Source organism: Orussus abietinus, unplaced genomic scaffold, assembly GCF_000612105.2.
Source record: "Orussus abietinus isolate OABI.00-Male unplaced genomic scaffold, Oabi_2.0 scaffold37, whole genome shotgun sequence".
Classification (NCBI taxonomy): domain Eukaryota; kingdom Metazoa; phylum Arthropoda; class Insecta; order Hymenoptera; family Orussidae; genus Orussus; species Orussus abietinus.
Genome location: NW_019394759.1, coordinates 949163 through 1004898, shown reverse-complemented (window position 1 = coordinate 1004898; position 55736 = coordinate 949163). Strand labels below are relative to the sequence as shown.

General features: G+C 47.0%; 4 protein-coding genes across 4 annotated transcripts; 1 reads left to right on the top strand and 3 right to left on the bottom strand.

Moving 5' to 3' along the window:
• Nucleotides 1-26425: 26425 nt before the first annotated feature.
• LOC105696352 (T-complex protein 1 subunit epsilon) lies at nucleotides 26426-29842 on the bottom strand. Its single transcript, XM_012418768.2, has 7 exons — nucleotides 29560-29842; nucleotides 28626-29050; nucleotides 28357-28549; nucleotides 28000-28269; nucleotides 27422-27607; nucleotides 26865-27183; nucleotides 26426-26730 (listed from the first exon to the last, which is right to left on the bottom strand). Exons 1-7 carry the CDS (start codon nucleotides 29665-29667, stop codon nucleotides 26600-26602), a joined length of 1632 nt encoding a protein of 543 aa, XP_012274191.1. The 5' UTR covers nucleotides 29668-29842; the 3' UTR covers nucleotides 26426-26599.
• A 693-nt stretch (nucleotides 29843-30535) lies between these two features.
• On the bottom strand, nucleotides 30536-31622 carry LOC105696195 (leucine-rich repeat-containing protein 23-like). The gene is made up of 2 exons (XM_012418440.1): nucleotides 31221-31622; nucleotides 30536-31159 (listed from the first exon to the last, which is right to left on the bottom strand). The coding sequence occupies exons 1-2, from the start codon at nucleotides 31620-31622 to the stop codon at nucleotides 30536-30538; spliced, it is 1026 nt and encodes a 341-aa protein (XP_012273863.1).
• A 211-nt stretch (nucleotides 31623-31833) lies between these two features.
• Nucleotides 31834-32334, bottom strand: LOC105696194. Its single transcript, XM_012418439.2, has 2 exons — nucleotides 32206-32334; nucleotides 31834-32092 (listed from the first exon to the last, which is right to left on the bottom strand). Exons 1-2 carry the CDS (start codon nucleotides 32284-32286, stop codon nucleotides 31877-31879), a joined length of 297 nt encoding a protein of 98 aa, XP_012273862.1. The 5' UTR covers nucleotides 32287-32334; the 3' UTR covers nucleotides 31834-31876.
• Nucleotides 32335-34350: 2016 nt separating this feature from the next.
• On the top strand, nucleotides 34351-43919 carry LOC105696351 (protein big brother). Its single transcript, XM_012418767.1, has 3 exons — nucleotides 34351-34833; nucleotides 35574-35765; nucleotides 41982-43919. Exons 1-3 carry the CDS (start codon nucleotides 34642-34644, stop codon nucleotides 42336-42338), a joined length of 741 nt encoding a protein of 246 aa, XP_012274190.1. The 5' UTR covers nucleotides 34351-34641; the 3' UTR covers nucleotides 42339-43919.
• Nucleotides 43920-55736: the final 11817 nt, after the last annotated feature.

The following is a 55736-nucleotide window of genomic DNA, read 5'->3' as shown; positions in this document are numbered from 1 at the left end:
TTCTAACAAAAATTATTTTGCAAAATATTAATTTCGACATTTTTTTCTAACAAAAATTATTTTGCAAAATATTAATTTCGACATTTTTTTCTAACCAAAATTATTTTGCAAAATATTAATTTCGACATTTTTTTCTAACCAAAATTATTTTGCAAAATATTAATTTCGATACTATCGGGACATTCCGGAGGTGCTCCCGATTCGATGGGTTCGCCTTAACCGAGACGTAGATAGTGTCGTAACATGTGCGGGCAGCCTTAACGACGACTTCATCGCCCCTCGACTGTCGCACTGCGCCGGGCATTAATTCGTAAAATCGCATAAACTAAATTCTAAATAATCCCCGCCGCTTTCTCAGCCTTTCCTCCCGCGCCATTGCGTCCTTTGTCTTCCTTCCCTCCCTTTATCGCTCTCCAACCCCGGCCGTCCCGTTCGAATGAACTGCGCAAAACTCGCTCGACTCGCTGCCTGTTGCTGCACCGGGGGGTAGCTTCCGCCCCGCTCTCGATCCGCCGCTTTTCAGGGCAAGGTGTATGTACAGCGTAGAGACGGGCACGGTGTATGTACAACGTTGAGATACGCACGGCGGTTGACAGGCGGCGGTGGGGGGGAAACGGAATAGACCCGGCCGAGACGGGCGAGGATGAAATGCGGGCGGTGGGAGAGAGACGGAGCGACGTGAGCCGCGCGGGTGCGAGAGAGACAGGGCGACTCGCCGCGGCGTTACTCAATTTCGAATATTCCCCAGATGCTCCGATCCGTTCAAGGCGCATCCAGAATGCGCGCTGTGCCTTCCATTAGTGACTAGGGGGATAATAAATTCCACCCCACCGTTTTTCCCCACTTTCGTTCCTCGGAAGGAGATCGAGATAAAAGTTGACGTCTAAATTCTACCGGGAAAATCTCGGAATTCCGCGCTCGCGCGGCCTGCCCGATTGTCGGCGGTAAATGCTCATTGAAACAATTAGACAGCAGCTGGGGACGAAAATAGTCCTCGGACCCGGCCTTTACAGGCATCGGCTATTCTAGCGTCGCTCGGCTAACACCTCGTGATGCAACCTGCGGCCGATGTTTCAGGATCTTTTATCATTTCGACGGGACCCCGAAAGAAGCGTCCAATTATTCGGGACGACTCTACGGAGAGAGGTCGCAAGTTCTCGACGTGGCGGCGGAATTACGCCGGTAACGACCTCGAACGGGAGGACCGAGTCCGACCGCCGTGTCTCGTCGGCGAGTAAGAACGGAACAGCAACCTGGTACGAAATCAATCACTCGAGAGACAACCTCTACAGAAGTCGGCTCATCGGCCGGTTTTAGGTTCTCTCGTCACCGATTCCAAAACTTGGCACCATACGCGACGCCGCCCGTCCTTTAAGGTGAAGTGAAACACGTCGAGGAACTTCATCGACGTCGGTAAAGAAGATTTTTCTACATGCCTACGTTGCCGACTTTCGTTTTTATATCGATAGCTGGGTCGAATTATATTCGGTATTGTACCAAATGGCATATTCCACCTGTCGTTTTCGTACAATATATATCAAGAAATCGAAGTAAAACTCCAGAAATCCTCTGGATTCATGCTTTCTGGGGCCCTAGTTGACTGCAGAGGGACCCCCTGCGCCATCTGTGATTTCCAGGTCAATTAAATTTTCACTCCGAGACCTCGTATTTCCATCGTTTTGGCATAGAAGCGCATACAACACTTTTTTTGCCTTTATCCCGTTCAAATGCGAGTTTATCGATTACCAGAGTGTTCTAAATTCTCGTAAAATTGTCCTGACCCTTTCGTTTCTCATATTGGAGTCTTTGATAATTGTATATCGATCGAAATATGAGAGCTCGACGCCATTTTGCTTCTGGTCTGGGCTAAGTTAAACAATTTTTTACAGAAATCCAAATTTTCAATGTGTCAGGACAATTCTTAGACGATCAGGAGTGATGTGTCAAAGTTTCGGACAGTTTGGTCTAATACCCTTAAAAAAAAGTGTTGTATTCGAGTCGATTGATTTGAAGGGGGTTTCACTTCACCTTAACCCTTCCGCTCGGCAGCGCGGGCGGCCGCGCGCGCCGCCATGTTGGATCGCTCCACCTCGGGAATTCCATCCCACATAGCGGCGGTTATAACAAAGCGTTATCGTCGCAAACCGTATCAAACACAAGGTCATGAGTGATAGAACCTCCCGCGACTCTTTTTTTCCGTTAAAAGTCGAAATTCTCGGGTATACGGCGATTTCAAACCGGGCGTCTATATTGCGCGGACATGTGGTCCCCGATAGAGGGCCGCGGTTCTCGCGAAGACTATATGCCTCGTCCGTTGACGGAAAATCCCGCGTTCGAGGCCGTTTTCCGTGCACGGACTCCCGTGACTGCAGCCGTCGAGTTTTAACGACCGTTTCCGGGGCTCTTTAAGTTACGCGCGCCCAAGAGGATGGACGGGACCGAAATACGCTCATCGATCCTCGCTCTTTTCTTCCCCGCGGCCCCCGGGCGGCGGTTCCGCGGCGGTTCGGCCGTGTCCCGCCGCGCGTCGCCTCCCGCGAGGAGTCGAGAATCGAGCGGGCGCGCACGCGTCCCCAGGAGGAGGTTATGTACGGCCATTAACCGTGAGACGTCGACCGGAAACGGGAGACGGGCCGAAAAACCTCCGCCGGTGTTCCAGTTAGGGACGCCGCCATTTTGGGACTTTTTGCGAGCCCCGGGAAATTAGGGATCGCGGCCTAACGATTGCGAGGCCTCGCCGCTCCATTACGTCCTATATACGTGATATATACGTCGCGAACACGTACATATAGGCGACTTCGCGACTGCTACGAGCGATTCTTCTGCAAACGTCGATTTGTAGGTTAAATTTCTTCAGGACACCTGGCGGCCATTGATCGCGATCTCATCCAAGGATTAAGGTGAAGTGAAACATCCTTCAAATCAGTCGATTCGAATACAACACTTTTTTTTAAGGGTATTAGACCAAACTGTCCGAAACCTCGACACATCACTCCTGATCATCTAAGAATTGTCCTGACACATTCAAAATTTGGATTCTTCAAAACAATTTTTTAACTCAGTCCAGACCAGAACCTAAATGGCGTCGAGCTGTCATATTTCGATCGATATACAATTATCGAAGCCTCTGATATGAGAAACGAAAGGGTCAGGACAATTTTACGACAATTTAAAACACTCTGGTAATCGATAAACTCGCATTTGAACGGGATAAAGGGAAAAAAAGTGTTGTATGCGCTTGTATGCTAAAACGATGGTAATACGAGGTCTCGGAGTGAAAATTTAATTGGCCTGGAAATCACAGATGGCGCAGGGGGTCCCTCTGCAGTCAATTAGGGCCCCAGAAAGCACAAATCCGGAGGATTTCTCGAGTTTTACTTCGATTTGTTTATAATTATTGTACGAAAACGACAGGTGGAGTATGCCATTTGGTACAATATCCAATATAATTCGACCCAGCTGTCAATATAAAATCGAATGTCGGTCACGTAGGTATTTAGAAAAATCTTCTTTATCGACGTCGATCAAGTTCCTCGACGTGTTTCACTTCACCTTAACTTCTCGTACATCTTTTTACCGTATTCTGGATGTTCAAAAAACAAGGGGCCGCGCTTATTGCGCAAAAGTTTCTGGCAGCGACTTTTGCGACTTCGATAACGAATACTCCGTCTTCCTGCGTAAGGTTTTGCCGAAGAAAGTCGCCGCTTGCTTGACATGCGAAATCCCAGGTAACGACTATGACAAATTGCACGTTTTGAGGACAACTGGGGCAAAAGCGAGCAAGAGGGGACAATTCGGCCTACAAAAGCGATTCTTTCTAAAGATCTCACCGACGAAAAAGTGACTTTAAAGTCGATTTTCTTCCCGACAAGAAAATTCATTTCCAAACTCTTCCCGGCTCATGGCGGCCATCTTGACCTTCCGAGGCGCTTAAAAATCGCTGATACCCCTGAGACGCTTAAAAATCACTAACACCCCTCAAGGAAGGCGCTTAAAAACCGCGGACAGTTTTCTTTTACTTAGATTCGAAGAACGAGAAATCCCGATTATTATTTCCAGGGGGTAATTTCGGTAAAAAAAAAAAAGGGAACATAGCCATGCGGTTTCGCTCTTAAGAGTCGCCGCAGGTTTGACATGCGAAATCGCAGGTAGCGGCACGAGTCGACTCTGACAAATTGCATGTTTCGAGTGCACTCCCAGGTCTGGAGAACTGGGCCAAAAGTGGAAAGGAGAGAGATAGATAATTCGGCCTATAAAAGTCTAACCTTTTTCAGGTCCTTGCTGGCATCCGTGTCCTCGGCCTTCCTCTTCTCCGAGATCTTCGGGGCCGGGACGGCGATCGTCGTCTCCCGCAGCGGCTTCAGGTCGACCTGGAACACCGAGATCTGGTTAATTTCCGTGTTACTTTCATGATTTTCGGGACGCCCGGGGACGAAATCCCGAAATTAATGGACTGTCTAGAGACACGTCTGTCGGGAAACGTGGGAATAGCTTCGACATAGGTCTCCCTGACGACGGCCTTGCCTGCATTGCGGTGTTCGCACAACATTCGGTGTTCATGTGCCGAATTTTAATCGAACCATATCGAGTATCGATCCACCCTAAATCCGCGGGAAACGCGCTAAGCCCCCGGAACTGACGGAAAATGCCGGAAAATGCTGGATACCCATCAGCGAGGTGAGAAGCTCCAAGCCGGAGTTGACTTCCTCTTTTAATTTCGCTTTTAAATTTTTTCTTTTTTTTTTTTTTCCTAGCCGTTCTGATTAACGGATGAAATTTTCATGGCAAACGAAGCAAGGATGGAATAAATGATAACGTCCTCTGGGAGAAGGAGGTGTCATCAAGCCCGCAAAAAGGGAGGATTAACGAGGAGGACTTTCGAGCTTTCGGAAGGCGTCCCCTTATAACCTGAGATAATGGCCTAGCATATTTAATAACGCTGCAACTATGCAACAACGAGGGTGGGCCGCATTGTTGTTAACTGGCATTACGGAGCCTTCAGAAATTCTATTAAAGTCCAGGCGTGTTAATTGCACTGCTGGACCCCCGGCGTCGTGGACGTTCAAGGATCGCGCTAAATGCACGGAGGGGTGTCTAAGCCCCCGTGGTAAATTCCCAAAAGCCGCCGTTAAAGATACGCCGTTGCTCGAGAAATTTTCCCGGCAACAGGTCACGCTCTTTCTCTCTTCCCTTTGCAGGATTTCCTATTTTTCTTTTTTCTTCTTCTTTCTATTCTAAAAAGATTAATCCCCGCCGTGATAACAGCCAGGAGGACTCGATCCAAGGTGGCGAAATTATTACCCGGGAGACGTCAGTCTCGTTTAGAAACTCCTTAATCGGGCAATTAATTAGGCGGAAATTATTGTCGCGACGCCCCGGGAATTTTCCGGGCGATATTGCCCGAGAGAGGGAAGACTCCCGTGGGAACGAAAAAATAGGGAAGAGAGAAGGAAAAGGGGACGAAGAAAGAAAAAAAAAAAGAAGAAATAAAGATCGCAAATTCATACCCGGCGCCGGGGATTTATTACTTCAATTAGCGCCGACGATCGTTCCGGCAAAGTCAGCCTTGACACACCTGAGTCGTTATTTAAATACGGCTATTTATTGCTATCGCCCGACACTGGCGGGACACGCAATATTATTTCTGGCAAAATACATTCCAAACGCATCGATCGAAAATCCGGGCCCCTCGGTGTATGAATAGCTTATTGCTAATCGCTAAATGTGACAACGGGGTCTCTCGCGTTAATGTTGCCCGTCCCCGGTAAAGAGTAACTGGTACACCTCAGAAAAAAAAAAAAAAAAATCATTGACCCAAAGAAATATTTTATCAATTCAAAGAATAATTATTTCACTCGAATGAACTCGAAGAGATCGTCATAATTCCGAAATTCCTATTTTCTCGGTGTCACTCGATTTGCATATGCAGATAATTTTCCAGGTAATTTTCACAGGGCGATCCATCGGAGGGTGCATATTCGATCTCGAGATATTTCATTTGATTTCGAGCCGAAGGAAACCAAGAAATATTTTATCAATTCAAAGAAAAATTATTTCACTCGAATGAACTCGAAGAGATCGTCATAATTCCGAAATTCCTATTTTCTCGGTGTCACTCGATTTGCATATGCAGATAATTGGTCGGTGACAACGGGTTACAGGTGGATTTAATTCCAGATAAATTTTCACGGGGCGATCCATCGGAGGATATTCGATCTCGAGATATTTCATTTAATTTCGAGCCGAAGGAAACCAAGAAATATTTTATCAATTCAAAGAATAATTATTTCACTCGAACGAACTCGAAGAAATCGTCATAATTCCGAAATTCCTTTTTTCTCGGTGTCACTCGATTTGCATATGCAGATAATTGGTCGGTGACAACGGGTTACAGGTGGATTTAATTCCAGATAAATTTTCACGGGGCGATCCATCGGAGGATATTCGATCTCGAGATATTTCATTTGATTTCGAGCCGAAGGAAACGCAGAGCGTCTCTCACGGCGTCGAGACGCCCGCGAATAGACGTGAATTATCTTCGGTTTACTTCTTCTTTGACGTTCGGCCGTTCGTGTTTACGTTGGCCTGCGTCGTTTCCGGAGAATTTCTGTGTCGGTCGGTCAACTTGGCAGGGCCAAAGTAATCGAGGAGGTGCAATCGAAATCCTTAGGACTCGTCAAAGGGGAATCGCGACCAGACGTTGCAGCAGACAATTCCCTCGTAACGATCCGTCGAAAATAGGTCCAAAAGGAAAGCCAATCGCCACGGAGCATTAAAAGACTTACAACAATATATGCACACGTTCAAGTGTCCAGATAAAATTAAGACATAATTAAAAATGAGATTTATTAAGGTCTCTGCGAAAGTAAGTCCACCATCTTGAAACTTTTTCACGAAAATTTATTTTTTGTTAATCGTTTTTTGTGAAAATTGAAATTTTACGGGAGGAGGATCTACTCGTGTAATAAAGTTACACCTAAGCAAATTTCAAGAAAAATGGAATATCCTTCTTTAGGGCATCCACTTTAAGTTTCATAAGACCCCCCAGACGCTACTTTCATGTCGCCTTAATAAGAGCGCGGCTCCATATGAAGGCGAAAAAGAAATTCCAACGAAACTCCTGAGCTTATTAATAATTTTCAGCCGCAATCTAAATCTCAAAGCACGACATACGTCACGTATCCATCATCTCCAGGGTTGACAGCCCTCTAAAAAAGGTACACCGAGCTTCCTCCTGGAAGCTCTCCAGGTTTCGGGTGGATCGCGAGGTTTTTCCGCATTTTCCCGGAAATCCGGTCGGAGAGAAAGAGAGAGAGAGACATCAGAAGACGTAGCGTCGGTCGCGACAGACACGAGATGCGAAAAAAGACATCCAGGGATCGCCCCGTGGATGTCTCGGGCGTTCAAAAATAGCGCGACCCCGGAACTGGCCGGTCTATTTATACGTAATTTCACAAGGTGTAAGTGCAGGTCGCGGGGCGTTCCTCTGCCGAGCGATTTACCACCAAATTTCCCGAATTTCGAGCAGGTGAAAATTTTCCTCGTCGATCCTCTCCGCCCCTCGCAGTTGATCAACATCAACGTAAGAAATCCAGGATACCGAGGAGACTTCAACGCCGACATAAGAAATATTTCCCCGAACCAAAGAAAAAAATCTCCTCAAACAATACCCAAAGAAAATCCCGCAAAAATTCAGGGGATAATAATAAAGCTCAACCGACCTCGAATAAATTGTAGGGAAGGTCTCCACGAGAATGCGGTAATTTATTTCGAGTTTACTAGAGGGAAATTAATTCAGGACAATTAATTGACTACTTTTTAGTGGCGTCTTAAAGAAATATTTCCTTCGGGGTGGATTTCCTGGAGCTGATCAACATCAACGTAAGAAATCCAGGATACCGAGGAGACTTCAACGCCGACATAAGAAATATTTCCCCGAACCAAAGAAAGAAAATCTCCTCAAACAATACCCAAAGAAAATCCCGGAAAAATTCAGGGAATAATAATAAAGCCCAACTGACCTCGAATAAATTGTAGGGAAGGTCTCCACGAGTTTACTCGAGGGAAATTAATTCACGACAATTAACTGACTACTTTTGAGTGGCGTCTTAAAGAAATATTTCCTTGAGCTGACCAACATCAACGTAAGAAATCCAGGATACCGAGGAGACTTCAACGCCGACATAAGAAATATTCCCCCGAACCAAAGAAAAAAAATCTCCTCAAACAATACCCAAAGAAAATCCCGGAAAAATTCAGGGAATAATAATTAAGCCCAACCGACCTCGAATAAATTGTAGGGAAGGTCTCCACGAGATTGCGGCAATTTATTTCGCGTTTACTCGAGGGAAATTAATTCAGGACAATTAACTGACTACTTTTGAGTGGCGTCTTAAAGAAATATTTCCTTCGGGGTGGATTTCCTTTCTCTTTTGTTTTCCGGGGAAGATGGCGGATTTTCCGGCCATCTTGACTCCTCTCTCGCCCCGGGTCGCGGTAAATCTTCTAGGGTGCTTAATTCGAGGAATTGTTTCTCGAAGACCTTACCAGTGGCTGTAAGTTTCCCCTTTGAACGTGCTCGCCGTCGGGGGAACTCGTCGCAGGAGGAAGCCAGTTTTCCCGGGGTTTCCCTCGGGCCTTTCCTCCCGTGGCTCGAGGAAAGCGAGCCCAGTCTTAAACGATGCAAAACGACGACGCGTTTATACGAGCACGCGTCATTAAACCGGGGCAATATTCGCGAAGGCGTTCGCCAGGAACGAGGTGTCGATAAGAATGGCTCTTCGGGGTCGAAAGTGGTCGGAGACCCCGAAGAGAACCGAACCCTCTCTCTCTCTCTCTGGGAGCACCTAGCCGCCGAGTCGTTCTCCCTTTTACGAGTAATTTGCGCCATAACGAGCACGCCTTTAACGAAATCCGCGGTAACGCGAGAGAGAGAGAGGGAGCCTCTCGACGCCTCTCGCTCGGATCGCTGTAAGGGGTCAGCGGGATTTTCAAAATTGCTCCGAGACCGGAGAAACCAAAAACAACCATCCCGAGATTTCCTGAACATGCCCGTAATAATAAGATATTAAAATATTAAAACGCTAAAAAATTTGCAAAATTAAAATGGGAGCGAGAGAAAATTTACTCGGTTCCCGACAATGACACCGAGAAGGTATCCGGAGACCATAGAAACCTGCCTAATATTAATCCCCCCATTTAATATCCCGGACATAAAACCCTAATTTTTAATATCGCCCGCTAAAAAATTTGAAAAATTAAAATGGGAGCGAGAGAAAATTTACTCGGTTCCCGATAATGACACCGAGAAGGTATCCGGAGACCATAGAAACCTGCCTAATATTAATCCCCCCATTTAATATCCCGGACATAAAACCCTAATTTTTAATATCGCCCGCTAAAAAATTTGAAAAATTAAAATGGGAGCGAGAGAAAATTTACTCGGTTCCCGATAATGACACCGAGAAGGTATCCGGAGACCTTAGAAACCTGCCTAACATTAATCCCCCTATTTAATATCCCGGACAGAAAACCCTAATTTTTAATATCGCCCCGACCTAGCAGGTGCTCCGAGAGTCTCGAAGAACATCCCAGGATTTCGCTAAAAGGGAATATTAAAAAGATATTACAAAAAAACCCCGTTAATAAAAAAGACCTCCATTCCAAACTTTCACACCCTCCGCATTCGATAGTACACAGAATCCCCGGGGTGGTTTCCCTTAAGCGGAGTTTATCGATCGATTTCCAGGAGATTACTGCAAGCCGATGAGCGGGTTAATCGCTTGGCGGAAAAAAAAAAAAAGAAAAAAAAGGGACCCGGATAAATATCCGGGGTATTTATCCGGCGCGGACCGCGACTTGGAAGTTGGCGGACCTTTTGCTCGGTCCCAGGGGACGTGGCTTTCGCGGTCGCGAATGTCCTCTACGAGTTCCCTCTCTGGCTCGTTCCCTGGCTCCCGGTTTGATAAAAAAAAAAAAATAATAAAAAAAAAATAAAAAAGGCGAGCGACGTAACTCCGCTAATTGCGGATCAAAGCGGAGACCCGGCCGCGTCGGATGGCCGACCATAGAGCGACTCGTTCCACTTTGACCGCATGCGGCCGTCGTTACACGGCGTAGTTTCCGACAGGACGCGGAGGCGCCGTTAACATTTAAATCGAGACCGGAGGTCCTGACGTCCTTTCTTTTCAGGACCTGGCCGAGGCACGTAGGATTTAATGGCCGCGAGAGACGAGGAGATGTGCAGGACCTCGAGGGGATGCTGGGGACGCGGACCTCCTCCGAGGAATAAGGGTCGGCCCCCCGATGGCCACGCTCGATTATTCCGAGGTAATTCGACGGGTACGACGTATTAGAATATTGAGGTGCCCCTCAGGAGGTAACGGGATGGCCGGGATGGCCCGGATGGTCCAGCCGAATGGGGATGGTCGAGCGAGGAACATCTTCGGGAGTCCGGGACACTTCCTCGGGGAGGTGCCAGGGGACGTTTCCTTCCCGGTCCTCGCTAAGACGCGAGATATAAAGATCGGGGAAAGGGGCCATTCGGCCTTTTTTTTTTTTTTCCCCAGACTCGAAGAGGGGTTCGTAAATTTCTTGGGGCTGAACGTGCTGAAAATAATTGAAACTGACCCCCTCGGGAGGAAATGCGACGGTAAAAATGACCGAAATGGGCACGTCCTCTCCTAGGAGGATAAAACGTGGTATGAAAATTGCAAAAAGTCACCAGTTCCAGAATCCAGAGCTGATTGCGAGGACGGGAAAGGGATGCACCCAGGGGTGTCGCTCCTTTTCAGGATCTTACTGGGTTACGCTACATTTAAGGTGAAGTGAAACACGTCGAGGAACTTGATCAACGTCGATATAGAAGATTTTTCTAAATGCCTACGTTGCCGACGTTGGTTTTTATATTGACAGCTGGGTCGAATTATATTGGGTTTTGTACCAAATGGCATACTCCACCTGTCGTTTTCGTACAATACTTATAAAGAAATCGAAGTAAAACTCCAGAAATCCTCTGGATTCATGCTTTCTGGGGCCCTAATTGACTGCGGAGGGACCCCCTGCGCCATCTGTGATTTCCAGGTCAATTAAATTTTCACTCCGAGACCTCGTATTACCATCGTTTTAGCAAAGAAGCGCATACAACACTTTTTTGCCTTTATCCCGTTCAAATGCGAGTTTATCGATTACCAGAGTGTTCTAAATTCTCGTAAAATTGTCCTGACCCTTTCGATTCTCATATCAGAGCCTTCGATAATTGTATATCGATCGAAATATGAGAGCTCGACGCCATTTTGGTTCTGGCCTGGACTGAGTTAAAAAATTTTCTTGAAAAATCCAAATTTTGAACGTGTCAGGACAATTCTTAGATGATCAGGAGGGATGTGTCAAACTTTCGGACAGATTGGTCTAATACCCTTAAAAAAAAGTGTTGTATTCGAATCGACTGATTTGAGGGATGTTTCACTTCACCTTAACGCCACCCCTCGACGTATCGTCTTGATGAGCGATTAATTTGGCCCTTTTTCGCGAACGCAGGAGAGAATTTTGTGCACGGTCCAAGGGGAAGATCCCCAGGAGGTGCCGGAAGGATCGAGAGTCCTCGATCGACAAAGGGTGAAGATGCATCGACCGGGGGAAGTTTAGACACCGGGCAGGCCGGATGCGGAATGCCTGCGGATAAGGCCGGTAAATTGCGACGAGGCGGTGGATCCTACAGGATCCAATAATGCATTCCTCGGGGACCAAGCCACCGGGAATCGTTTAATCAACGGCCGCCGAACGGCGTCACAAAGGCGCCTCCGCGGAATCCGGCGCCCCCCCTAAATAATCCTCCAAAATAAATAGAGGACCCCCAAAAACGCGTGCCCCTCGAAATCCACCCGAAAATCCGCAATATACACATATACACCCGAGTTGCGCAATGCCGTAAATATAAATCGATTTCGATGACACCGTGTCCCTTGTCATCCCCACGTGGTCGGATGAACAGCCCCGAAGAACTCCACCCCATGGACGCGGAATAAATTCCGCTCACCCTGACGAGGCTCGTTTCTTCGCCCTGGATTTGCAGAATATTATTTTTCTCCGTATATTTCTCGCATGGACATGTAAATCGAAATTTTTTTAAGAAGCCTCGAAAGCAGTTGTCAATAAAATTGAATTGTTCTTACATTAGAGGTACACCGGAAATCATGGATGACGCGCTCCCGAGCACAGCTGGAATTTACAATTTTTATCCCCCTTCTCGGATTTCCTGTATATAAAAAAATTGCAGTCTATATGAATATAAATATATAAATATAGACTGCAATTTTTATAAGGCCTGCATCCGGAACCTCGGAAACCCAGTTGTCTCTCAATTTCCGGTTTCAGGAGCGCGGAGGTGAGCCCGAGTACAGTTTTCCCCGGCCAAGCCGCAATTTTTCCCGGTGGAGGTGGTATTTTTAGTCGGCGACCCCTCGGGCCTTCCTGTCGGTGTCGATCACCGCGATGCCCGTTGGATCCCTCGAGGAGGCGGAAAAATGAAGAAAGAGGTAAAACCGCGTGCGGAGCTCCACCTTGGATCCTCCCACCTCGTCACGTCCCCGCTTACTTTGCGCTCCTCCACCAGGTCCCATCCGGGAGTGCGGCCAAAACGCGACCATTTAGCCGCCGATTTCGCCCCGCTAATTGCGCCATTAACGCACCGCCGCTTCCGCATGCCGCGGGCGTTCCGCGACGGATCCGATTTCTTCTCTATTTCCCCCCCAGCGCGGAACGCGTCGTTTGAAATCCACCGACCGGGCTCCGGAAAATTAGTCAAGCCCTTTCCCCGATTTTCCGCCTCGAGAAAATTGCGAGCACGCGGATCGACGTCGAATTAAATCGGAATGAAAAAAAAATTAATAAATAAAAAAAGTGGAATTAAAAATTCCACCGGTTAATACCCTCGCATAACAATCCCACCGGGGGATTTTTCACCCCAGCTGATCTTAATCGGTCCTTTTTCACCCCCATTTCCCCTCTCGAAAAAAAAAGAAAGAAAAAAAAAGGGAAACAAATCCAAAGCGGGGAATTCGGTACGCGAATCATCGCAATTGAATCGGGAAACAGTTAAATTGAAAATTCCAGTCGATTAATAATCCCACCCGGGGGGTTGGCGCGAGTTAGAGGGGAATATTAGTGGAAGTTGAAACGTGAAAATTTCGAGCGCATGTAGAGAGTTTCCCACTTTATGATTGGCGCCGCTGCCGTGGATAGGGTCGGTAATGGGGTCGGGGGTTTTAGTCAGAGGGGGTGGGTCGGGGGTGAAAGCGCCTCGAAACCCCATGGAACGAGTCGAAACACCCTGGAACGCCCGACTTATCGCGAGTCTTAGGAGAAACGAGAAGGTTGCGTCGCTCGCTCGGGGTAGGGGGATGAAAATTGGACGGGGTTGTGCCTTACAGGTGTGGGTACACCACCCCCGTGCACCTCGGAGTGGAAACTCCGTCGTCCGACGATATCCCAGGGGAGGAAATAACGAAGTTCACGCTAGGGCTCCGCCCCGAAGAAACCACCCCCCAAAATTTGGGAGATCGCGACCAGGGGGTCGAACGCTATCATTCACTCTCGCCCGATTCCAGGATTTTCATCCCCAAAATTCCAGGGATAATTACGCATTTTCAATTCTTCGATTATTGACACATCCCTTAATTTTTGTCGAGGGACTTTTTTTTTTCTCGAGGTGCGTCGTTACCCTAAAAATTTCTGAAACGCTCCAAACAGTGGAGACCGACGAGCCCTTATCTTGCCTTATCAACGACAGGCATTTCGCCGTAATTTCTGGTAATACCGAGTGAAGGGACTCGACTCGAGTAGATTAAAGAAAAAGTATAAAAAATAGAAAAGGGTTAAGGACAAGCGCGACCCGGATTCGGCAAAAGCACGAGGAGGAAAGCCCTCTCGTCTCTCGGCGAGGCCGAACTTCGTAGGAATTTTTTTCCACTTCCGGGAATGTGTATCGATCTATAAACCGGGCCTTCGCGGTTATTGCCGGCCCCCTCCGGAGGATGAGGATTAATTAAACCGCGGGAAGGGGAAAAAAAAAATGGAGACCTGGAAGGAAGTCGAGAGGACCCTTGGCGAGGTCTACCGGAAAGGGGCAGAGAGCGAGAAAGAGAGCTCGATAAAGGGAAAAAAATACGTATACAAGTCGAAAAAGTTTCCCCGCTCCCCCGAAGCTCCCCTCGTCGAAGGTCTCGGGGCGCGCTGATTGCGAGCCGATTGCCCGGATAGAAAATGCGAAACGAAATTAAATTTAACAAGCGCCCTCGTTGGGAGGGCTTTTCTCCCTTTCGGCCCGTAAGGGGTGAGACTCGCCCTTCGCGCCTCTCGATGGACCTCGTTACCTCTGACTTTTCCGCTCCCTTCTTGACTTTCCTCCCATCGGCGTACACAAAAAAACGAAAAAAAAATAAAGAAAAAGAGAAACAGCCTTACCCGTTACCGCGAGCCAAAAGAATCCAGTAAAATGAGGCCCTGAAATAGATACGAAGTAGAACACCGGGAGGAAGGGAACGGCTTCCTCATTTCTCGCAATGATAATATTTAACGGTATTTCTTTTTCTTATCGGTGGTGGGTCTTACTCCTCGAGACTTTCCAGACCCAGAGGAAGGTTTCGCTCGTCACCCGGGGGGGTGGAACCACCCCCCGCGACGGGACGCCAGGAGCGCCGGGGCGCATTAATTAACGCCGGCCGCGAAAAAATGGCCGCGGAAACAAACGCGGCTTCGGGATTATCCCTTTGATCTCCCGCACCTCCCGCCACCTCGGCTGTCTCTTTCCTTCCCCGATTTCGCCCTCTTCTAACTCCGCGTCTCTGGACTGCGCGACGGAAAATACGTCTCCTAATCGAAATAAAAGAAAAAAAATTAATAACACCGTGAGACATGCGCGACAAATTTCGTGCATTTAAGGGTGAAGTGAAACACGTCGAGGAACTTGATCGACGTCGATAAAGAGGATTTTTCTAAATGCCTACGTTGCCGACGTTGGTTTTTATATTGACAGCTGGGTCGAATTATATTGTGTATTGTACCAAATGGCATATTCCACCTGTCGTTTTCGTACAATAATTATAAAGAAATCGAAGTAAAACTCCAGAAATCCTCTGGATTCATGCCTTCTGAGGCCCTAATTGACTGCGGAGGGACCCCCTGCGCCATCTGTGATTTCCAGGTCAATTAAATTTTCACTCCAAGACCTCGTATTCCCATCGTTTTAGCAAAGAAGCGCATACAACACTTTTTTTGCCTTTATCCCGTTCAATTGCGAGTTTATCGATTACCAGAGTGTTCTAAATTCTCGTAAAATTGTCCTGACCCTTTCGATTCTCATATCAGAGCCCTCGATAATTGTATATCGATCGAAATATGAGAGCTCGACGCCATTTTGATTCTTGTTTGAGCTGAGTTAAAAAATTTTTTTGAAAAATCCAAATTTTGAATGTGTCAGGACAACTCTTAGATGATCAGGAGTGACGTGTCAAAGTTTCGGACAGTTTGGTCCAACACCCTTAAAAAAAAGTGTTGTATTCGAATCGACTGATTTGAGGGATGTTTCACTTCACCTTAATAACCGACCCGTAAGACAACCACATAGTCGGGTAAATCGGGTTGTGGGAATACATTTGTGATAATCCATTCATCTCGTGTCGGTAATTCAATGTCGGCATTTCGTTCGTCCCTTCGCGGGGGGTGGATCGAACAGTACCGCCTTTTTCCTCCCTTCGTTTAACCTGCCTTTGATTTCCCAATACCCGTGAGTACCCATTCCTCCCTCTCCCCTCCCCCTAACCCGCGGGAAACTCTTTAGGTTTCCCGGCGGTCCCCGTGTTCCTTTTATCCGTATCGCCTCGCCTCCCCTTTCCCCGTGTTCCCGGGGGAATCACTTACAGGGCCCCGTGCGTCGACTCGATAATCGCTTTCCCGAAGGTATATCGACCCTGAAGAGGAGGAAAAGTCGCGTTGTTCTTCGAGGGAACGAATCTCCATTTTTCACCCCCCCAACAATTCCTACAAATTCCCCAAGGGCGACCAAAAAATCCAAGTTGACCCCTGTCCACTTTTAGGAAAAATCGACAGGAAAAAAAAGATAATCGAAAATAAGGGAAACCTGGAAAACCAGGGAAAAGAAATACCCGAAAGTCAACGATCGCTTCCGCTTTGGGGTGGAAAAGCCAAAAAGTGACATTTCTGCAACAGGAACGAGAATTCCATTACGAGGGGTGCGTCATAGCGAGACTCCCCCTAATCCCCGAATTTCCATTTTTTCCCCCCCGAAAATTTCAACCCCCTCCCCCCGCGGAATTTCTCCGGATATTACGCAGGAGATCCCATTGTTCCCTGTAAATCCCGCTTCTCTGGCACTTCCCTCGAAACAGGGCGGGATATCGAGGGCGCGACGTCCTGGGAAAATTAATTCCGGGGGGAAAATCCTCCCCGGGAGGGGGAGGGTGAAAGAGAGAGAGAGAATTCCTTCGGCCGCGGATTCCCCGGGAAAGTGGCTCGCGGAATCGCGTCGCGTTACCGGGAAGGTCGTTTTTAATTAATTCCCGCCGAGGAAAAGGGAGGACTCCGTCGAAGCCCGAAAACGTCGGATTTTCCGGCCCTTCGGCACGAGAGGGGACTTTTACCAGTTTTCCCGCTCCAGAAATCCCGAGGGATGCAACGGGAATGCAAACCGGGGAATGGCCGCCCAAAGAGAGATACAATGTATTAAAAAGTGTGGTATTAAATAAAAAAAAATATTAATTTGATAACACTAATCACTCCTATGGATATGTGTTAATGAAACGATTCCTGCAAATCATTTCAGACGGCGTTATGAGATTGTGGATTTATTTTTAAAAAATTCCTAACTGCGTGGAAAATCACTCTCGACGCGTCGAGTTGAGATATTCGCGCGTCGCGGAGCGGAATCGCGCCGATTTCCGCAGGCGGCCGCTTTTCCAGCCCTCCCCCCAGGGGGAGAGAAACTGCACCTGCTGGAGCGGAGCTTGCGTCGCGTTAATCAATCCCTCCGCGAGCGTTTCCGCGGCGGAAACGCAGGTCCCACCTCGAGCCTAGCGATCGGGTCCGTCCCAAAGCGGTATCCGCGGAATCGCCGCAGACCGCAGGCCGCAACTGTCGGATCTCAATCTTACTTCCCGGCCGGATGAAGAACCACCAAGATTAGGCCGGCCTAAGATTAAACCCTCCCCGATCGTCGAGATTTCCTTACACAAAATGATCCGACGAGATATCCGCGTGTCCCAAAAATTATGAAACAATTTTTTAATTCGCCAGATCTCGTGGAAATCCCCTCGCATAAAATTCCGACGAGATTTTCTTACATAAAATGATCCGACGAGATATCCGCGTGTCCCAAAAATTATGAAACAATTTTTTAACTCGCCAGATCTAGGGGAAATCCCCTCGCATAAAATTCCGACGAGATATCCGTGTGTCCCAAAAATTATTGAAACAATTTTCTAATTCGCCAGATCTCGTGGAAATTCCCTCGCATAAAATTCCGACGAGATATCCGCGTGTCCCAAAAATGATTGAAACAATTTTCTAATTCGCCAGATCTCGTGGAAATCCCCTCGCATAAAATTCCGTTGAGATTTCCTTACATAAAATGATCCGACGAGACATCCGCGTGTCCCAAAAATTATTGAAACAATTTTCTAATTCGCCAGATCTCGTGGAAATCCCCTCGCATAAAATTCCGTCGAGATCTGGGGGGTCTAAAGATGGTGAAAAAAAAAAAGAAAATCACAATTTCACCGGATTTCGATTTTTCTTTAAAATCGAGCAAACCGGATTTCACTCTGTCTCGAGCCAGAGACAAAATAAACTTCCGAGGGCTCTCTCAAGCTGGCCGTAATTATTCCCACTAGGCGGAGGAATGATCTCTCCTCAAGTTCGGCGATATGTTTGACATCGAGATTGGATCCCGGCAGCCCTTCGAGATGGTTCGAGGGCATGTTTGCGGTTGATTTAAATTTAAAGCGAATATCTGCCAGAGGGAGGCGCTCAATTACGAGATGAGCCCCCGAGAGTCGATCGATTCGGGTCCGGAAATCTCGATCGCGTTAAATTATCACAAAAGAGGCAATATCACTCCAGGACGCGATCGTCTAGAAAATGTCCAACAAGGTGTAGTTGAAAAAAAATTTTGTTTAAACCGCAAAAACTAAATATCCCGCGCAAATGATAATTATCATCTCAAAGGAGGCTCCCCGAAACCGGCCCCGTTTCTCGTACCCTCTCGTCATCCGGATTACGAGTGAATATATTTATTTATTTATTTATTTATTTATTTGTACGTATGCCCTGAAGGATCCTTCAGATTCCTTTAAATCTCGGGAACCCGGCCCTTTTCTGAAACCTTCGAAGCCCCGGGTCAAGAGTCATAACCTCGAGACCCCGGAACGTTCGATACTCGACTCGAGATAGCGAGAGCCCTTAAAAAAAGCCCCCTTCCCCTGCTCAACATTTCGAAAAAAAAAATTTCCGGATTTTCCATTACACTTTACAATATTCCCGGTACCCCTGCGCTCGAAGCTCGCGCGCAAACATTTCGACCTGGTGGAGTACTGCTCGACAAAAAAAGAAAGAAAAAAATCGCCTCACCTCAAGGCTTGTCAATTAATTACCCGAGAGTGAATTTTAATTTTCCGAATGAATACTCATAAAGACCCGTAATTAGGGATTTTTCGGGGATTTTCGCAGGTGCGAGAAGGCACAGGTGAGCGCCTCGCCTCGTCCTCGGGTAGGTCGATTTTCCGGGAGTATTCCGGACAGCGCGGCGAGGGGGCGGCAGTCCCGAAGGATGAGGTCGGGGGCGTAGACCGAGGTAGAGGAGGAGAGGAGGAGAGAAAGAGAGGAAGAGAGACAGAGGGAGAGCGTAGGTGTCGTATCCACGCCGTGGCGGTCGATAGGGGCCTGTTGCTCGGCTCTGGTAAACGCCGCAACGTCTGCCGGCTTTCCGGCTCCTCTCCCTCGGCCTTGAAACGCGCCCCCAAAATTGAGGGACAATGGCCAGAATATTCCAAGCCAACAGAAATTATGATAAATCTAGCGAGCTAAGGGTTGCATCTCGTCCCAAGGTTGACGCGAAACCCTCAAATCGACTCTTTAAAAACCGAACACTTTGAAAAAAAAAAAAATGTATCGGTTAATCCTCATTTTTTTTTTATCATTTCGAGGGATGCTCTAAAATTTCAGCGAGGTCGAGGGAACGTTTGGAAATTATCACAAATCTCAGGAGCTAAGGGTTGCATCTCGTCCCAAGATTTACGCGAAACCCTCAAATCGACTCTATAGAAACCGAAAACTTTGAAAAAAAAAAAATGTATCGTTTAATCATTTTTTTTTCTTTATCATTATTTCCAGGGATGCTCTAAAATTTCAGCGAGGTCGAGGAAACTTTTGGAAATTATGACAAATCTCGCGAGCTAAGGGTTGCATCTCGTCCCAAGATTTACGCGAAACCCTCAAATCGACTCTATAAAAACCGAACACTTTGAAAAAAATAAAATGTATCGTTTAATCATTTTTTTTCATTATTTCGAGGGCTGCTCAAAAATTTCAGCGAAATCGAGGGAACGTTTTGGAAAAAGGTTTCTCTTTTTTTTTTTAAATTCACCGAGCTCCAGGGTTTCCTTAGTGCGTATCGCGTCGCAAAGAGTGGAATCAGGCGTAATGGAAAAAAAAAGAAAAAAAAGTGGAGTGGTTGTCTCGGAAGGAAGGAGCAAAGTCGGGGGTTTTCAGGGTTGCTCGTCGTCTCGAGAAGGGCGCGCCTGCCCGATAACGGCCGTGTTCCCCCGGGTGGAGGAACCTTGGGCGGGCGAGGTTAGGGACCCTTCGCGTCGACCTCCGGAGGTCTAGGGGACCTTCGGCGACCTGGAGGTCGTCGGGGGGGACGCCGGGAGGACAAACGAGCGGCGGCTGGTGCCCCGTGAAATTTATGCGCCGCGACGGGACCCGGCGACCGTCGACGCATGGAAATCCTTCGCTAATTTCATTTCGCGGCGTCGATAACTCGCCCCCCGACAAGACCGAAAACGGTCGACGGTAATTCGAGAGGGGATCTAATAACGTTAAAGTGTACCGCGGGATGATTAAAAGGCGCAAAAGAGGAGTAATCCTATCAAGACGGATTCTCGCGAGCCTTTGAGGCCGCGGCCCGAGTCGTTCCCCAAATCCCGCGAGATTTCGTCGGATCCCCCGGAAACGCGTGCCGCCTCGTCCCGGAAGTTAATATCCCCTAAGCACACACCTTCCACCCGGGTGATCCCCTTTCCTCGGCCGAGCGTCCCCGGGATACGACAAGGAGCTCGCCGACAGGCCGAGGAGACTGTCGGCACGATTTATTGCATCGTAAAAAATTCGACCCGACGAAAAAGTATCGTAAAAGACTCCCGGGGAGCACCCCGGAGCGAGTATCGCGGGAAATGGAAAAAAAAAAAAAAGAAGCATCGATTACGGCGCCCCGACTTAAGGTGAAGTGAAACACGTCGAGGAACTTGATCAACGTCGATGAAGAAGATTTTCTAAATGCCTACGGTGCCGACGTTCGTTTTTATATTGACAGCTGGGTCGAATTATATTGGGTATTGTACCAAATGGCATATTCCACCTGTCGTTTTCGTACAATAATTGTATAGATATAGAATGTATGTATGATTGTATAATTGTATAAATGTATAGAATGTAGAATACCCTTAAAAAAAAGTGTTGAGTGAGAGTACTGATATGAGAATCGAAAGGGTCAGGACAATTTTACGAGAATTTAGAACACTCTGGTAATCGATAAACTCGCATTTGACCGGGATAAAGGCAAAAAAAGTATTGTATGCGCTTCTTTGCTAAAACGATGGTAATACGAGGTCTCGGAGTGAAAATTTAATTGACCTGGAAATCACAAATGGCGCAGGAGGTCCCTCCGCAGTCAATTAGGGCCCCAGAAGGCACGAATCCAGAGGATTTCTGGAGTTTTACTTCGATTTCTTTATAATTATTGTACGAAAACGACAGGTGGAATATGCCAATTGGTACAATACCCAATATAATTCGACCCAGCTGTCAATATAAAAACGAACGTCGGCAACGTAGGGCATTTAGAAAAATCTTCTCTATCGACGTCGATCAAGTTCCTCGGCGTGTTTCACATCACCTTAAGTAATTCCATTAGAGGCCGAGGAGGAAACATAGGCCCCCGAAAACCCGGCGATTCCGCTCAAGGGATGCACACCCTCGGAATAAGAACCTAGCCATAGCGGTCCTCGAGTTTCCCGCTTTCCTCGGAATCCCAAGACGCGGTTCGGATTAAGGAAGGCGCGGGCGTCTCTCCACTTTGTCCAAGAATGCGCGGAAAGTGGAGAAGTTAGCCCGGTCGGACGAATCGCGGCCCGTGCCCGTCGCCTCGGAAACTTTCCCGTCCCGGAAGCCGGTGGAAACTCCGGCTTCCTCCTCTGCCGGAAAAATGCGCGGTCCGCGTCCCACGGGGATTCCTCGGGAATTAAGCCCGAGCCCGACAAGGGAACTCCGAGAAAGCGTGCTCACGGCATCGAATCTTCATTTCTATGCCCCGTTAAAAATACACGGAAAAAAAAAAATAAAAATAAAAACAGACCCCAAAGTCGCGGCAAGATGATAATAACCTAACGCCTTAACCCTTTCGTTACCTTGGACGAGATATCTCGCGACCCAATACTGGCCGATCAACGCTTTTGACGAGATATCTCGCGCCCCGATACTGGCCGATCAACGCTTTTGACGAGATATCTCGCGATCCGGTAATAGCTGTATTTATTTCTTCCTTTTAGCTATACGAATAGAATTAGTTATAAAATATATTCATCTAGAATGTCAAAATATTGGTGCCAGAAAGCTAGATTATCGTCAAAAGCGTTAATGCGCTACTACCGGATCGCGAGATATCTCGTCAAAAGCGTTAATGCGCTACTACCGGATCGCGAGATATCTCGTCAAAAGCGTTGATCGGCCAGTATCGGGTCGCGAGATATCTCGTCAAAGGCGTTAATCGGCCAGTATTGGGTCGCGAGATATCTCGTCCAAGGTAACGAAAGGGTTAAAATCTTAGGTGTAGATCGACGCCTCGTCGAGAGAGACACCTATGCCGGCGCTAAAACCCCGACGCTGGTTTTCAGGCCGGCGACTCCGTCTTAGGCCGAGATAACTCGTACACCTCGGCTTGCGAAAGCCCCTCGAGGGAGCGAGAGGGCTAGAAAAGCGAGCCAGCCAGAGCCAGAGAGCGCGACTCGTGCCAAAATATGCGATAGCCCGCGAACGCCTCGCGCACGTGTCCACGGCGACGCGGCGACGCGGCGACGCGACGACGCAGCGTCGCCGCGTCGCGACCGCACCACGCGGCTGCACCTACGGACGCACCATCGATTTCGAGGCCGCGTCCAGACGGAATTTCTCCACGCGTCGGCCAATGGTCTGTCGTCGGGCGGAATTAATTATCCGAGAGGATTAATCGTCTTCGCGAGCCCCCGTCCGAAATTGGCTCGCAGCGAGAGGCGGGTTTTGTCTGAGCGCGCTCGGGCCTGGATGCCCGGAGCTATGATTAGAAGCCCGTTCGGTTATTGCGTTCGATTTTCTCCCCGGCCAAAACCGCGTCGAGAATCGCTCCCCCCCTGTAGGCCCTCGCGGGGGGTGGTCAAAAAAAAAAATTATATATGAAATTTCAACCGCTCCTTAAGCCACATCCGTGGTTACAACGCGAAAACTCATACATTCCATCTACGAAACTTCTTGGACAAAACGCGAAGAGGACATTCATAGAGAGAAGAAAAATGTTCGTGCGAGAAAAAAAAAAAATGAAATTTTACAGGGATTACTCCGATGCGCGGCGGTAGGTGCGGCGCCGCTCTATCCGCGATCGATCAGCTGATCGCGCCTTCCCCCCTCGTCCCGGGGTTCCTGACACCTGTCCGAAAATCTGCACTGCGGACACGCAAGAGAGAGAGAGAGCTCCGCTCTTCCGGGATCGTCGAAATGAGTCGGATCGAAACGCCTTCCCGAGGCCGATAGAGAATTATAGGACGCGATGCGGCGTGCTCAGGTGCGCCCAGGTGCACCCAGGTGTGTGCAGGTGCCCCAGGTACGAGTGACCGGGTCCAGGGGACGTTTGACGCGACGCCGTTCGGAATTTCATTTGCCTAATGCAAGAGGCGCGACCCTTCCATCGGTACATGGGAATCGCTGCGATATCCGCGTACATGACATGTGCGATGTGCATATGTGTACCTATATTATATATTTTATATAGATATGTGGTATCGGGAGTACCGGCCGACCGGAAGTCCGAAAAGGCCAATCGGAGCCGGACAGCGACTCGGAGTCGCCTTTGACTTCGCGCTTGACACGGTCGAGCGACAAAGTGCCATTCCGTAATTACACCTTTCCGGGGCCGGCCGAAACTCGGCGAGGCTCCCCCAATCTCGAATCGATCGCCGAGCCGAATCGGAGCCGTAGACCCAAATCCATTCCTAATTGCAGGTGGATTTTCGGACGCTCCTACGGCGAATCGCCCATCTCCGTCTACGTTCCCTATATGTTCCCTATATGTTCCCTATATGTTCCCTATATGTTCCCTATATGTTCCCTATACGTTCCCTATACGTTCATCGGCGGTATCTCGACTCTCGATTGAACCGACAAAGCTCCTTTAGAATTAAGTTACCCCTCTATGGGCCGAATTTTTATTTTAAATAAAAAAAAATCGGGGGAACGAAAAATCATGAATTAGGAACCTATATATATGCCCATAATTATGAAAGTGGTCTAAGTCATATATTTTTTGTTTCGAAATTACATTGAATTAATTTCGTTTGAAATAATATGGCGTGAAATAACTGATAAACTCATTTTTTTTTTTAATTTTGATTTAGACCACTTTCATAATTATGGGCACATATGCAAATGAACAAAAAATTTTTCATTTAAAATGTCACCTGAAAGTTACACGGGCCCATAGAGGGGTTAAGTTAAATCGCTTCGGACTGAACAACGCCTCCCAAAGTACCAGACATGACTCCGTCAATTGACGATTCCGTATGCAAATAAAAGGAAAAAAAAAAATAAGAAAAAATTACCTCCGTCTTTACTTTCGCCCCAATTCGGTAATTGCGCGACGAATGTCTGAAAATTCCGTACGAAAATGAAAGAAATAAAATTTCCCCTTTATTTTCCTGCCGCAACATTTATGCCACATAATGGGAGCCGTTCGTCCGGGATCCTGATCGGTCCTTGTCGACAAGGACTTGGATATCTCGATACTCCGTGCTCGGCTGACCAGGGAAATATAATATCATGGAAAGTAATCGAGAAAAAAAAAAAACTTGATCCGACTTGGTCTGCACTCGACCTAACGAGTCGCCCCGTGCGTGACAATTCCCAGTTAAGGTAAACGCGGTAGAGAGACAAAGGTCGGACTAACGAACCGAAAACGACGTTTCTCGTTTCCCCTCTCACCTGGCGTCCTCTTCCTCCTTTCTCCCGTGTTTACCTTCGAATACCGCGGCGATACGACCAACACGGCCAGCGATCAAAACCCACAAGTACGCGTAAGAGAGGGAGACCTTGGATCTCGCGGATCCCTTCGTTAACGAGCGAAAACATCGCTTTCACTTAAAAAAACGCCGTACCAGGCGATATTTGAAGAAAAAAAAAATGTCTCGTACAAAGTCAAGGTATCGAAATATCAAAGACCTTAAAATAAGCCATTAACTTTCACTCTAAACCGCTCTCAAATAAATAATAAACGAACGGAATCTAAGCTCGAGTTCCTTTACTTCGTTATAAATCCGCGAAAAATTCTCGATAGAGTTAAATCCAATCGAAGGTATATTAAAAAAAAAATAAAATAAAAATTCCAACGATCCCCAGGATGCGTGGGGATTTTTCCAAATTGGCAAAGTCGAGGTATTGAAATATCAAAGACCTTAAAATAAGTCATTTTCACTGTAAACCGCTCTCAAATAAATAATAAACGAACAGAATCTAAGTTCGAGTTCCTTTACTTCGTTTTAAATCCGCGGAAAATTCTCAATAGAGTTAAATCCCTTCGAAGGTATATTAAAAAAAAATAAAATAAAAATTCCAACGATCGCCAGGATGCGTGGGGATTTTCCCCCTCGGTAAGGACGTGCCGGATCATCGATCGACGGTGTCCGGTTCGAGGGTACATTAAAAAGCGCGAATAAAAATTCAAACGATCGCCAGGATGCGTCGTGATATTATCTCCGATCGGCGTTGTCCTGAAAACGCAGGAAAAAGTTGGGCCTACCTTCCTGGGCTCGGGGGCGTAGATCCCGGGTAGCGGCGCCAGCAGGTGGATTCCAGGATTGGGGATGCCCGAGGCGGGAAGTCCAGGGGCGATGGGCAGGGGCACCAGCTTGAGGCCCCAGGGCAGATACCAGGGCGCCGTGTGCTGCATCTTCGAGGGCGCCGGGGGAGGGGGTTCCTCTAGATTCCGGGGTTACGGGGGCACGTATTGCCGAGTCCCATCCGCGGGAGCGAGCGGCGCGCGTCCGCCTACGTGTTTACCGGAGCGGACGCGGGCCCCGACTGAGACCGAGGGATGTCAACGCGTCACGGCATGTCCGCGGTCTCTCGGGGGGTGCGCGCGCGGCGGCACGTGGGGCGCGATCGCGCGTCTCTCTCGCTCGGCCGGCGCGGCCGATCGTCCGTCTCTCTATCCTATGGGAATGCCTAGGCGCGTCACGTGACACCGCGACCCGGCCCACTGGCCGGGGTAGCCGCCCCACTCGCCTTCAGTCGTCGCTCGACCGCCGGTCGGAGGAGTCGGGTCCGCTCGACCTTCCCGCTATGAGCGCCTCGCGACGACTGACCGCCGGCCGGGCGAGCACATGGCAGCGAGTGGAAGCTCGCGGCCGCCACGCGCGCCCTTGAATGGGAAAATACAAAATGGCGGCGGTGGCGACACGACTCACGCTTCGACTGCGCGCAGCTAGTGTAATCGATCGATCCGGATCGACGATATGGAATCGACGATGGGGATCGAATTACGGGCGCAAACGCGATTAGATATCTCGACTCGATTCGGAAACGCGAACTCCGAGCGGAGGTTATAACCAATTCCCAGAGAATACGCGAGAGAGGTTAGGAATTCACTCAATTGAGAAGTCAAGTGGAATCGATCGTCGAGGAACGAGTGTTTGAGTTTAAATCTCGTTTAACGAGGTTAGGTAACTCCTCGGAGCCTCACCTCTGTGGATATCTGTCCGATCGACCTTCTCGATAGATCTCTCGGGTTTTCTATGGCTTGAAATTAATAATTCTCTCACGAGTGGTTATCCGGTTGCCGGGTTCTGTGTGGGGGTGTTCGAGTACGAAGAATCATCGAATAACGGCGTTAGCCTTTCTCGTCCGCAACACCGATTGTATTATAGAAATCAGCATCGTCTTTTAGCGTCTCGTAACATTTAAGTGATGTGCGACAAGTTATGCAAAATCTCTTATTAACCGTACAAAGGTAAACGAATTAAGCGATCGTTAATTGGGCCTGCATCGCCCTTAGTAAGCAATGACGTCTCTACATCATGTCTCCGTCACTCGGTGATCGAACGTCGTCGATCTTTAGGATCATCTTGACGAGCTGGGTGGCAAGCAGAATCTGCTGGATCTTGCTCTTCAGTGACTCGATGACGTTTTGCACCTTCATATCTGGAATTATTAAAATCACGAGGGAATTTAGGGAGAATTCCGGTGGTGTAGGTATTTTTTTTAGGTTATTGGAAAATGATATTCTACGATTGAAGATTATAGGGGATGCAGGGCGTCGAATGCAAGGTAATTACCTGATGTGCCTCGGTTCATGCAGTCTATGCCCAGGGCGGGATTGTTCTCGGTTAATTGTCGAGCCTTGGCTTCGGCTAAACTATCGACAGAGGAAAGACCAGCATTCTCCGCCAAAGCCATTGGAATTGCTTCCAATGCGTCGGAGAAAGCCCGGAATGCATACTGCTCCAGTGTGCTGACTTTGTCCGCGTGTGCAGCACATGCCAGAGCGCATGAGATTTCGGATGCACCACCTCCGTAGACGATCCTTTCATCGGTGACCAGGTTCCTCACGGCGCACAGAGCATCGTGCAAGGATCGCTTTGCCTCCTCGATTATCTAAAAATGACAAGGAATGTGTAAATCAATTTGCTACTCATTCAATTAATGATTCATTAAAAATGAAGAGAGTGTCGTATCGCAGTTCAGTACGATCAACTCAAAATAAGTCGATCGATGAGTAGTCCTGTGATAACGATGCTCTTGCAAGGTGTCTGGTCAGCAAGTGTATGGATTTTGACCACCGCTGAAATTCTCCTTGCTAGACGATGTAACTGGATAAAGACAGATTACTTACCATTTTGTTACCACCGCGAATAAAGATGGTCACTGCACGGGCGTTCTTGCATTCCTCGATGACCAGCATTCGATCCTTCGTTGTGCCGAAGGTCAGTTCTTTCACAAGACCTGCATAACCCAGTTTGTCCGGTGTCAGTTCCTCAAATCGTGGCACGATGCGACCTCCGGTTGCGATGGCGATCAACTGGACAAGAAAGAGTTATGGGCTGTAAATGTCTAAACGAAGGAAGTCATGAAATGGTTGGTTGAAAAAAAAATGCCCTCAGCTCTCATAATCATTAATCATTGGAGCCACTGCGAAAGACAGGTCCTAGAGTTGACAAACCTCTTTGCCAATGCATCTTTACAAAAGACAACCGAGATTGTCTGAGGTTCGGAATAACACGGTTCGTTCAAGGTTAGCCAACTATGTTCTCTGTACTTTCACCCTCCTCTGGCAATTGGTGTCATCATTGGGCAATGAGTCATTCCGAAGTTAATACCTCAGTTTGTAATAACATAAAAGGCAGCAGGATATGAAGATAAAATATAGAAAAATAATTATATTTATCAGAACAGTCATTTTTGGTCATTTACCTCAATCTCTGGTCCACCGACCCATCTAACTGCAGGCAACTGCTGTTGTAGAAGCAAGTGATTCGCTTCGTCGTCGAATCCCCATTGGCAAATAGCGAGCGTAGCTCCGGCTTCTTTCACCTTCGTAACCATTTCAGTGAACTTTTCTCGCTCGTACTCGCGCAATGCTTTGTAGTCTTCTACCGATGTGACATCCAGCTTATGCTTGGTCTTTGGCTTGGGTGGTTCAAAGGGGCATGTCAGGATAGCCAATTTGACGTTCTCCAATCTCTATAAAGAAAAAAAATAATCACTAAAAATTGGTGAACATAACAAGAGAAAAACTGCACATTTTTTTCTAAGCCTTATGCTACAAACCTTAGGCATTTGTGGATGACTGAAGTCTTTATCGATTACCACACCCTTTACGAGTATAGTATCCTCTAATCGCCCTCCAACCTTTCCTTCAACTTTGATTAATTCAAAATTAACGTCTCGTTTTTCTAAGTCTGCAACTGCCATCACAGCGTTTACAGCTATCTCAGCCATTTGTCGATGGCATTTATTAATACTGGAAACATAATAGTAGTGTTCAATCGTGTCGTTCATAATTTTGTTTAACCTAAATGTTTAAAATTGATAATTACATTTTTGATCCCAGCGTTGTCAATGCTGTTTTAATTAGAGGTTCCAGATCCTTGGGATTAACTGGAAAGGCCTCAGCAATACTATTAAGATGTTTAACAGCACACTGAGCTGCTAGCTCGAAACCATCCGCTATTCTAATCGGATGAATTCCTTTATCCAATAATTGTTCGGCTTGCTCCATGAGTGCTCCAGCCAGTACCACAACTCCAGTAGTGCCGTCGCCGATCTCGTCATCTTGAGATTGAGACAGCTGCACCATAAGCTTTGCAATTTCGTGATCAACATCCATGTTCTTCAAAATGGTTGCTCCATCGTTGGTGACGGTGACATCTCCGTCGGAGCTAACCATCAGCTTGTCCAGCCCCTTTGGCCCCAACGAAGTTCTCAAGATATTGGCGATGCTCCGTGCCGCCAAAATATGAGACTGTGAGTAAGAAACCGAAATTTAATATTTAACACACACAGTGTACAATCACAGATGTAAAACAATAATCAATGCTAAATACTAAGAAATCAAGATAAATATTAAATCGACATCATATTGAATTAATTTTCCTCCTCCAGTGTTGTATGTCTAAAACCTGAAACGTCCGATACCTTCCATGTCCTTATATGGGCAGAACAGAAGTGAAACCACAAAAAAATACTTATTGTAGGATGTAACTCAATTTAACTATAACTTCGTTGTAATATTTTAAGTGTAATATTTAATTATTGAATGAATAATAAGGCAATGATAGAAATAGACATAAAATGGGAACAAATGCTGGAAAAACACCGCCATTGCTGCTTTCGACGTGCGAGGAGAAACCGTCATTTCGGTTCGTAAATTCAATCTCCGAACGACGACGCAATTCAATGTGCGAGACATTGCGATTAATCTTTCCCACCGAAGAAATACGAAAGCAATTACTTAATTTAAAGAGTCCTCACCTTGATGGCATCATTGCCGGTAAGCCGCTTTTGCTTCTCTTGGTCCCGCAAGATGATAAATGGACGACCATACTCGTCGAACGCGATGGATCCAGGAATCGCCGTCATCTTGGAATCGATCTCTCCCGAATTTACGAACTTCTAGTCGTTACGCTTCTCGACGTGGAATCCTCTCAGTCGGCTCCACACAATTGTTCCATTACAGAACAAACGACAAACGTAAAACTCTAGAGCATGCTCGAACAGGAATGAACAGGAAGTCGGGAGAAATGAAGGGGCAGGAAGACATGAACGACTAATCGAAAGGGACGAGATGACTCTCGAGGCGACTCGCGCGCCGAGCTACTCTGCTGCTCTCGCGCGGAAAAATTGAGAACTACATCCCTTTCAATATCTCCACATCAAGGGAAAAATTTCTATAAACTACACAAAATAGGAATTTAGCTGAATATGTTCCAGTCATATTTAATACATATTACAGAATACGTTGTATTGAGTAACACTGACTTTATTTAAATAGCGGTAAAGTTTGTTACAGTTCATCGTAGTGTCGACCCCAGTCGAAGATGGCGACACATGCCTAATTCTCACTATTTTATCGACTGACTTTTATGTCAGTGAGGAGAGTTCGCAGCACTTTATCGGCAACTTAGGGAAATTATTCTCGGTAGGTAAGGTGACTTTTTTAAATAGCCATTTTCTTATTTTGTTAGTCTGCTTCGATTTAGAGACGCTAGAGTGCAGTTCTTTCGGGAATTACTGTCGAACGAGGTTAGTAGATTTAGACGTTATCTGAAGAGCAATTGCAGTGGAATTAGCCGGGTCAGACAATTGTGGAACTTGGCGAGTAGAAAAATGTTGCAACGAAACAGACGAGTGTAACAATGTCGCACGGTAGATATAAGGATTTCTATTCCTCTATTACCGCGGAATTAACTATTTTCTAAGATATAAAGTGCAATTTGCAGATCACGTTTTAAGAATCCTTAACATCAAACAGATCTATCTCCGAAAAGCCGACTCCTTCATCCTTCATTCTTTGTCGCATCTCTTCAGCCTCTTTCAGTTCGTCCTCCACTACGACATCTTTGTCAATTCTTTTCAAATTCGGCAACATGCACAAAATAGCGATTCTAAATTGCGAGGGCACTTCTTCGTCTGCAGACATCACAGGATTTTCCTGCACGATAAGCTCTTCCAACCCTTTCAAGGAGCTTAATTTCCCGAACTCTGCCAACCTCAGGACGCCATTTTGTCTCAGATTGAGATAACTTAATTTCGCACACCTCGCATCGAAGCCGTCAAGATTTTCGAGTCTATTCCCTCGGAGATGTAGAATCTTCAGGTTGATTAAAGTTTCCAAGCCCTCCACCTTGCGGATCTCGTTTTCGGCAAGATAGAGGTGGACAAGACTCGGTAAAAAAATCCCATCAGTTGTGGACAACTTATTTCCACGAAGTTCCAGGACCTTTAAATTCTCAAGGATGTACGGATTCAATGTAACAGTTGCGATTCGGTTGAAGTTCAACTCCAAGCATTCGAGCAGTCGGTGATTTATTCCGCTGGTGTCTGTTATGAAATTCCGATTCAGGCATAATACCTGGAATTAATTGAGAAGAATAATTTTGTGACTTTAGAGAGGCGTAGTATTTTGGAATTACTTGCAGATACAACATGGGGTCCATGCTGGTGGATGTCAACTCGTTTCTATCTGCTTGCAGCATCAATAAATATGTCATGGATGTCAGGACCCTCAAAGCTTCGATGGTCAATTTATTGCCGGAGACGTTGACATAAATGACGTTCCTGAAATTCGGGATGACACTGACATCTGTCAGCCTGCGATTTGTCGCCTCCATGGCCAGATACGCGTAACCATAACCTCTGTCGCATTTTCCTAAGGTGTGAAGGCACTTTGAGGCGTCATCGTGGGTTAAAAATCTGTCTTTGTCTTCCAGAGACCAGAAGGACTGCAGGTCCGCACTCTCGCCCTGATATTCCCCAGGAGAAGGCTCCTCTTCACCTCCTAGGTACCCGAAATCATCGGAAGATTCCTCCGACATGGTCTTCGCGCTACTTTTTCCTCAAGATCGACCCGAAGTCAGCGTCGAGCACATAAAAGCTACCCTCGAAATTACAAGATGTAAAACCCCAGCTTCAAGTACTCAAGTAGAGTTAAATCATCCTCAGGAGTTATTACTCCATTTATTATACAATGCAGTTATTAACTTCTACAAGGCTCCTCTACAATGATATAAAATTCTTCAAGAGAGCAGTTTACTCAATTGCTTTACAAATCCTTCAGGATGGCAGAAGATTACCGAGCTTTTATGCACTTTGACTTCTTCTGCAAAAGACGGCTCTCCTTGGACCGTCCATACATGATTTCGTGAAGTTTCTTAAGAAGTATGAAGTTCTCTCGAATAATCTCGGCCTGTCTCTCCTTTTCCAGCTGCGCCTTTTTGGCATTGTTGAAGACATGCGGCCTCTCCTCCGGCGGGTCCACGTCGACCGTGGATGTTGCCAATTTCACCTAGTTAAAAAAAAAATATATTGATACTTTAAAAATCCAGATTGATTCCAAGGTATTTCATTAATTTAGAAAAATCGTCTCTGTACTATAAATAATTTCCAGTGGTTACAGACCCTCGCTCGGTGTTTCTCGTAAGCTCGATGTTGCCAGGGCGACCCGGGATCTTTCAGATTTTGTTTCTTGCCGTCGGGCATCTTCACACAGAAATTGCAGCTGCAACAACCCCGATTATTACCAATCTAGAGCGGTGGAATTAATCTGTGGAGTTATGCACCGTGTTTACTCGGTATAGGCAGAAAGCGTCCTTAGCAACCATCCTCATCTCCATAGCAACGGCGTCGTTATCGATCACTCTCCGATTTCCGCAATCAGCCTCTTACTCTGGACGCGAAAATGGATAAAACTAAGTACAAGGTAGATAAAAAAATGTCAACGAAGAGTATGAAGTACGAGAAGTCCTTTGTTCCTTCTCGCAAAAATTCGCAGGGGGTGAGGGTACATATATAAATCTGAGAGAGGCACGGCATGTAGATAGGACGCGACATATGTGCTCGTAGGTGAATAAGTAATGTACATTGTGCAGGACGTGTACACACCTCTTCCCCCAGAGCGGAAGGGAGGCTTTCTGATTGGTCGAGCCATGAACAAATGACATTCCACATGAGGGGCAACCCCTCGTGAATCGCACCCTTCGACAGTGGCAGCTTTGTCTCTTTTGTTGGAAAATAAAGGGAAAAGAGAGAAAAAAAAACAGAAAGAGGAAGAAGGACCGTCCTCGAAACGTTACGTGTATACACCTATCGAAGTCGAGTAGCTGCGAGATGAAAAAGTCGGAATTTCAAAATGTCGGCGTGGAAGTCTTTTCGAAATTTGTAACGGTCCTTCGGCCTGACCGGAAACCGGTATTGCCGAAAAATGGCGATATAATCGCATATCTTCCATCCCTTGCTATGAACGAAACGTCGAGAAAGAGGAAATTATAGTGATTTCGAGTTAGTACCGTTTCCATGATTTCTAAGAAAAGTTTCGCCTTCCTATTTCGGGGGTTTATTGTGAGGGACTGAATTTTGAGTGGGTCGTAAAATAAAGAATTTCGGGGCTCGGTTAATTTCCGGATGACGGAAACGACCTGGAACCTAAATTGTCGATCCTTGCGAGGGTAGTCAATAAAAGGGGGTTAATTGTTTAGGACAGTAAAAACCGTTGTAAAGTTCATTACGGACAGAAATGGGACGAGTTCGGGGCTTCGGAAGGATTATTGGTGGAAAACAGTTCAGGGATGTAGTGGACGCGCTAAGTAGGAATTTTGTAGAGAGTGCCAAGATGGCACCCGTTTTCGGCAGGAAGAAAGGAAAAAGATAAATGGGGATGCGCCGCTGGTAGATCCGGGCCAGCAGCAGGGGTCGTGATCTTAATCGGCTAGATCTTTAACAATGATCTTCTCAAATGGATGAGCCACTCGAGAGCCGATGAAGATCTCTTCCCCCGAGGGGATGCGCCGCGTTGTATCATCTCTGCAATGGAGGGTTGTCAAACAGACGCGACCCCTCCGGCAGGCATTTCGTACGAATACAGGGGATGACAACCAATCACTGAGCGCGAGAAAGCAGCTAAGTCCATTTTCCTCTTCCCCATTCGTTCCACCAAGCTAAAAAACTACATGACAAACTTCAACGTCAAAAATGATTTTTTCATAATCTAAAAATTTCATTTCATAATCTAAAAATGTGCTCACCATGAAATCGCTACCATCGAAAATCATCTCCATTTGTTTTACCACATATATCATAAAATTGTTCGTCGGCAAAAGTAGCGACATCGTCTAAAACGATCGCAGATCGCAACCACCCCTTCGTTTTGGAATTTCACCCTATGGCTACTAAGAGCGCCTGAAGGCGCTCGACGTTTGGTCCAATATTGCCTGCACGGTCAAAGGAATTTCGCCCGTATGCCAAAATGGCACCGTGGTCAAAGGATTAAATCGGACCCGGCCATTTTCCTGCTACATCAAAGAAGTCTAGAAAGTAAAAAGGTAACTACGAGGAAATAAGAAATAAAAAAATAGAGAGAGGGACCTCTTGGGCTATTTCAGCCGACATTTGCCGACATAACGGCGAGCCCGAAGGAAGCGACGATGGGCATGGTCGTGGTAAAGCCGAACGTTGGAACCTGGAGGGGGACCATGGGCGGTACCAGGGCGTGGCGACCAGGAAAGGATCGGGGATCCAGAGGACCTCTGCCGTTAGTCTCCACTGAGACGTCGTTCGGATCGGTGACACTCCTGATAGTCGATTCCAGAAGCAAGAGCCACATCGCTACGACCTGGGGGAGGATCGCGCTCCTAAAAGTCCAGAAGACGACATCGAGAGGTCTTCCTCGGGAGCAGTTAGGAGTCCTCCACCCTGAAGAGCCCCTTGGAAAGGGCTTCGTCGAGAAATCCTACCTGGTGGTCGGTGGAAATTTTTTCAAAGTTTGGGGAAATCTGGGAAAAAGGGAGAGGCTGACCCCTGGGGTCCAGGGCAAGGGTGCAGCAAAGTGCAGGAGGCAAGATGATGCACGCCATGAGCGACCACGCGGGGGGCGCCGGAAGTTTGGGGGTTGGTGTTCTTCCGTTTGATGGCATGGGTCTTTATGAACAACCCAGGCCGAGGTTGGTCTTCAAGATGCCGAGAGTCGTGCCCGATCAGAAGGCCAAATTCGAGAGCGACGAGCTCTTCAGGAGGCTCAGTCGAGAGAGCGAGGTAAGGGCCTTAAAAATATTATTTTTTCGTTAACACGTTATTTTAATTCCATCACCACCCTTACGATGCTGCAAAGGACTTTCAAAATTATTCGGGAATTCTGCCTTAAAAATATTATTTTTTCGTTAACACGTTGTTATTTTAATTCCATCACCACCCTTACGATGCTGCAATGGACTTTCAAAATTTTTCTTCAATTCTGCCTTAAAAATATTATTTTTTCGTTAACACGTTGTTATTTTAATTCCATCACCACCCTTACAATGCTGCAATGGACTTTCAAAATTATTCTTCAATTCTGCGAGTCGTTCTTGTGATTTGCGTTAGATATCTCTTATCAAGAGCCTCGAAACGGTCCGTCAATATTTTGAGTCGGATTCCCAGGTTAGAATTCCAAAAATTTTGCAGGCTATCAGGTGACCCTTTTTTTATTTATTCTCATCGATTTCTGGCCAGTCCGTAACGAGTTTGAATGAAATACACAATGTTTGAACAAATCGAATGAAAAGCGCTAATCGAAATCACGTTATCAGACGAATTGCGGATAATTGAAATTTATTAATGAAAATGGAATTTTCTCGGAGAAGTTGGAATTCCGTTGCAAAGTTCCCTGGAAATCTTCCCGACGGTAGATCTCGGCATGGTCGAACCTACTAAAATCGATGCGCATTTTTTTTAGAATTTTGAGATTGTTACTAGGATTTTTTTTTTTTATAAAAAATTGATCATACCTGTTCCAGGTGAAGTACACGGGATTTAGAGACCGGCCGATCGAGGAGCGTCAAGTTCGATTCCAAAATGCTTGTCGCGAGGGTCACACCGAAATTGCATTCGCAGCCACGGGGACCAATCTTCAGCTGGTTTTCGGACCAACTTCCGGCGACTACAGCGGAGACCCGAGGGAGTGCGACTTCGACAAGGAGCAAGGAAAGGTAGGAAATGAATTTCTAAATCAAGCCCCTGACCTCATCCCCGAAGATATAGAATTTCCTGCGCCTGCTCGAAACGCAGAAAATGATTTCGTATTACTACCCCATTACACGGGGGCGGACAAATTTTCCTCGGCCCTTCCGGTTTATCTCGAGTCCCGGCATTGACAAAAGTTCGGCACTTTTCCGACACAATGGCGCGTCGAAAGGAATGGCCTCGCTATTTTGGATGCCATGGCCTTTGGGGTGGTTCCACGGGGCGTCCCTGTAATTCCAATTTGCCGGCAAATTGCCCTCTCGGCGTTTCGGGAAGCCCGGGACACGGCCGCTTTTGTAAGGGAGAAACGTGCCGCCATTACGCCCCCGAGTCAACCCCATGGTCATTTCGAAGAGGGAATGAGAAATTGCCGTTCCTCTCGGAGCACGCCGGCGCCCTTGCGACGCCATTCCGATCGATATGCGCCCTATCGGCCGCCATTTTGGACGCGAGAATTTTCGCGACTTCCATATCCCTCATCCCTGAGTTCAAAACCCATTAAAACACCCCCTTGTCGATGAGAACACTCGAGAAAAGTAAGAAAATGAATCGCCATCGACGAGAATTAACGAAAAGGTAAAACGAGTAAAGTGGAAAGAAAGTGTCGAAGCAGGGGACGCCATGACACCTCGAGCTTCAACCCAGTCGACGTGGCGCATCAATTAAGGGCTTTTGCCGTCGTTGGGGCTTTAAAAGAAATACCAAGACCAAGAAAAATAAGAAAATGAACCATCATCGACGAGATTTAACGAAAAGGTAAAACGAGTAAAGTGGAAAGAAAGCGTCGAAGCAGGGGACGCCATGACACCTCGAGCTTCAACCCAGTCGACGTGGCGCATCAATTAAGGGCTTTCGCCGTCGTTGGGGCCTTAAAAGAAATACCAAGACCTCTAGCATCGGGCATTCGACGCCATAAATCCTTCAATCCTGCGGAATAAAAGAGGACCTCGAGCCGGGGAGTTTGAAAGGATCTGGAGGATCTAAACGCGTCGGAAACGACCAGGTCGTGCCCTGCTTCCGACCCGAGGGCTTTAATTCCGATCCTTAAATGCTCGACCTCTTGACACCACCGGGTCTGTCGTGAAGAATTCCGGCCTCAATTTCAGTCTGACATTTTGAAATAAATATAATAAATAGGGATTTTCCGATTTTTAATACTCTGTTGAAAATGGCCGCGGAAGAGATTCGAGATCGGCGAGGTCTCGGCGTCCTTAATTGAAATCTCCTGGGCCGACAAGCAGTGGGACCCCCGCGAAGCATGGTTTTTTGTTTTAAAGGACAATCGACGCACGTGCCATCCTTTGTCGGCCGCTTCCTGGAGCGAGCAATTATTCCTCGCGATCCATGCGCCAGATTACGCCTTCCTCCAGCATCCGTTTCGCTCTCCTACGTTCCTCGACCTCTGGTCCCGCCATAAGGAAAAAGGCCTTTTGTTTGCTCCTCTTTCCTGCGTCTTCCTGCAGGACTCGTGCCTCGCTAACGATCCTCCTCAAAGCCCGATTTAAATGAACGACGGTCTCGGTGACAGCTGTCGCGACGACAGGTGCAGGTTATCAAGAGATCACCATTTACCTGCTCATCAGCCGTGACTCCTCCTTGTCGGATTCGTTTTAATTAATTATCGCTATCACCCCACGTGATCTGGAAAATCAGGATCTCCGTTTTAACATCAGGCCCTTCTTTCAAGATTTTAGGGGGAGCTTGGATTTTAGCAGCATTTTCTTTTCCCCCTTTTCTGGAAATTAGGAACTGTATTTCAAATCGTCGATTATTAATTATAATTATCTTCCCACGTGTTTTAAAAATCCTAGTCAGATCCTCGAAGTAATTTCATCGTTTTGAAATCAGTCACTGGATTTCGAAAATTGTTTGAGAGAAATTTCTCTCTTCAGGGTCGTGGATAGGTTTGCAGCCTTTTTTTGGAAGTTAATTCCATTGTCGAGGGTCTCCTCAAGATGTCTCGAGCCTTGCCGTCCGAAAACGCTTCTAGTCGGTGGAAACTGATCTAATAGTAGGGAATATACCCCAGGTTTACTTAACTGATCCAATGTTGTGACACCAAACAGATTCTGGTAGCTCGTGCTGGTTGGTGCGAACTAATGGGATTCGAAATCGGGATGAGCCTCGTGTCTCCTCTTCGACACCTGTTCACGTCCCATGGGGTTCGTTTTGGAATCTTTTTTTTTCCCCGTGAGATTTGACACGCATCACCTGTTTAGAGCTTCGGGTACTTTGGTAAAATAGGTCTGCTTGAAGGGTCATTAAAAATAAATCCATGGTGAAGGATAATTACAATAAATAAATGAATTGGATACCTTCGGAGAGGATTGCGAGGAACTCGTTTCGACGGCCCCAGCTGACCGAGAGTCTGTTGTCCCTTGACTTTTGACAAATGCGTCTCATTGTCCAGAGCTGGACCGTTCGTAAAAAGGCTCGGCAGGAACGCCTCCGGAAAAACAAAAGGGCCGAATGCCCGTCATTTGTCGCCGAATGGAAATGAACCCTTTACCGGTCGCGAGACTTGGTCCCTCTACGCCGACTTTTCGGGACTCCCAATGGAAACGGACACTTTTTGCCCCATGCAAATGAGCGCCGAAAGGGTTAGACTAGTTTGTGACGTTACAGTTTTAATGTCGACACGCATTGTTAAGGGGATAATGGGTCACGCCCGTGTGCAGCCTTGCGCCGTCTTTCGCGCCTCGTGAGAACGCGCCAAGATTTGTCTCCCAAAAAATCGGCATTTTTTTTTGGACACATCCCCCATTAGAAAAAAAAATTCTATCTCGACGAGAAATGTCCCCGCGTCGGACTAAATTGTCCTAAATAATTTCGACCTCTCGAGAGGTCTGAGAATAATCGAGACCTCGATTAAACCTCACCTTCCTCGATGAAATTCACTCGCGGACATTGTTTCTTTTCTTTTTTCCCCTTCTTTTTACCATTTGCTAGGCCAGGCGGAAAATTAGATTTATTTTTTCGGCACTCCTCGGGTGACGAGAAAATTGCGCCGCGGCGAGACTCCCGACTTGTCGGCTTTCTTTTGGCCTGAATAAAATCGAGCGGCCGGGATAAAATCGAGACCCCCCGCGGACGGGTCGTCGATCAATGAGAATCGAAACGAACGTCCCGCCGTGTCGCATCATTGTTCGAGGTTTGCGAACAGTCGCCGAGCCAGCTGTAACGTAACGATTTCTCGCCTTTTACCTCGGCTGTTCTGCATTCCCTGAAAAGTGTCCGTAAAACGTGGAATTCCGATTTTCCTCTACCGCCCCATATTTCTTTTCATCACCCGCCATTTTTTTCCTCCGATGCATAAATTGCTGAGAATTAGTAAAATAAATGCAACGCGACGCGAAGCATATTTCCGCATATTTATTTTCGTCACCCGCCATTTTTTTCCTTCGATGCATAAATTGCAGAATTAGTGAAATAAATGCAACGCGACGCGAAGCATATTTCCGCATATTTCTTTTCATCACCCGCCATTTTTTTCCTTCGATGCATAAATTGCACAGAATTAGTGAAATAAATGCAACGCGAGGAGTCGATTTCCCGGGAAGGGTTTCGTCGGAAAGCGAAGTAACCCCTCGGGACCCAGGAAGAGCGGAAACGGGGCCATTTGCAGGAAATAAACTAGGCCTCTTAAGTAGCAGGCCGGGGATAATTGCAGGGTCGTTTCTCAGGATCGTCTTCGGGTACCTCCGAGAGCGCGACGGTCCTCTTTCTTGGGCCGCCCTTTACGAGGAACCTGACCGTTACTCTTGCCCCGAAGAAGTCGGCCCGAAGTCGTAGATAGTCCTTCCGGAAAGCGCATTGTCCGGGCGAGACCTCCTCGTAATTGGCTTCGTCCTTTGCCCAGGGAGAAGGCGGCTCCTCTAAAGTCGACACGAAGGTGCGGGGCTCCGGGTTTGCTTTCGAATCGGAGGAGAGCTCGCAAGAAAGTCCAGGGTCCGGTCGCAAGAAATTGAAACATTCGGAGCTCCTTGGAAACTATCCTGCGCCATGTTCTTTTTTTTTTTCTCTCTCCCCGTACCTTTCGAAGATACCTGACGTCGAGAGAGACGTTTCCCGACCACCTCCAGGATATATGCGAAGAAAATAACGCCCGTTAAGGTGAAGTGAAACCCCCTTCAAATCAATCGATTCGAATACAACACTTTTTTTTAAGGGTAAAAGACCAAACTGTCCGAAACTTTGACACGTCACTCCTGATCATCTAAGAATTGTCCTGACACATTCAAAACTTGGATTTTTCAAGAAAATTTTTTAACTCAGTCCAGACCAGAACCAAAATGGCGTCGAGCTCTGATATTTCGATCAATATACAATTATCGAAGGCTCTGATATGAGAAACTAAAGGGTCAGGACAATTTTACGACAATTTAGAACACTCTGGTAATCGATAAACTCGCATTTGAACGGGATAAAGGCAAAAAAAGTGTTGTATGCGCTTTTTTGCTAAAACGATGGTAATACGAGGTCTCGGAGTGAAAATTTAATTGACCTGGAAATCACAGATGGCGCAGGGGGTCCCTCCGCAGTCAATTAGGGCCCCAGAAAGCACGAATCCAGTGGATTTCTGGAGTTTTACTTCGATTTCTTTATAATTATTGTACGAAAACGACAGGTGGAATATGCCATTTGGTACAATACACAATATAAGTCGACCCAGCTATCGATATGAAAACGAACCTCGGCAACTTAGGCATTTAGAAAAATCTTCTTTATCGACGTCGATCAAGTTCCTCGAGGTGTTTCACTTCACCTTAAATCCCGACTATCGAGTCAATTTCCTCTTGGCTCGGTTACGTCTCTTTTCTCGCGTCTCTTGGAGACGCATGACGTTCCTCGACCACCTTCGGGATATCTGCATCGATATAACCGAGGAAAAGGACGCCCATTAACTCGCGACTCCACGGTCCAATCTCTCGAGGTCGGACGAGCCGGGGCCGTCGTGGAATTTTTATTTCCTACGAGCGATTACGCAGATTGGAAGGCACGGGCTTCTGTCGGCGATGGAGGGAGGAAATTGCACCTTGGAACCGCCGACCCGTCCCGAGGGATCCCCCAGGTCCTTTTTTCCCCCCTGCGTTTAGAAATTCAATTTCGAATGCGCCCATCTCTCTTTCCGGTGCGCTCCGATGCACCCTGGAGCCAAGAACGGAAATTCCGACATTTTGACCGAGTCTCGTAAGAATAATCCGCACTTTCCATATTTTCCCGGCACTTTACCACGCTTTTCCCGTGGGTCGATTACTTATTCCGTTCCTTGAAAGGAGATTTATATTTTTTTCTGTACATCTATCATGGTGTTTCATCTATATCGATTGTTTCCGTTTAAGGTGAAGTGAAACACCTCGAGGAACTTGATCAACGTCGATAAAGAAGATTTTTCTAAATGCCTACGTTGCTGACGTTGGTTTTTATTTTGACAGCTATATCGAATTATATTGGGTATTGTACCAAATGGCGTACTCCACCTGTCGTTTTCGTACAATAATTGTAAAGAAATCAAAGTAAAACTCCAGAAATCCTCTGGATTCGTGCTTTTTGGGGCCCTAATTCACTGCAGAGGGACCCCCTGCACCATCTGTGATTTCCAGGTCAATTAAATTTTCACTCCGAGACCTCGTATTTCCATCGTTTTAGCAAAGAAGCGCATACAACACTTTTTTTGCCTTTATCCCGTTCAAATGCGAGTTTATCGATTACCAGAGTGTTCTGAATTGTCGTAAAATTGTCCTGACCCTTTCGATTCTTATATCAGAGCTTTCGATAATTGTATATTGATCGAAATATGAGAGCTCGACGCCATTTTGCTTCTCGTATGGGCTGCGTTAAAAATTGTTTTGAAAAATCCAAATTTTGAATGTATCAGGACAACTCTTAGATGATCAGGAGTGATGTGTCAAAGTTTCGGACAGTTTGGTCTAATACCCTTAAAAAAAAGTGTTGTATTCGAATCGACTGATTTGAAGGATGTTTCACTTCACCTTAACCCTTTCAACGCTATGGACCTATTAGTGCGTCGGACGTTTGGTCCAATATTGCTTGTACGTCCTGATGAAATTCGCCCATACGTCGAAAGGGTTAAGGGTGAAATCTACCCCTTAGACTTAATTCCTACGTTTTGCGACGAGTAATTAAAAATTATCTACACGTGTTTTCTCTAATATTTTCAGATTCACCTGCGATCCCGCCTTATCATGAACGGCGTCTGCGTGATATGGCGAGGCTGGGTGGACGTCGAGCGTCTGGACGGCGTCGGCTGTCTGGAATTCGACGAGGAACGAGCCGGCCAGGAAGACGCGGTCCTTCGGGACCAGATCGACAGATACAATCAACGAATCCGCGAATTCGAGGAGAAGCAACGCGCCTTCAGGAGCGGGGCCTCGCAGCCTCCTCATCTGAACCACCACCATCACCACCACCATGGGCACCATGCCCACCACGTCGTGGGCACAGGGGCGACCGGGGTGGAAGCGCATTTGGCGCATCGACAGGACCCCGACATGGAAGTCAGACTTCGAGCTTACTAAAAGTAACATCCCGAAGGAACTCGGGATTTTCCTGGCAGGGCCCATCGATCCGCCAAAGGCCCCATAATTTCGAAATAAGTCACCCAAAACCACCATATCCTCGGGCGGAGTCGAAAAGCCCCGACTTTGGACCGTGCCACCGAGTCCAATTTTTTTTTCACATTGAAAAAAGAAAAAACCTGGTTTAACCCTCTCACGGGAGAATCGACGAAATTCCGCTTATTAACAACCGGGGGTGGTTTTAAAAATGTAATGCAATTTTTTGGGGGGAAATTTTTTTTTATCGAGGGAGGGATGGCATTTTCTTTTGCAGTTCTGTCTCGAGCGCTGTTCTGTCTCGAGTCCAATTTTTTTTTTCACATTGAAAAAAGAAAAAACCTGGTTTCATCCTCCCACGGGAGAATCGACGAAATTCCGCTTATTAACAACCGGGGGTGGTTTTAAAAATGTAATGCAATTTTTGGGGGGGAAATTTTTTTTTATCGAGAGAGGGACGGCATTTTCTTTTGCAGTTCTGTCTCGAGCGCTGTTCTGTCTCGAGTCCATTTTTTTTTCACATTGAAAAAAGAAAAAACCTGGGTTAACCCTCCCACGGGAGAATCGACGAAATTCCGCTTATTAACAACCGGGGCGTGGTTTTACAAATGTAATGCAATTTTTTGGGAGAAAATTTTTTTTTATCGAGGGAGGGACGGCATTTTCTTTTGCAGTTCTGTCTCGAGTCCATTTTTGTTTTTCACATTGAAAAAAGAAAAAACCTGGTTTAACCCTCCCACGGGAGAATCGACGAAATTCCGCTTATTAACAACTGAGGCGTGGTTTTAGAAATGTAATGCAATTTTTTTGGGGGAAATTTTTTTTTATGGACGGAGGGACGGCATTTTCCTTTGCAGTTCTGTCTCGAGCGCTCCTCGGGATTATGGGGGAATTTCCAGAGAAATGCCCCATGAAAAACCCACTGTTACCTGAAGAAGAGATTTAAATTGGCACCGGCTCGAGGAAATCTCGCGTCGACTGGACGCCTCCCGTGCAATGGTTACTAAATTATTTCCTATGATTACGTTTTATGGTTAAGCTTCCCCGTGTAGACGTAGCGGTGAGAGAAAGTCTTCCGAGGAATTTCCATCTATCTGGGAGGATGTACGGTGATTTCTCCACTTTCTCAGGGTGGACGGGATTTTATTGTTTATTCGACGCTTGACGACACCACTGTAGGAGAAGTGTTCATAAATAATTCGTAAATAGTGGGAGTAACTCCTGAAAAAAATCCGGGGATTTTCTCTCAGTATGATTTCTAACTAACCGTTGATCGTAGGTTTACTAATCCCGCTAATCGACCCCAAAGAGTCTTGAGTCTGGTTTATGGGGAAAAGGAATTGAATCTTCGAGGATCGTCAACTGCGTTTGCGTTACTTAATTAATGCACTATAACGTAATTCCCTTCCCTGTGTGAATCATAACCCGTTCCGAGTCGGAGTGAGTCAGAAGAGAGAGACGGAGTGCGCGGCGATGCGCGAGTCAGAGAGAGAGGGAGAGATCGAGAGAATGCGTTTACACGAGAGAACCGGGGAATGAAAGAGAGAATGAGAAGAATTAGAAGAATGACGGATACAAGTCCCGCCTGTTTGTTCTCTGAGTTCTTTGCGTCGTATTTTGTTGTATTGTACATACTTGTAAAGAGTTTATCGATTAAATCATCATTTCACGCTAATTAAAGAATAGCTCCCTCTTTCCTCATTTTCCTTTTTAGTCAAGGTGCAAGACAATATTTTCTAATTCACGCGTTAATCGTCATACTTTGTTATCATGCCATATCTGGTTTTGAAATATTTATTTAATGATTTCATGGTGGTGTGCAATTATTGTACCTTATTGCGGTGTCACGGCTCATTGTTTTAATTTTTATTTAATAATCTCATGGGGGGGGCATTTTCTCGGTGAAGGAAGTTTCTTCTTCCCGTGGGCAGATTTTATGGGGGTGATGACTTTTATGCAAAGAGGACGTTTACGTTCATACGTGACATGATAAGGATATGAAGGCGCACGTCGGGATTCCCTGACCTCGACATGAGTCAGAAGACTTCAATTAAAAATACGAGTCCTCTTTGTAGAAGTCCTCGGTGCCGAATTAAATGCCAAGGTGTGTCCATACGTAATTGGATGAATCACGGATCTCCATGAATTTAAAATCATTGCTGGATCCGGAATTATCCGAGAGATCGCCAGGATCGATGGCTCATCTCGATACCTGGGAAGCCTCGGGGGAATTCCAGATTTCCGGAGGAGTTTCGATCTCAAAGAGGGAAGAAAAATTTTCCATGGTCCTCCTTCGAGGGTAACCGATGTCCCCCATAAAGGAGCGTCCATTTCTCCGAGGACTTCCGTCCCAAAGAAATCAAAAGTCCACCCTGGGCGCCAAATAGGGTCGACGAAAGGAATTCAGATCCCATTAATCACGTCTCTCCTGCCCGGCAGGATATCCCGGGGACGGAATTCGAGAAGTCCTTACCAGCCTCCGAAAATAAGGACACGCTCGTCTCCTAGGAGAAAAGGACGACTTCTGGGAGTCTCGAAATAAGGGGAGGCTCCCCGATTTTCGAGAACAGCGGGGGTTGTTTTCATCGGCCTGTGTCGGCTGTTCGAGCATGAAAATCGGGGCGCATTAACATGCACCCCCTGCCAAATTTTCAGGACCCAGGGGAAGGACGAGCCCCCAACCGAGAGGATTGTTTCCGGACGCTGGGAAATTAATTCGACGCGCTAAAGGTCGTAGAATAAACATTCCTCTGGGTTATTGTACATTGTGACGCGGTGGAAATTTAGTTTACACGTAATTGGACCACCATTGGATATTCGTGGTAGAAAGGAACCTTCGAATCTCCGGACGATAATGGTATCTCGCCACAGGAAGTGGCCTCGCCCGGGTGTCGATAATGTCGCGCCTGAAACCCGTGAAACGTGAGAAAGGCGCGTCCGTTTCCAGTACTTCCTGGCGAAACCGTTCCTCCGGGTTCCAGGAAATCGACCACCCAGGTTCCTCTATCTTTTCTAGCCAAATCTCGGCCGGGAGCAATAAACGGCCATTGGTGATTTAAATAAATTAGTTTGTCGCGAGAATGTCGCCGCGAGTCTCGTGGGAACCTGCCGGGGTTCCTGCAGGCACCCTAAGGTTTCTTATAAGAATTCTGCTGAAAGTATCGACTTACATCGACCTGTATCGCACCGACGGCTTCTCCGGATAATGCCTCGCAAAGGCTCGTAATTGGCTCAATAAAGCGCCCTCGCGACCTTAACTTCCGAATCGAATTACGCGCGTTACGAAAATTCCCCTCGATGCTCGGTGCGCCTTAATCTTCTCTTTAGCGTTCCTCCACGGAGCCGAAATCTCTCCGAATAATTGAGCAATAACGTCGGATCGCGGTCGAGAGAGGCCTAATATTCGATCGTAATTCCCATTCCCTGGAAAGGCGGCAATATTTGTGTTTACGGACGTACTTGTAGCGACATCATTGTCCGGAGAGTCAAGGTAGACGGGATGAAATCAGGGGACAGAATATAAAGACACCCGTCGAGCCCTGTAGGCACTCATCGCATCTGCCTTCGATTTATATCCAATGGCGATTGATGACTGCCCCGGGGACCTTTGGGATCAAAAAGTTTGGATTTTTCGAGTGGGCACGTCGCGCCTAAACAGGGGCGCGAGGGCCGAGGGTGAGAGCCGCCATTTTAGGTGTAATGGGTCTCCCAGTTCCCCATTTCCACCCGAAAAATACCACACTCCTCAGGGCACACCTTGTAACAGATCGAGGGGAAGGAATACTCCGCAAATGCTGACGCAGTTCTTTATTCAACGTGTACACTTAACCTCACTTTCTTACAAGCTCTTATTAATCGGCCTCCTGCACGGCGCTGCTCATTTGGCGGTGCTCGTCGAGACGTGACGCGTATGTTCCCTCCTTCCATCGACGTGTGACACTCGAGGGCAGCTCGTGTGAGTGATGCTTCGAGGTGTACTCGGGGCTCGTTAATAATGCGAGGCGATGCGAGGAGGAGCGCGCCGTCCGTGTATGCGATGTGCTCCGCGCGCTGGTCCGGCGCATACTGATGCAATCGGGGCGCGTGTGGCGTATATATGGCGCGCTCGACGCGAGTGTGGCGTATATGTGTCACGCTTTATGCGCGTGTGGTGTATACGTGTCACGCTCGACGTGAGGGCACAAAGCCGCGTACGCGACTGGGTAAGGGCGAGTGCGTCCCGTCGCGTTCTGTATGCCAACAAGCTAAATGCGTTTCACAGACGACCGCCTCTCTTGAATGTCGCTCCTACCGGTTGCCTATCCTAGCGAGCGGTGTTATATATACGCATAATATGTTACCTATCCCGTCCTCAGAAAAAAAAAAAAAAAATGCCACGAACCAAAGAAACACATTCTTAATTCAAAGAATAACGACTTCACTGAAATAAGTTGTCACAGTTCCGAAGAAACGTCGCATTCCATTTATTTCAGCAAAATAATGATATTCTTTGAATTAAAAAAATATTTTTTTGGTATGTGGTATTTTTTTTTCTCAGCGTATCAAGACTGATATTTAAAAAATGGCATTTTTAATGGCGTACTTTCGGTACTAGGGTCGCATTTAGTGTCGTGAGGTGTCCAGGCGCAAACCACCTGTCGGGGACGCAATTTGCGATCGAAGAAAGGGCCCAATTACGTAATAAATAGTGCACGGGGACCACACACCCTCGGATTGCGTTTCGCTACGTCTCGGGCTTCTCGGGGGAGTGAATTAATGGAACCACCCCATGGCCCATACCCCATGCGAGACCCGCCGCACAGATGTGCCCCTCCACCATGGGGCATTTCTTTTATTTTATTGCCAAGGGTTAATAGAATAGTTTGGGCGCAAACGGACTCTCCACCGTAAAAGGAATGCTCCGTTTATTTGCGCCCTAATCACTGTCGATAATGCAATGTCGGATCCACGAGACTCTCGAACACCCGGCCAGGGTGGATATTGGGCGTGGGGAAAAAATACCTACTTATGGATCCAATCCATGGGATATCTCATTTAACATGTCTACGAAAACTTGAGATTCTAATGAGTCTATTCGATGTAGGTTCGAGGGGTCACACAAAGCCGGAATGTCCGCACGTTGCGAGGTATGTGCGTTATGAAAATTATCCGCATATCTGGGGATGAGTCTTGTATGCGCTTTGTTAGGGTGGAATTCCATAATGCATTCCTCGGGGGTGTAATTACACATTGTATCGCGCAATTCGGGGGTGGATTGAATTTCCTATGTCGGATCTTTACTGGTAACTTGGGTTTGGCTTATATAAACTTGGTTTAAATTCTCGGTTTAATTAATTCATCTATTCCGTGGTAGTGACTCCTCGGGTTTACGGATTAGGGGGTGGAAATAGTGCCGTGTAAAATGCGAACATATGCAAAACCGTAGATATCGGGGAGTCTTAACCACCTCCGGCGTCGATATACACCCCTGGCTAGTTTATTTATGAGGCGCCCTCCCCGAACCCCCTTCGCCTTGTAACCGTGTTAATAGTTTTCGTTTAGTCCTACACGAGAGGGAACACGTGCGCTTTTATCATGATTTATGGTTTTTCGCGCCCTCGAATTCAATGCCCGTTGTTTTGCATTTAACGGGGGCGGCCGGGGAACATTTGAATGTCCAAGATCGAGCTCTTGGTTTTTCGCAAGGTCCCCCTTCGCGGTAATTGGACGCGCGAGTTTCGTTTTTTCAAGATGGCCGACAGATGACGGGATCGAAATTAAAGAGACCATTAGAGTAATAGATCGGGATATTAATCGGGGGACGAGGTCCCATTGCGACTTTCGATAAATAAAAAAACCTTCACAGGTAGAGCCCAGGTGACAGGAAATCTCGCTCACCCCTTTCGACCCTCCAAGTCCCATTGTTTAAAAATCGAATAAAAAAAGGAACGAATCGTTTCAGGAATTTCGCGAGGTGACGAGTTTATTTCTTTTTTTTCTTTCGTCGATTTTCCACCGGGCAGAGGTTTTTCCACCTCGATGAATTTTCCAAGCATGTCGGAGACGAGTCACTCGAACGATTAACCCTTTTATGTCGGCGACAACGAGGAGCATGGAGGTCCATGGTGTCTCTAGTGTGACAATTTCACGGAACTTCCGAAATCTCGCCCCATGTACTCGTTCGACCCCTTCCGACTGACTGTCTCTCCGTCGCATCTGCGGGGAGAAAAGCGTAAAATTTAAATAAATGTTGCCGAACATCCCCATGCCGGCTACGGTGTATTAGGTGACATGCTAATCACACGACCCTTGCCGAGCTGAGAAATAAATGGCCGCCGCCCTTAAAAGCCGCGTCACCGAGGAAGATGTAATTCCACCGTAGAAAAAAAATATACCCTCTTGTTTAGCTTGCTCTAATTAAAATAATGTATACGTGATTAGAGTTTTTTTTTTATACGTCGTAAGGGTCGTGCTTTACTTTTGGGATTTTTTGGCCTGGATTCCAAGATGGAGTAAGAGCAAAATCAAGCCCCGTGGACGATAGTAGCTGAGAAATAAATGGCCGCCGCGTCACCAAGGAAGATGTAATTCTACCGTAGAAAAAAAAAATTCCCTCTTGTTTAGCTTGCTCTAATTAAAATAATGTATATGTGATTATATTTTTTTCTTATATATCGTAAGGGTCGTGCTTTACTTTTGGGATTTTTTGGCCTAGATTCCAAGATGGAGTAAGAGCAATCAAGCCCCGTGGACAATAGTAGCTGAGAAATAAATGGCCGCCGCTCTTAAAGCCGCGTCACCGAGGAAGATGTAATTCCACCGTAGAAAAAAAAAAATTCCCTCTTGTTTAGCTTGCTCTAATTAAAATAATGTATACGTGATTAGAGTTTTTTTTTTATACGTCGTAAGGGTCGTGCTTTACTTTTGGGATTTTTTGGCCTGGATTCCAAGATGGAGTAAGAGCAATCAAGCCTCGTGGACAATAGTAGCCCCCTTGGGCGCGAATCTCTTTGTCCGACGATCCAACAAAGTTGATCCCGAATGGACAAGATTCGAGGCGAACCGTTTCGAACGAGTCCACGTTTCGCCCAGGGGATTCGTCCCATTAATGCGGACGCCAAACACTCGAATTTAGCATCGCCCTTCTCGGGATATCCCGGCATGAGAGCGAACACCTGAGTATGCGAGAATGCGCCTTAAACCCCGCCATCAGGGAGGTTGGAGGATCACTGTGCAGAGACCCCATAACACGCGCAACACGCCCCATGGATGCCCCTGTTCCCTTGCTCAAGGGGTGTCCCAGCAACAGATCCCGAAAAATTCCTCTCCAATCCTTACACGGATATAAATAGCAATAAAACATTTCCCCCTTTCCTTAAATAATTTTCTAACACTTTTCTAAGTGACGGAACATTCAGAAAAGTCGATCTTTCAACCTCCCGGAATTTCCCACCGAGGCGATCTGAATTGCAAATAAATAAAAAATGTATTGCAAATGAATAAAAATAAATAAATAGCAATAAAACATTTCCTCCTTTCCCTTAAATAATTTTCTAACACTTTTCTAAGTGATGGAACGTTCAGAAAAGTCGATCCTTCAACCTCCTGGAATTTCCCACCGAGGCGATCTGAATTGCAAATAAATAAAAAATGTATTGCAAATAAATAAAAATAAATAAATAGCAATAAAACATTTCCCCCTTTCCCTTAAATAATTTTCAAACACTTTCCTGTGACGGAACATTCAGAAAAGTCGATCTTTCAACCTCCCGGAATTTCCCACCGAGGCGATCTGAATTGCAAATAAATAAAAAATGTAATTGAATTTTTTTTCTACCAGAAAAATCAGCTTTTGGGGGTCTCGTCTTCTGTGGGACATTTGAAATCCGCCGTTTTTACGGATTTTGTTTTATGTTAGCCTATTGTAAATAATGTTTGTATGGTGATGAAGGTGAGGCTGGATCGAGAGAGGCAGAGAAGTCGATTTTTCAACCCCCATGAATTTCGGGCAGATCTAAAATCGAAACTCTCCCTCGACCTGGGTCGAATCCGGGGTCGGGCTTATCCCGGCTTATTCCGGCTTATCCCAATCATTTCTGCCCCGATCGGCTCCTTCCTGGTGCCAATTACGTCAAATCAACGTCAGGGGACAATGCGTGCCACGTCGGACGTCTAGCTCCGATTTTGCGTGAGCGACCAGGGTCAGAAATTAATTTCTCTTTCAGGTCGACCTGTCGATCTCGTCGAGTTTCGAGGTCTTTGATAACAAGGGAAGCCATTTCCCTCCCCAATTCGGCTCGACAAATTTTTCCTCGACATTTAAGTCGAGTTTCTTCCCTCCGGGCACGGAGTCGTTACTCTTCCCAGGAAAAAGAAGATCCCTCTTCAGGGTGACGAGACGTCTTCGAGATGCTCGACATGTTTCCCAAATATTCCAGTCGAACGTGCTCGATATCTCCTGGCCCAAAAAGTGAGAAAATAAAATCCTGAAATTCCACAGTGCCCTTAAAAAATTGCAACGTGGAAAATTAAATTGCAGACGTACTAGGAGTAACCGCGACGGACCCTGCGCGAGAAATTGAAACGATATAATTTTAAATAGCATTTATAGTGCGGGATGGAACAGAATTTAAATAAAGAAGATCGCGAAAATTCGCAGCTGTTCTCGAGGAACGACGGCGATCGGATCGCTTTCAGGGACGTCGGATTAAAATTCGAAAGCCGGGGGCAGCCGATTTGCATATCTGACAAGATTCACACCTCGCGCCGATCCGACAGTGATGCATCTGCATTGAAAAGGGTCCGAGTGGATTAGGGTAATGGATAGTTACTGATATATCCGGACCGATCGTGTCCGATTGGAGGAAATCGGGGAGCCCGGTAATCTCAGTCTCTGGGCAGCGAGTGTGAAAATCGACATACGTTCCCGAGTGCATCGCATCAAGTGCACGCGAAATGCACGAGAGAGACGCATCATCAGAGATGCGAGTCGCATTACTTTTCCGTCCATAGGTCCCAATTTCTACGGTGATTTGCCGGGTCGTTTATGGGGCACCATACGACCGTAATTGGCACTAATTTCCGAAACCTGCCCTCGGAACGGGAGGAGAGACGAGCAAACAAATCGGGAATTCGCAGGGCTCGATCGGTCGGACAATATTGACCCTCGGCTGGAAGGAAAGGGAAAACGATCGCGAACATAATACGCCCCCGCGTGCGCCCATTCATTGGTCGTTCCATTGGTTCCACTGCATTGACAGCCAGTCATTAGAACAGACCGGAAAGGTGCACGGCGGCCTTTCAGTCGCGGATCGATGCTAGTCGTATCTCCGTCTCGCTCGCTCCCGCGCGCCGCCTTATAGGTTGCCCTCTCTCGCACTCACGGGCAGGGTAGGGAGTGACGCCCCCGCCCGTACCTGTCGACTTTTCGACTTTCCGACTTTTCGACCATTCGGATTGACGGCTCATCTGCTCCCTGCCAGTTTGTCAAATGGTCTCGGGTTTTCATTCAAATCAGACACACATGCAATGATGAATTTCATCCCTGCGGATTAAATCCAGATTTTCGATTCGTATGCTGCGTTGATTGGGCAGACATTTTAATCCCGGCTAGTAATGCGCGTGTTAACGAAGATTTTGGCTTGCGGCACAATGACACCAGTCTCCGATTTGATATTAACATGTCATCGTGACCGGGCTCGGGGATGGGCGGTAAAAAAAGGGCAAAAAGTCTACCTAGTCATGGCATCTGTCGAGACGATGCAACTCGTGGAGGCGCTCTAAAGGGTCGCCGAGAAGCATGACACTCGATCCGTCATGATCTGGTCATGTAACTACCATGATTTACCAGTCCTTGCGATAAATCCATACAACCTGATTTGCACAGATTTAACTGCCGAATTAATCGATACGCGTGTAGCCACCTCTAGGGTCGATTTTCGCATTTTCTGAAGTGTCTCCCGTGGGTGGGAAAAAAATGGAAAAGTACTAGATTTTTTTTTTCTTTTTTCGCGAAGTAGCCTGGGGATTGAGTCGTCACGGGATTGGGAGGGATCGCTTTTACGATCCAATATGAATATATACATCGACGTGTATTCCCATCGCACGTGTCCCGTGCCCGTGAAGTACGCATTCATGGCGTCTCGTGACAGTCGTGACAATCGAGGCCCCTGTCGACGGCTCTGCCGAGGACTAAGCCTTCGGTAATTGCCGGCATCACGGGGGATCACGGGGACACGCGACACGGAGATTTCTACGTGCGTTTAATTACAGATCGTGTATGTGCGAGCACGTCGGCCTGGACGTCTTCGTTAAGGGGGCGACGTCGTCGACGAAATCCCCGTTTATGGAGCTCGTCAAAGAGGCGCGTCCACTTTTCGACCACTCGTGAGGTGAAATGCGACCGGGTGAATGTCGTCCTGTAGTCTAAAAGGGGTTTCTTGCCGCCCTTTAACCCGGGGTAGGGTACCTTGGTGGAGGTACGACTCAATCGAACGAGTCATTTTACGCGTCTCGATATAAATCCGCCGCCATTGTGATACCCGGCGACAATTCCACGGTAAGCCCGGCCTCGGTGTGTTTGCTCATGTTTTACATTGACGAGGCCCGCTCTGTTTGCAGACACTAAATTACGGCCGACAATGTCGGCAGCCCTCCCCGACGGATTATAAAACGGGAAAAGCGATCCCGATCGGAGGTCCGATGCTCTTTTATGCCTTAAAGCTCTTCTGCGTTTCGCTCTCGGGCGACAATGAGCGGGTTCGCTCCTCGAACTCCGTTTCCGGGGTGGGGTTCTCCTTTTGCTCGGGATTATTCCTGAAAAATCGCTGCCTTGTAACCGACACCGGTTTAGGGGGGAGGAAATTATTATATGTAATTATTGACAACGGAGCGTTAATAACTGAACATTTAGAAAATCCTGGATCATCATCCTAGGAAGACGCAACGTAAGGGTTCTCCTTTTGCTCGGGATTATTCCTGAAAAATCGCTGCCTTGTAACCGACACCGGTTTAGGGGGGAGGAAATTATGATATGCAATTATTGACAACGGAGCGTTAATAACTGAACATTTAGAAAATCCTGGATCATCATCCTAGGAAGACGCAACGTAAGGGTTCTCCTTTTATTCGGGATTATTGCTGAAAAATCGCTGTCTTGTAACCGACACCGGTTTAGGGGGGAGGAAATTGTTATATGTAATTATTGACAACGGAACGTTAATAACTGAACATTTAGAAAATCCGGGATTTTTATCCTAGGAAGACGGAACGTCCGTCGCCTCCAACGGAACGATGACACCGTTTTAGGGGGGAGGAAATTATTATATGTAATTATTGACAACGGAGCGTTAATAACTGAACATTTAGAAAATTCTGGATCTTCATCCTAGGAAGACGGAACGATCCAGACGTAAGGGTTCTCCTTTTACTCGGGATTATTCCTGAAAAATCGCTGCCTTGTAACCGACACCGGTTTAGGGGGGAGGAAATTATTATATGCAATTATTAACAAAGGAGCGTTAATAACTAAACATTTAGAGAATCCGGGATCTTCATCCTAGGAAGACGGAAGGAACCAAAAATCAAGATCCAGAGTGCATCCTTTCCCGATGCATCATATCGCCTGCAGCGGGTATCATCCGTAGAAGATATCAACCCCTAGATATCCGATTTGCAAAATCGTTTCGAGCTTTAAATTACCGCCCGTAGGCAAGGTGTCCCCTCGAAATCGCGGCACTGATCAATACGTTTTACGCATCTCCTCCTCTTCTGGAGTATCCATGGCGACGCCGCAATGGCCGCCGGTCGCCAAGACGCATGCGCGCTCGAATGTTCCCTAGATTTTCCGCGAATACCGTTCGCCAGGACCTAGGGACCCCACCCACGATCTGGATGGGAATCCAACCCCCCGTCGGGAATTTCGGGAATTAATGCACGAGCGAATCTTCATCCCCTTAGCGACCAGAGAGGTAATTTATCGCGTCGCCCTCCGATACCCCTTCCCGGGGAAAACGCTTCCAGGGCAAAATTTCTCGTAATTTCAATTAAGAATTGAATTACGTCAACTAATGGGAAGGTGCTGGGGGGAGGTCGGGAGAACTGTGGGAAGCAGGGTTGTTCCTTTTTCGGGGCGAGTTCACTTTTCGGGGCCGTTTGGAGGCACCAACGGAACACGACCCAGCGAGCGTCAAAGCGAGTTAACGTCGAATAAATCAAAATAAAAGGGCCCGCGTAGGGGCGACAGCCCAGAAAAATCAGAGGGGTAGGTCTCGAAAGAGTTACCTTGTGCGTCCAGGGGGGTAGCAGCGTGATCCCGATTCAAACCTACCCCTTATAAGTCGCTTTCAACTGGGACTTTGTAACGACCTCGAAGAAAGCAATTAAGGCCCCTCATAGGGCACTAATGGACGGTTTAATAATTCCCTGGTTCTGTGCAATATTTTAAAGAATTATTTAGTGCTCGTGTCAATTATCGAAAATATTCCTCTGTGCATTACACTGGTCGGTATGACCATGGAATTACTTTTTCTGACGTTTACACCGCAGAATTTTGGAAACCGCCCCCCAGGGCGCAACCCTTTGTCATGATCTCATCCTGGCTGAGCGATCGGACCCGAACAGGTTCACGTAGACGTGAAGCGATTTTCCGATCGGCCGTATTGCCGATAAGTGGTAATTGATTTTACGCACCCTTTGATTTATGGCGGCCGACACAAAACGGCGCTTTGGGGTAAAAACGCCGACGAGTCCCAACCCCATCCCTAAAGGCACGATAAAGGCGATTCGATCTACCGACATGTGTTACCCCGTTTCTGGTGTGGGACATGGGACCTTTCCTAAATTTCCATCTTTATCGGCAAAGAGTCCGGGGGTTCTCTTCCCCATGGACCCATGGAAAATAATGCGAGCGCGTCACGCTCGCGAAATTTTCCCCCAATGAGGCAGAATGCGATTTTGAGCACCTTCTTTTTTTTTGGGGGTGGATTTTAGTACCGCGTTTGAATATTTATTTATTTAATAAGAACACGAGGTTTAATTTCCCGTGAGAAATTCGAGAAATCGAGGAGAGAGGGAGGTGGGAAAATATCCTAGAATCTGTGTACCTTCGAAATCCACCCCTTTGGGTCTTTCGACCCACAAACGTCAAAACGTCAATGCACGGGTCCGACTTAAGCCGATCCGACGACGTAAAATATATCTTCCCTCCATATTTACCCTTTCGAACAATGTCGGTCAAAGGCGTTTCCATGAATGCTCCGAATTATACTGGGAAAGGCACACAACGCCGACCACTAATGCCTCCGGAAAGGAGACGTGAAAATCCTCCATTTTCCTCGTGGACGTGTTTATCGATTTTCTCGTAAATCCCATGAAGGCTTATAA

Bases quoted from the DNA above. Each gene is read 5' to 3' on its own strand.
- LOC105696352 (XM_012418768.2), bottom strand. From the start codon at position 29,667: ATGACGGCGATTCCTGGATCCATCGCGTTCGACGAGTATGGTCGTCCA. The intron at 28,550-28,625 runs GTAATTATCAAT...TTATGTTTCCAG, and splicing joins ACAACGCTGGGATCAAAAAT to TATTAATAAATGCCATCGAC. The intron at 28,270-28,356 runs GTTTGTAGCATA...TTTTCTTTATAG, and splicing joins GTCATCCACAAATGCCTAAG to AGATTGGAGAACGTCAAATT.
- LOC105696195 (XM_012418440.1), bottom strand. From the start codon at position 31,622: ATGTCGGAGGAATCTTCCGATGATTTCGGGTACCTAGGAGGTGAAGAG. The intron at 31,160-31,220 runs GTAATTCCAAAA...AATTAATTCCAG, and splicing joins ACCCCATGTTGTATCTGCAA to GTATTATGCCTGAATCGGAA.
- LOC105696194 (XM_012418439.2), bottom strand. From the start codon at position 32,286: ATGCCCGACGGCAAGAAACAAAATCTGAAAGATCCCGGGTCGCCCTGG. The intron at 32,093-32,205 runs GTCTGTAACCAC...TTTTTTAACTAG, and splicing joins ACGAGAAACACCGAGCGAGG to GTGAAATTGGCAACATCCAC.
- LOC105696351 (XM_012418767.1), top strand. From the start codon at position 34,642: ATGATGCACGCCATGAGCGACCACGCGGGGGGCGCCGGAAGTTTGGGG. The intron at 34,834-35,573 runs GTAAGGGCCTTA...TACCTGTTCCAG, and splicing joins GGCTCAGTCGAGAGAGCGAG to GTGAAGTACACGGGATTTAG. The intron at 35,766-41,981 runs GTAGGAAATGAA...TAATATTTTCAG, and splicing joins TCGACAAGGAGCAAGGAAAG to ATTCACCTGCGATCCCGCCT.